Genomic DNA, 72,089 nt, shown 5'->3' on the forward strand with positions numbered 1-72,089 from the left:
ACCCTCTAACATTTTCTTCTCAGACTGGTCCAAACCCTAGGTAGGGTAACCAATGAACAATAAAAATGCATACCATTTCCCTCCACTAATAGAAATTCCTAAAACTTGGTGGAATGGCTTGTTTATGTGTGAAATTTAATATCTTAGACTTATAGGGACATATGGGGTCTGATATCCCTATGTATCAAACTGAGAAAACCAATGAAAGACAAAAAAAAATACATTGAGAAGGAAAAAGGTTGAATTGCCTAATGCTTGGTTTTGAAGTGATGTGTGGGAACCCTACCAAGTCAAATATCTTGTTGTACTTTCAAAGGGTGGAAAAAGAATAAGCATTTTATTTATTGTCCTAATAGACCATCCATCATAACAATGATTACCAATGATGTGTGTGTTGCAAGCAAAGTTCTATAGGAAGTCTCTTTCTATTGCAATACCAAGTGAGTCTTCATAGACCTTGTGTAGGGTCCTCCAAGCCTAGAGTAAAGAGTTTGAAGCCTAGATAGAGTGATTTGGCCTTATGGCCATCAATGAGTGTTGACCCAATAGGAGAAGTCTTGAGACTGACAATTTTGGAAGTGTGGCATTTTTGAGAGCCAAGACTTAGGTGTGAACCCTGTCTTTACAAATTATGATCAGTTGCCATGATAATTGACCCTATCCTCATGGTGCTGGCTCAATTCATATTAGGTTTCCCAAGCCTAGAAGCCAAGTAATGTATCCAAGGGTGTCTAGAAGAATTGAGTGTATGATTATTGACTTTGTATGTTGAAACCATTATACATGCCCCTACATCTGCATCATACACATGAGTCAAGGATGATAGTGCGGTGTGCAAACATCCTATATAGATAGGACACAAGAATCTGTACTAGATAGTGCTAGGTGAAATGTATTTCATTCTGGAAGCTAAATACTATGAAAATACAAAACATGAAGCTAGTAAACATAATTAAAATAATAAGAAAGACTAGGAGGAAGAAAAGGAATGTTTCACCTTGGTCTACAAAATGAAGCTCTAGAGAACACCTTATTGCAAAGAGAACACCTTATTGCAAATTGTACACCCTTGGTCTCCTTGTGTTGTGTAGCACAATGCTTTGGTTTATGACATGGTTTAATTGCCTCCCATGGATTCATTAAGTCTATCGGTACTATTGGGAATTAACAGGTTGATCTTTTGGTGAAATGACAACCGTGTTTCTAATAAGTGGTATCAGAGCCTAGGTCATGGTTTCAAACCCCTCGGGGGGGATTGTTGCAAGGTGTTGACCCTTTGTCTCCTTGTGTTGTATAACACAACACTCTAGTTTGCGACAAGGCTTAACCATCTCCCATGGTTTAACCATCCTCCCACACACCATTCTTAACCATGGTTTAATTTTGTGAAACATGGCTTAACCATCCTCCCATACACCATGCTTAACCATGGTTTAATTTTGTGTGAAATGGCTTAGCCATCCTCCCATACACCATGCAATTGCAAAATCACTTCATGCATGGACTGACACATGCTGATATCAGTCCTTTATCTGCCCCACAACCTTGTCAAACCTTATTGCAAGAAGCTTCACCTATGGAGTAAGAAAGAAGGCATAGAAACAACACACATATCTAAATCCTAGCCCAATCCACCATGGGATTTATAAGTTTTACATTTTTCTTGCACTCAGTTTACCCTAGGTAGGGTTTTAACTGGTTTTTACAAAAAATGAGACAACTAACACAAATTAGAATGAAAACTTGCAAAAAAAATAAAAAATGAACTAGATTAAATGTACATTCACTCTCAATCATTTTTTAATCATGATAATGAACCAAATTTGATGCACAACATGTGTTTCAGACTGAAAAGTCAGAAAATGAGGCAAAAAAGTGAATTTCTTCATGCAAAACTTGCTCTTCAGCTGAAACGTCTGTACAATATAGCTTGATTTGACCTAATTAAGCCTTAAGATCTGTAAGGTAACTAACATGGTCCAAACAAATGGCTTTTCAACTTCCTTTGCTTGATTTTTTACATTTTTTGCATTTTTGGAAAAAGTTGCTTGACAACTTTTTTGCAAATTTGACATTTTTTGCAATTTTAGACTAAATGAGCCAAAACTTAAAAGTATTTTTGAAAATGACTTAACTAGGACCTAGAACATACTTTAGGATCAAAATAGATCCAAATTTTAACTTTTAACAAATTTTCCTCGGCTAGAGCTAGGGAGGCTAAAACAGGCCCTACAACAAAACCTAAATAGTATAAAGTCAAGTAGGAATCAAATCTATAGTGCAACCATTAAAATATTAATGATCATAACTTTTGAAGAGGCCCACAAAAGTGCAGAGATAACCCAAGATGATAAATTCCAATTGTAGAAATTTGTCAAGAATTTATCAATGTATTGGCAATAGTTGTTTAGTATGTTTGTGTTGCATGTTTCTATGAAGGACACTATGCTGAAGGGAGTGTCATGTTGTATTTGTAAGGGTTTTTGAGTTGTCAATGAAGGTGTAAGGTTTTTGTCCTAAGAGTACAAGGTTGTTCAAGAGTTGTGAGGCCAGTTTGTGACTTCAAGTGAATTGAGTAAGAAAATTTATTGTTCTTGGAAGGTTGGTTGAGTCAGCAAGTCGATGTGTATTGAGGCCTAATGCTTGAGGCTTGACCATTGAGGGTATTGAGGAAGATTGGGAATAGTGTGTTTTGGTGAAGAAACATGATGTGAGAATTTTGATGCAAAGGCAAGGGTAGAACTCATTATTTCATATTAGGACAGTAACCACATTGGCTAGGCAAGTCAAATAAGGTCTCTCCAATGTTTAGGGTACACAAGGGCAACATTAGGAAGTTATTCAACTTGGTAGGGAATGACATAAATTTTCATTTCTTAGTCATGTAAGTATGCATGAGCATGGAAATGGATAGTTACTTTCCTTTTAGACTAGCTTGGGTCTATGACTCTCAATGGTGTTCATCCCAAAAGTATATGTAATATCATTCACTTGCACCCAAGGTGTGACTGAGAATTTTGTCTTACTTGTCATTGATTTGGAAAGTATTGAGAGGATCCTATAAGGATGACTATCACCATACTCTCGATTACTTCATAGCATTGATAATGAATTTGTTAGGAATCCCACAGATACTGAGAGGGGGGGGGTGATTCAGTATCTGACTGGTGAATGGAATTTCTTAACTTAAAACATGCAGAACATAATATAACAGTGTACCGGTATGCAAGAAATAATGCAATAAACAGAATTAAGAACATCCACATGAAAAGCACACCATAACACAAGATTTTAATGAGGAAACCTGGTGTGGGAAAAACCTCGATGGGATTTGTGACCCACAATATTCACTCATTGGCCAATAAGAGAATATTATTTACAATAGGGGCCTACACATGCAGGAAGGCCAACTGCCTAGAGCTCACTGCTCAATTGGAAGTCTCACTGACTTACAATGAGGATTATACAGATCCAATAACTTGTACTGCTTTACAATAGCATCTTCAATGCCAGATTCAGTACCAGTTCTTGGTCTGTTCTTTACATATACCCCTTAACTTATATTTCGCACAATAGGTCTGCCTAATATTTTCCTTATGCTTATGTCTCCTTTTTTTATGTCTATAATGATCTCTTTTATATATAAGAGTCATTTTACAATTTTCCAAGTCGGCTTACAAAGTTTTTCAATAATAAACAAAATATAATAAGACAAAATCCTATCGGGCTCTGTGCCGATATACTTCCTTTCTTCTATGCCGGTGCCGGTGTCTTGAGTGCCAGTGTAGAGTGTGATCTACTGATGCCAGTATAATGTCTTTGCCGGTGCCATAGGATTGCAAGATTTCCATCAATGACAAAACCTTCAATCGCATACAATGTCTAATTGGAGTGTGCATATGAAAACATAATTCACATTAGAGACTCATGGATTACCCCAATTAGACATTAGTCAACTTAAGATATGATACAAGGATTGCATACCACAAATCTATTAGCATATCACCTTCTCTAAATCACCACAAAGCCATTGGATCTATTTTGAGATGAAAAAGAAGAGTTAAATGGTTTTGGTTCAACTTGCATTATTTCTATGTTCAAGTAATTTAATTTGGTATATTATACTGAAATGTGATTTCATAACTAACATTTAAACTTCTATATAACTAGTTCTTGATAACTCAATGATGAACGAATAGTACTGAATCGATACTAAGAGGGGGGGGTGGTGAATCAGTACAGACAAAATACAAACCTAAACCGGTTCAATAGCAATCACTCCAAATGACTAGAAAATAGTGACACCGGTTTGAAATAGAGTGCAACCGGTAAAACTTAGAACAACTAAAACAATCATAAACCGATTACTCACTGAGATTTCCACTCAACTCAAAACTACACTACCATTTCACCCTTATGTATGAACAAGTAATCTATCATCATATCTTCACAACAACTAGTTCAACATGTTTTATTGATAGGCATAAGACACAGAACCATCATATGCTTAACAGGTAATAACAAAGCATCACAAGATAAAAGCATCACACATGACACACATATTTTTCTCGTGGAAACCCAAATGGGAAAAACCACGGTGGGGATGAATACCCACAATCTTGTTGTTGAACTCTATAGAAGTCCACTCTATTAGAAGCCTTTTCCGGTTAAATACATTACAAAAGGTTCTGCTAGGAACCGATCCTGTTAGAGATCACCCGGTTAAGGGATGGCTACAATACCCGATTAAGGGTTAAACCCTGTTAAGGGTACCTTGTTAGAGTATTTCAAGAACTCAATAGCTAAAGGATTTCCAAAGCTCACTAGCTTTCTAGATCTCAATAGCTTTGAGTTACCCTATTAAGGGATTTACAGCAAGTCGGTTAAGGCTACCTTGTTAGGGGATTTTCCAACTATTGAGGTGGTTAGAGATCAACAGGTATTACAATGATCTGGTAACAACACTCAATACTAATGCAGATCTGCTTAAGCTCCTCTTCACCTTCTTCAGTTAAACTCTGTAGGTATCACTTCTCTCCACTAGTCTGGCAAGGATCTCGTATCCCTTCTCTTGGATACTCACACACAGCTTTTTCCAACAACTTCTAAAAGAATCACAACATCGACCTTATAGGACAATAGATAGGTCAGTAGCATACACCCTAAACCCTAGACCTATTAGGTTAAGGAATTCAAACAGTTCAATCCTGATAATTGATCATATTGTATTAAATGCAGCAGATCTTGAATAAATCTCAAGACATTCTCCATCATTCATTATCCACTAATTTCATGGCAACTAATAATCCATCACGCGTTTTCACTATTTACAAACTTCACACATTCCTGAGGTAGATAGGGATAGTCTTCTTCATGCAAGATCCTTCACGCACGCAAGGCTAACGTGGCAACATGATCTATTCTTTGTTATACTACTTACTCATTACACAAAGATCACTCATTGAGCCATACAGGCTTGAAGAACTTCAATCGGAAACCCTAAAGTTGAGACTACCAACCAGTAGTCATACAACGCTTCCATGTGTCAGTTCCCATAACTGTATGCTTGTTCATCTTGAACAAGCTCACCACTTCACTTTGGCATAAATGTAGATTCATAGTGTTATGTCGGTTCTCACATATGGTGGTTCATACCTCTTCAACATATTGACATCAATGACAACATACAATGTCATTATGTCCACATACCGGTTCACATAATGCCAACAATCTCCCCCTTTGACATTGATGGCAATATACAAAGATATCTCTGCGCTTCACATTTTCTCCCCTCAATTTCTACAGATATCTTCTTTGCTTGACATCTTCTCCCCCTTTGACAACAATGCCAAAGTGGAGGCACAAGCTTCTCGGTTCCATTATGCTGCTCCCCCTGAGGAGTAGTATCTTTCAACACATCAATCCTGAAGAAAGATTTGACTATGCAATACATGACTGATGTGGAGAATATACCTTTAGTTCACCTCTTGAAGGGGCAGTACCCCTAATTCACCTCTTAAGTGTGTAAATGTAGTCTTTGGAAGAGGCTTGGTGAATATGTCTGCTATACTCCTTACTGGACACATGCTCTAGTGCAATCTCTTTGTTCTGAACCTTTTCCATTAAGAAATGATACTTAAGCTCAAAGTGCTTGGTTTTAGAATGTAAAACTAGATTCTTTGAAATATTGATAGCACTTGTGTTATCATAGAATATACTTACCAGTTCAGGTACAGGGATTTTGAAGCCTTTCAATACATGCTTCATCCAAATTGTCTAAGTGTAGTTCATGAAAGTTGCAACATACTCCGTTCTGCTGTAGACTAAGAGATACAACTCTGCTTTTTACTCATCCATGAGACTAGTCTACCACCAAGGAAGAATGCACCACCAGTTATGCTCTTCCGGTCATCTACATCACTAGCCCAATCAACATCTATGAACACTTTCAAGTTGAAGTCCTTGCTATATGGATACCACAATCCATAGTCAACAGTTCCCTTTAGATACCTAAGAATCCACTTGACAGCAACTAAGTGGGATTCTCTTGGACTTTTTTGGAACCTTGCAGTAATGCCAACTACATGTGCAATATCCGATCTGCTATGTATTACATAATGCAACTTACCAATCATTGATCGGTATTCCTTCTCATCAACCAATGCAGTGTCATCCTCTTTGGATAGTTTACAACCGGTCACCATTGATGTACCAATCGGTTTGCTATCTTCCATGCCAAAGGTCTTCAACACTTCTTTGACATATTTGGACTGAGTGATAAAGATTCCATCCTTCATCTGTTGAATCTGTAGTCCAATGAAGAACTTAATCTCCCCTATGAGTGACATCTCAAACTCTTCCTTCATCTCATCAGCAAACTCATGACTCATCTTGTCATCACCACCAAAGATAATGTCATCAACAAATACCTCATAGATCAGGATCTGATCTCCTTCACACTTCAAGTAGATATTGATATCTTCACTTGTTCTCTCAAATCTAATCTTCATAAGATGGGAATGTAGGCGCTCATACCATGCCCTAGGTGCTTGCTTTAGACCATATAAGGCTTTATGTAGCCTACATACCATGTCACTATCTTCAGATAGGGAAAACCTATCTGGTTGCTCAATATACACTTGCTCTCCAAGTACACCATTTAGGAATGCAGATTTTACATCCATTTGATATACTTTGAAGCCTTTAAAAGCTACATATGCAAGAAGCATACGAACTCCTTCCAATCTAGCTATAGGAGCAAAGGTTTCTCCATAGTCTTCTCCTTATTCTTGAGCATATCCTTTGCACACCAATCTGTCTTTATTCCTAATCATTGTGCCATCCTCATTCAGCTTGTTTTTTAACACCCATTTGGTGCCAATGACATTTTTATGCTCTGGTCTGGGTACCAAGGATCATGTACCATTTTTCTCTATCTGGTCAAGTTCCTCTTCCATTGCCTTGATCCATTCTTCATCTTTATGAGCCTCTTTGAATGATTTAGGCTCAAATTCAGAGATCAAACATGAGTTTTCTCTGATCTTTCTTCTTGTAAGGATTATTGCATTCTTATCTCCTATGATCTACTTGGGATCATGATTCAGCTTGACATATCGAGGAATGGTCTCGATTGGTTCTTCTTGCTTTTCTTCTTCATCCTCATCTTCATCAGTATCAACATTCACCAGTTCAGGAACACTATTACTGGTACTTGGTTGATTGACAACTGGTTCCTAGAAGGTTGCAACCAGTTCATTTACAGCTTTCTCACTATCGGTTTCCTTAGTTTTCTCAGAGGATTCATCAACTCTTACATTGATACTTTCCACAATTCTCTGATTCCTATTGTTGTAACACTTGAGAGCTTTACTCTTGGTGGAATATCCTAAGAATATTCCCTCATCACATTTAACTTCAAATTTACCCTGATGTTCACTCCTCTTGATGTAACATTTGCTACCAAATACCCTAAAGTAGCTAACCACAGGTGTCTTACCAGTCCAATACTCATAAGGAGTTTTGTCCTTACCTTTCTTGATGAGTACCCGGTTAATTGTGTAGACTACAATGCTCACTGCTTCTCTCCAACAGGTGTGAGCTACCTTTCCTTGAATCAACATGGTTCTAGCTACTTCAACCATAGTCTAGTTATTCCTCTCTACTAAGCCATTTTGTTGTGGAGTTTGTGGGGTGGACAGTTGCCTCTTGATGCCAAATTCTTCACAATACTTGTTGATTTCACCGGAAATGAATTCCCCTCCTTGATCAGTTCTGAGACATTTGATCCTTTTACCTCTTTCCTTCTCTACTAATGCTCTGAAAGCTTTGAACTTCACAAAGGCTTCAGACTTGTCTTTCAAGAATGTGACCCACATCAGTCTTGAGCAGTCATTAGTGAGAATCATGAAGTACCTATCACCCTGCACACTTCTAGTTTTCATAGGACCACACAAATCAGTATGCACAAGATCAAGCAAGTTGTCAATAGTGAAAGATTTACCTTTAAAGGTTGAGGAAGACATTTTCCCCAATTGACACTCTCTGCACAAGGTATTGTTCAGTTTGCTTAGCACCAACAACCCTCTAAATACCTTGATCTTACTAACCTTCACAATGTTATCAAAGTTTACATGGTAGAGTCTCGTATGCCATATCCAGCTATCATCAAACTTAGCCATAAGACATGTACTTATATTTGCATTTAGATGAAATAGGTTACCTTTGGTCTGCATGCTGGTGGCCACCAATTCACCATCTTTTCCTTTGATTCTATAGACTCCGTTCTTGAATTCTAGAGTGAGGCCACTATCATTCAGTTGGGCAACACTTAGAAGGTTGTGTCTAAGACCATCAACCCAGTACACATTGTCAGCAGTACTCTTTCTATTCAAAGAGATGGACCCTCTGCCTCTGACCATGCATGGTGCATCATTGCCAAAGCAAACTACACCACCATCATACTCCTCCAAGGATAGAAACTTGCTTCGGTCACCAGTCATATGGTGATAACAACCACTATCAATGATCCACTCATTGAAATTATCAAACCGGGAAACAAGAGCCTTCTTGTCTACCACATCTCCCTTTATAGCAACGAACACAATGTCTTCATTCTCTTCATCTTCTGATTCCTCATCTGTGACATCTTCATCAACTGCCACAAAATAGTTTCTTTGGTTTCCTCCTTTGAATTTCCTAAACCTTTCTGGTTTGTCCTTGATATCGCCATTTGGATAGTTTATAGCAATATGCCCTATCCAGTTACAAGAAAAGCATTTCAAAAGTAGCTTACCTTTGTATTTACCAATTCCTTTAGGAAGCTTCCTAGCAAGGAGAGCTTCAAATGCCATCAGAATCTCCTCATCATCCATTTCTCTACTCTATCTAGGTTCACCACTAGTGCTAGCTTCTTTTCCTTTTCTGGATGGTATAGTAGAGGTTTTAAATGCTGATTCAGTCTTTTGAACACTGCCATCAAAACTATTTAGCTCATAGGTTGTCCAAGGATACCTTAGTCTTGTTTATTGATCTCATCTCTTGAATAGCAGCAACCCTTATTGCATAGAATGGCAATAGGGATCTTAGGACTTTGCTTACCATAGTGGAATCTTCTATTTTATTACCCGCACTCTTGATTTCTCCATCAACTATTTTGATTCTTATTCCATACTGCTGAATGGTCTCACCTTCAACCATCCGCATATCTTCAAACTTCCCTCTCAGGCTTTCTTCCTTAGCCTGTTTTACATGTTCATCACCACCATAGATATTTTCAAGAGCATCCCATACCTCTTTGGGATTTACCTTGTCCTAAACATCAATAAACTCAATGTCAGATAGACTACTAATAAGGGCTTCCATGACTTGCCCATTTTCTTGTATCTCTCTCTTTTGGTCATCAGTGAGAGTACCGGTAGGGACAACATAAACATTCTCAACATAACTCTAGTGTTGAGCACCCATGCTTCTGATGAATATCTTCATCCTATCTTTCCATATACCAAAATTTTTCCTGTTAAACTTTGGACCTTCCCTCTTCATCATTTGACTGGGATCTTTACCTCAAGTGGTTAAGCTTAAAACATAGAGGACCTAGAGGATGCTCCGATACCAATTGATAACTCAATGATGAATGAATAGTACCAATTCAGTATTGAGAGGGGGGAGATGAATCAGTACAAACAAATACAGACCTAAACCGGTTCAACAACAATCACTCCAAATGACTGGCAAACAGTGACACCAGTTTGAAACAAAGTGCAACCGGTAAAACTTAGAACAACTAAAACAATCATAAACCGGTTACTCACTGAGCTTTCCACTCAACTTAGAACTACACTACCATTTCACCCTTACGTATGAACAAGTAATCTATCATCAGATCTTCACAACAGCTAGTTCAACATGTTTTATTGGCAGGCATAAAACATAGAACCGTCATATGCTTAACAGGTAATAACAAAGCATCACAAGATAAAAGCATCACACATGACACACATATTTTTCACATGGAAACCCAACTGGGAAAAACCACAGTGGGGATGAATACCCACAAGCTTGTTGTTGAACTCTTTGGAAGTCCGCTTTGTTAGAAGCCTTGTCCGGTTAAAGACATTACAAAAGGTTTTGCTAGGAACCAATCCTGTTAGAGATCACCCGGTTAAGGGTTTAACCCTATTAAGGGTACCTTGTTAGAGGATTTCAAGAACTCAATAGCTAAAGGATTTCTAGAGCTCACTAGCTTTCCAGATCTCAATAACTTTGAGTTACCCTGTTAAGGGATTTACAACAAGCTAGTTAAGGCTACCCTGTTAGGGGATTTTCCAACTGTTGAGCTGGTTAGAGATCAACAGGTATTACAATGATCTGGTAACATCACTCAATGCCAATGTAGATCCACTTAAGCTCCTCTTCACCTTCTGCACTTACACTCTACAAGTATCACTTCTCTCCTCTAGTCTAGCAAGGATCTCATATCCCTTCTCTTGTATACTCACACAGCTTTTGCCAACAACCTCTGAAAGAATCACAACATCAACCTTATAGGACAATAGATAGGTTGGTAGCATAAACCCTAGACCCTAGACCTGTTAGGTTAAGGAATTCAAACAGTTCAAACCTGATCATTGATCATACTGTATTAAATGCAGCAGATCTTGAATAAATCTCAAGACATTCTCCATCGTTCATTATCCACCGATTTCATGGCAGCTGATAATCCATCATGCATTTTCACCATTTACAAACTTCACACATTCCCAAGGTAGATAGGGATAGTCTTCTTCATGCAAGATCCTTCACACGCGCAAGGCTGATGTGGCAACATGATCTGTTCTTTGTTATACTGCTTACTCATTACACAAAGATCACCAGTTGAGCCATACAGGCTTGAAACACTTCAACCGAAAACCCTGAAGTTGAGACTACCAACTGGTAGTCATACAATGCTTCTATGTGCCGGTTCATCTTGAACAAGCACACCACTTCACTTTGGCACAAATGCCAGTTCACAACGTTATACTGGCTCTCACATATACTGGTTCATACTTCTTCAACATATTGACATCAATGACAACATACAATCTCATTATGTCCACATACTGGTTCACATAATGCCAACAGTTCTATAGCCCAATTTTTTTGCTTGTGGAGAAAGACCATGTAAGATAATATTAGCGAATGACAAAATAAGGAGACAATTTCTAGATTGTGGTCTAACTTGAAAAGAAAAGGTGATGGAAAATGTTATTGTCCTTGCAAAATTTGTAAGGGGTTAAAGACTAGGAGACTTCTAATCAAAACAACTAAAAAACATTGTAGGCTATATGGTCACATGTAAGGGGGATATGATTATCATCCATTGGTAATTTTTTCATTATATCATTTTAACAATTTATATACATAAGAAATCACTTGATGATGAGATCATGATCATGGTTTATATATGCTGATAATTTTTATATAGGTTGAGCACCCTAGAGAACATGATATGGATCAACACAACTTGGAGAATATGGTTTTTGAAGTGGAGGAACATGGAGGTGTGAATATCGAAGCTGAAGATAATGATCCCATGGAAGATGATGATTATGAGCCACAAAACAAAATTGAAGATGATGGTACCAATACATTGATCCATGATAGATTTAGTACTAGCGCAACTGATCATGATGATCAAGATGACCTTGATGTTGTTCATGATTTGTCTCTACTTGAGAAGGCATATGAGGCCCTTTACAAAGGCTCTCAGACAACTTTTCTCTCCATTGTATTGTTGTTGGTGAACTTGACGGTTATAAATGGTTTATCCAACATAAAAATTTCATGTATGTTAAGGTATGCCATATATATCATTATAGTTAATGAATGGTAAATCATGTACCATTAATATTATTTATATTAACAACTTATAATTTTTTGTTGTAAATTGATAGGTGATTTTTTGTTACCACCATCAAATATTCTACCTCGTTCATACTGAGAATTATCTGCCATTATGAAAGATATTGGAATGGAGTATCAAGCAATAGATGCTTGTCCCAATGATCATATTATATATCACAAACAACATGAATTTAAAACTGAATGCCCTGAATGTCATATCAGTAGATATCGAACATATCAAATATGAAAAAGGTGCCTCGCAAGGTTCTTCGTTATATTTCCATTATTCAATGTATGCAACAATTATTCAAGTGCACTAGCTTGGCACAATTTATGTATTACCATGCACGCAATAGAAGTCAAGATGACATTATTCAAATGCCTATGAATGGTTCATCATTTATGGACATAGAGGAAAAGTGGTCACACTTTAAAGAAGAACCTCATAATCTTAGGCTTTCATTGGTAGTGGACACTGTCAATCCATTTGGAGAGCTGAGATCTATTTACTCGGTGTGGCCTGTTTTTGTTATCAACAATAACATTCCTCCATGGATGTCAATAAAGAGGGAGCACATAATGTTGGCAATGGTTGTTCCAGGTATTTTATCATTTAATACTCATCTACATTTAATTATAAATATTGCAGTAAAATGGTCATAATAATTATGTAATGTTTTTGTTCATTCGATTAGGTAAGTACCAAGTTAAAGATATGAATGTATATATTGAGCCTCTTATCGATGGGTTGTTGGAGTTATAGAATTGTGTCACTATGTATGAGGTCTCTAGACCAATAGGACAAAGACAATTTCAATTCCATGTGATGCTTGTATGGACAATACATGATGCCCCATGGCTAGCACATTTTTGTGGCATGTTATAGTGTTCAAGTTGCGCATGATAATTATAATTAAAAAAATTAACATATTTAATACAATTATACATTATCTTGTAGGTCTTAAAACAAAGGAAAAATTTGGATGTCCAATTTGTGGTCCAAAGATGAAATCTCATCATTCAAAATGTTTAGGAAAGCAGGTGTTTGATGAGTATAGACACTTTCTCCACAAAAATCATAAGTATTGAAATACTAAAAAATATATATTTTCAATGGGAAAGAAGAGAATACATCAAAGCCAAGAAGAATGACACCTCACCTATGGAAGTTGGAATATAATAAAATTAATCGTCAAGGTAATGCCATTCCATCTAATGGTTTATGTCATAAAACATCTTTTCTATCATGTTTTGTTTACTAATGATGTGATTGATGATCAAGAAGGTCATCAAGGCATTAATGACCACCTTCCTAAGGGACTAAAAATTTCCCTGACAATTTAGTAGGTTTCCCTACTATGAGTAGTTACAAATTGTGCATTTGTTTGATACTATGCATATTGGAAAGAATATAACAGAGACATTATGGAAAATATTGGATGGAAGGCCTGACAAAGAAAAAATTGTCAAAACTTGTAGTAACATTCAAGAATCCAATCATGCAATAAAAAATATCACTCAATTAAATAGCCATGGAAACCAAATTAATATAAGTGATCTTCCTTGGTTATTAATGAACCAACCAAGCAATGCTACAAAAGAAGTCATATTAAAAATTCAATTTCCATTTGTTGCGAACATAAACAATGTCATATCAAAGAAATGTGAATTTCTGCCAAGGATGAAAACACATGATTGTCATACCTTCATTAAGGTAATTCATGTTCTTGTGTATTTACTATATATTTGTATACTACGCATGTACTTTTCATTGTATTATGTTAGAAAAAAATGAAAAGATAATTCTATAATTGTTGTAGTACGTTCTACCTCTATCTCTCCCAGACCACTTTGACAATAATGTCAAGCAAGTCATATATGATCTTGGAAAATACATGAGGTAAGTAGTGATATTTGTTCAATTCGTTGTATAGATATTATATTTGCGATTTGTTTTACTTGTTATGCAATATATATTTTTGTGTCTTGAATATCTTGTAGGTGGTTGTCATATAAATAAATCCATAAAGAAGATATAAAATATTGGAAGAGAAATTCCTCATCTAGTGTGTGAAATACAAAAGTGTCTACCTTCAGCTTTTTTCAATGCACAAGAACACTACCTCATACACCAAGTTGAGGAGATTGAATTGTGTGGACCTATACATACTAGGTCAATGTGAATGGTTGAGAGTCACTTGAAATTTTTGAAGGCTTTGATTTGACAAAGAGCACATCTTGAGGGTTCTATGGTGGAGGCATATATGGTATACAAGACTATGGTGTACATTTCTGAATATCTTCCTAAGTTTGTAGCAAATATCCACATGGATCTCATTTGGGATCCCAATCCCATTAACAAATTCAAAGGGGAGTACTTGATGGGGAAAGGTAGATTGAGGAAAGTCAGAGGTAATTATAAGATGTTATTGTAGTTAATTAATTATTAATCTTCAAAATAAATCGATTGTAAGTCATCTATTTATTTTTTGTACAATTGGTTAAGAGTGGGATGCATTACATTTGTATATTGCAAACAATCTTGATTGGACGATGGTATAGATTGAACGTTGTCAACATTCTGGTCGCACATTAACATGGGAAGATGTGGCTTCATTGGTTAAAGAAGCTCATAGTAATGGAGATTCCAATGTTACGCAAAGGGAAATTGATTTAGCATATGGTTTAAGAGATAAACAGGTATGTATAAATTTATTAATCACCCATATGTTTATCAACTCATGATGCAATAATTTTTACATGTTTGACATATTGCAGGTCAAACACCATAATGCTATGTGTTGCAATGGTCATAAATTTCGCATCAAAAAGCTGGATGACACAAAGAAAACTTGTGATTCTAGGATAACTATAGTCTTTGAGGTGACAATTATTTCATCGAGAAATGACATACATCCTCAAGAGTCTCATAATCGATACTATGGCATTTTGGATGATATACTTGATTGTGACTTTAATTCCTTCAAATTAGTTTTGTTCGTCGTCAAATGGTACATGCTATGACTGAATAAAAATGATCATGATAGAACTATTATTGAAAATGAAAATGGATTTACAATGGTTAATACAAGGTTGTTTGAACTAGTAGGGGATGAGCCCTATGTTCTTCCAAGCCAATGTGAGCAAGTATTTTACTCAGAGGTTCCACATAAACCGGGTTGGTCATTTGTTGTTAGACATGAACCAAGAGGAATGTCATTAAAGAATAATGTGATGGAAGAAGAAGATACCGAAGAAGTAGAAGATGATGTAGATGATGATCATGATCGACAGTTACTTGATGATGATGAAGAAGAAGAAGATGTTGGCATTATGTGAACCGGTATGAGGACATAATGATATTTTATGTTGTCATTGATGTCAATATGTGATATGAAGAGAGAACTGGCATATGTGAGAACCAGTATATATGCCAAAGTAAAGCGGTATATTTGTTCAAGGTAAACCGGCATGTCAAGGTGAACCAACATGTAGTCATGGGAACTGGAACATGGAAGCATTGTATGACTACTGGTTGGTAGGTAGTTTCCACTTCAAGATTTCTATTTGGAGTACCTCAAGCCTATGTGACTCAATCAGTGATCTTTATGTGATGAAGTTAGCATGATAATGAAGAACAGATAGTGTTGCCATGTAAGCCTTATGCACATGAAGGATCTTGCATAAAGAAGAGTGTTCCTATCTACCTCGGGAATGTGTGAAGTCTGTAAACGTTTATAACATGTGATGGGTTATCAGCTGCCATGAAATCGGTGGAAAATGAACGATGGAGAATGTCTTGAGATTGGATCAAGATTGTTGCATTCAATACAATATGATCAATGGTCAGGATTGAACCATTTGAATTCCTTAACTTAATAGATCTAGGGTTTATGCTATCGACCTGTCTGTTGTCCTATAAGGTCGATTTTGTGATTCTTTTAGAGGTTGTTGGCAAAAGTTGTGTGTGTGTATCTAAGAGAAGAGATACGTGATTCTTGCAAGACTAGAGGAGAGAAGTCATATCTACAGAGTGTAAGTGCAGAAGGTGAAGAGGAGCTTAAGTGGATCTACATTGGCATTGAGTGCTATTATCAGGTCATTGATATACCTATTGATCTTTAACCACTTCAACAGTTGTGAAATCCCTTAACAGGGTAGCCTTAACCAGCTTGTTGAAATTCCTCTAATAGGGTAACTCAAAGCTACTGAGTCATTGATATCCTTTAGCTATTGAGTTCTTGAAATCCTCTAACAAGGTACCCTTAACAGGGTTTAACCCTTAACCGGGTATTGTAGCCATCCCTTAACCAGGAGATCCCTAACAGGATCGGTTCCTAATAGAACTTATTGTATCTATCTTTAACCAGATGAAGCTCCTAACAGAGCAAACTTCCAAAGAGTTCAAAAACAAGCTTGTTGGTATTCAGCCCCATCATGGTTTTTCCTAGTTGGGTTTCCATGTGAAAAATATGTGTGTCATGTGTGATGCTCTTATCTTGTGATACTTTTTTATTGTTTATCAAGCATGTGATGGTTCTGTGTTTTATGCCTGTCAATAAAACATGTTAAACTAGTTTATTATTATGTTTCGATGATAGATTACATGTTCTTGCATAAGGGTGAAATGGTAGTGTAGTTATGAGTTGAGTGAAAAGCTAAGTGATTAACTGATTAATGCTTGTCTCAATCACTCTTGGCTTTACTATTTGCACTCTATTTCAAACTGGTATCACTGTTTACCAATCAATTGAAGTGTCTGTTGTCAAATCGGTTTAAGGTTGTGTTTTTGCCTGTACTGATTCACCCCCCCCCTCTCAATACTAGTTTGGTACTATTCATTCATCATTAAGTTATCAATTGGTATCAAAGCATCCTCTAGGTCATCTGTGTTGTAAGCTTAACCGCTTGAGGGAAAGATCCTATTGTAATGATGAAGAGGGAAGGTCCAAAGTTTAACAAAGAAAATTTCAATATATGGAAAGATAGAATGAAGATATACATCAGAAGCATGGGTGCTCAACGTTGGAGCTATGTTGAGAATCCCTATGTTGCCCCTACTGGTACTCTCACCGATGATCAAAAGAGAGAGATACAGGAGAATGGACAAGTCATGGAAGCCCTAATCAGTAGTTTATCTGATATTGAGTTCATTGATGTCCAAGATAAGGTTAATCCCAAAGAGGTATGGGATTCTCTTGAAAATATCTATGGAGGTGATGAGCATGTAAAACAAGCTAAGGAAGAAAGTCTTAGAGGAAAGTTTGAAGACATGCGAATGGTTGAAGGTGAAACCATTCAACAGTATGGTATTAGAATCAAAAATTTTGTTAGAGATATCAAGAGTGCAGCTGGTAAAATGGAAGATTCCACTGTGGTAAGCAAAGTCTTGAGATCCCTATTGCTGGTCTATGCCATAAGGGTTGCTGCTATTCAGGAGCTGAGATCAATAGACAAGACTAAGGTATCCTTGGACTCCATCATAGCAAAGTTGATATCCTATGAGCTAAATAGTTTTGATGGCAGTGTTCAAAAGACTAAATCAACTTTTAGAGCTTTTGTTGTACCATCCAGGAAAGGAAAATGAGCAAGCACTAGTGGTGAACCAAGATAGAGTAGAGAAATGGATGATGAGGATATTTTGATGGTAGTTGAAGCTCTCCTTGCTAGGAAACTTCCTAAAGGAACCAGCAAATACAAAGGTAAGCTTCCTTTGAAATTCTTTTCTTGCAATCGGATATGACATATTGCTATAAACTGTCCTAGTGGCGACAACAAGGACAAACCATAAAGGTTCAAGAAATTCAAAGGAGGAAACTGGAGAAACTCTTTTGTGGCAATTGATGAAGGTGTCACAGACAAAGAGTTAGAGGATGAAGAAAATGAAGATATTGTGTTTGTTGCTGTCAAAGAAGATGTGACAGACAAGAAGGCTCTTGTCTCCCGGTTTGATAATTCCAATGAGTGGATCATTGACAATGGCTGCTCTCATCATATGACTGGTGACCGGAGCAAGTTTCTATCCTTCGAGGAGTATGATGGTAGTGTGGTTCACTTCGGCAATGATGCACCATGCATGGTCAAAGGCAGAGCTTCCATCTCTCTAAATGAAAAGAGCAGTGCTGACAATGTGTACTGGGTTGATGGTCTCAGACACAACCTTTTGAGTGTTGCCTAGCTGAATGACAGTGGCGTCACTCTGGAATTCAAGAATGGAGTCTATAGAATCAAAGGAAAAGATGGTGAATTGGTGGCCACCGGCATGCAGACCAAAGGTAACCTATTTCATCTGAATGCAAATATAAGTACATGTCTTATGGCTAAATTTTATGATAGCTAGATATGGCATAGGAGACTCTGCCATGTAAACTTTGATAACATTGTAAAGGCCAGTAAGATCAAAGTAGTTAGAGGGTTGCTGGTGCTAAGCAAACTGGATAATACCTTATGCAAAGAGTGTCAATTGGGGAAAATGTCTTCCTCAACCTTTAAAGGCAAATCTTTCACTGCTAACAACTTGCTTGATCTTGTGCATACTGATTTGTGTGGTCCTATGAAAACTAGAAGTGTGCAAGGTGATAGGTACTTCATGATTCTCACTGATGACTGCTCAAGAATGATGTGGGTCACATTCTTGAAATAAAAGTCTGAAGCCTTTGTAAAGTTTAAAGCTTTCAAAGCATTAGTGGAGAAGGAAAGTGGTAAAAGGATCAAGTGCCTGAGAACTGGTCAAGGAGGGGAATTCACTTCCAGTGAATTCAACAAGTACTGTGAAGAACATGGCATCAAGAGGCAATTGTCTACCCCCCGGAATCCACAATAGAATGGCCTAGCAGAGAGGAATAACTGGACTATGGTTGAAGTAGCTAGAACTATGTTGATTCAAGGAAAGGTAGCTCACACCTTTTGGAGAGAAGCGGTGAGCACTGTAGTCTACACAATGAATCAGGTACTCATCAAGAAAGGTAAGAATAAAACTCCTTATGAGTATTGGACTAGTAAGACACTTGTGTTTAGCTACTTTAGGGTATTTGGTAGAAAATGTTACATCAAGAGGAGTGAACATCAGGGCAAGTTTGAAGCTAAATGTGATGAGGGAATATTCCTAGGATATTCCACCAAGAGTAAAGCTCTCAAGTGTTTCAACAATAGGACTTAGAGAATTATGGAAAGTATCATTGTGAGAGTTGATGAAACCTCTAAGAAATCGAAGGAAACCGACAATGAGCAAGCTGTAAATGAATCGGTTGCAACCTTCTGGGAACTGGTTGTCAGTCAACCAAGTACCAGTAATAGTGTTCCTGAACCGGTGAATGCTGATACTGATGAAGATGAGGATGAAGAGGAAAAGTAAGAAGAACCAATCAAGACTATTCCTCGGTATGTCAAGCTGAATCATGATCCTAAGAAGATCATAGGAGATAAGGATGCTGGAATCCTTACAAGAAGAAGAATCAGAGAAAGCTCATGTTTGATCTCTGAATTTGAGCCTAAATCATTCAAAGAGGCTCATAAAGATGAATATTGGATCAAGGCAATCGAAGAGGAACTTGACCAGATAGAGAAAAATGGTATATGGTCCTTGGTACCTAGACCAGAGCATAAAAATGTCATTGGCACCAAATGGGTGTTCAAAAACAAGCTAAATGAGGATGGCACAGTGATTAGGAACATAGCCAGATTGGTGTGCAAAGGATATGCTCAAGAAGAAGGAGAAGACTATGGAGAAACCTTTGCTCCTATAGCCAAATTGGAAGGAGTTTGTGTGCTTCTTGCATATGCAGTTTTTAAAGGATTCAAGGTATATCAAATGGATGTAAAATATACATTCCTAAATGGTGTACTTGAAGAGGAGGTGTATATAGAGCAACCAGATGGGTTTTCCCTATCTGAAGATAGTGATATGGTGTGCAGGCTACATAAAGCCTTATATGGTCTAAAGCAAGCACCTAGAGCATGATATGAACGTCTACATTCCCATCTTGTGAAGATTGGATTTGAGAGAACAAGTGAAGATAGCAATATCTACTTGAAATCTAAAGGAGATCGGATCCTAATCTATGAGGTTTTTGTTGATGACATTATCTTTAGTGGAGATGACAAGATGAGTCATGAGTTTGCTGATGAGATGAAGGAAGAGTTTAAGATGTCACTCATAGGGGAGATTAAGTTCTTCATTGGACTACAGATCTAGCAGATGAAAGATGGAATCTTTATCACTCAATCCAAATATGTCAAAGAGGTGTTGAAGACCTTTGGCATGGAAGATAGAAAACCGGTTGGTACACCGATGGTGACTGGTTCTAAATTATCAAAAGAGGATGATTCCGCATTGGTTGATGAGAAGGAATACTGATCAATGATTGGTAAATTGCATTATGTAGTGCATAATAGATCAGATATTGCACATGCAGTTGGCATTACTACAAGGTTCTAGAAAAGTCCAAGAGAATCCCACTTGGTTGCAGTCAAGTGGATTCTTAGGTATCTGAAGGGAATAGTTAACTATGGATTGTGGTACCCATACATTAATGATTTCAACTTAAAAGTATTCACAGATGCTGATTGGACAGGTAATGTGGATGATTGGAAAAGTACAACCGTTGGTGCATTCTTTCTCGGTGGTAGACGGGTCTCATGGATGAGTAAGAAGTAGAGTTGTATCTCTCAGTCTACAGCGGAAGCAGAGTATGTTGCAGATTTCATGAATTGCACTCAAACAATCTAGATGAAGCATGTATTAGATGGCTTCAAAATCCTTGTATATGAACTGGTAAGTATATTCTATGATAACACAAGTGCTATCAATGTTTCAAAGAATCCGGTTTTACATTCTAGAACCAAGCATTTTGAGCTTAAGAATCACTTCTTGAGGGAAAAGGTTCAGAGTAAAGAGATTGCACTAGAACATGTATCCAGTAAGGAGCAGTTAGTAGACATATTCACCAAGCCTCTCCTAAAGACTACATTTGTGTATTTAAGAGGAGAATTGGGGGTACTGCCCCTTCAGGAGGTAAATTAAAAGTATTTGTTCCACATTAGTCAGGTATTGCATAGTCATTTTTTTTTATTGATTGATTTGTTGAAGGATGCTACTCCTTAGGGGGGAGCAGCATAATGGAACAAGGATGTTTGTGCCTCCACTTTGGCATTGTTGTCAAAGGGGGAGAAGAAGTGTAGTGGAGAAGATATCTATAGAAATTGGGGAGAAGATGAGTTAGCAGAGAGATATATTTGTATATTGCCATCAATGCCAAAGGGGGAGATTGTTGGCATTATGTGAACCAGTATGAGGATATAATGATATTGTATGTTGTCATTGATGTCAATATTTGATATGAAGAAAGAACCGACATATGTGAGAACCAGTATATATGCCAAAGTAAAGCGGTATATTTGTTCGAGGTGAACTGGCATGTCAAGGTGAACCAACATGTAGTCATGGGAACCAGCACATGGAAGCATTGTATGACTACCGGTTGGTAGGTAGTTTCCACTTTAGGATTTCTGGTTGGAGTACCTCAAGCCTGTGTGACTCAATCGGTGATTTCTATGTGATGAAGTTAGCATGATAACGAAGAATAGATAGTATTGCCATGTAAGCCTTGTGTGCATGAAGGATCTTGCATAAAGAAGAGTGTTCCTATCTACCTCAGGAATGTGCAAAGTTTGTAAACGGTGATAATGTGTGATGGGTTATCAGCCACCATGAAATCAGTGGAAAATGAATGATGGAGAATGTCTTGAGATTAGATCAAGACTGTTGCATTCAATATAGTATGATCAATGGTCAGGATTGAACCATTTGAATTTCTTAACCTAATAGTTCTAGGGTTGAGGGTTTATGCTACCGACCTATCCGTTGTCCTATAAGGTCAATGTTGTGATTCTTTCAGAGGTTGTTGGCAAAAGTTGTGTTTGTGTATGTGATTCTTGCGAGACCAGAGGAGAGAAGTTATATCTGTAGAGTGTAAGTGCAGAAGGTGAAAAGGAGCTTAAGCAGATCTTCATTGGCATTGAGTGTTATCATCAGGTCATTGATATACCTATTGATCTTTAACCACTTCAACAGTTGTGAAATCCCCTAATAGGGTAGCCTTAACCGGCTTATTGAAAATCCTCTAACAAGGTAACTTGAAGCTACTGAGTCATTGATATCCTTTAGCTATTGAGTTCTTGAAATCCTCTAGCAAGGTACCCTTAACAGGGTTTAACCCTTAACTGGGTATTGTAGCCATCCCTTAACTAGGTGATCCCTAACATGATCAGTTCCTAATAGAACCTATTGTATTTGTCTTTAACCAGACAAGGCTCTTAACAGAGCGAACTTCCAAAGAGTTCAAAAACAAGCTTGTTGGTATCCATCCCCACTGTGGTTTTTCCCAGTTGGGTTTCCATGTGAAAAATATGTGTCATGTGTGATGCTCTTATCTTGTGATAATTTGTTATTGTCTATCAAGCATGTGATGTTTTTGTGTTTTATGCCTGTCAATAAAACATGTTAAACTAGCTGATTATTATGTTTCGATGATAGATTACCTATTCATGCATAAGGGTGAAATGGTAGTGTAGTTTAGAGTTGAGTGAAAAGCTAAGTGATTAACCAGTTAATGCATGTCTCAGTCACTCTTGGCTTTACTGGTTGCACTCTGTTTCAAACTGATATCACTATTTACCAGTCAATTGAAGTGTCTTTTGTCAAACCGGTTTAAGGTTGTGTTTTTGCCTGTACTGATTCACCCCCCCATCTCAGTACTGGTTTGGTACTATTCCTTCTTCATTAAGTTATCAGAAGAAGATGATGATGATGATGATGATGATGATGATGATGATGATGCTGATGTTGATGGTGATGGTGATGGTGATGGTGATGGTGATGGTGATGGTGATGGTGATGGTGATGGTGGTGATGATGATGATGATGATGATGATGATGATGATGATGATGATGATGATGATGAAGATGATGATGATGATGATGGTGATGATGATGATGATGATGATGATGATGATCATCATCATCATCATCATCATTATCATCATCATGGTCATGATGATGAGTTGGATGAAGAAGATCAATGACATGAATGAAATGTATGAGGTATGCGATTAGTATATTATCTATTTAATATTGATTTCTTGATAGAAATTTATTTGACTTATATGGTTACATAATTAATTCATTATGTTTTGAATTCTAATGCCCTTACATAATTAATTCATGATGTTGCTAGCATTCTACACTTATGAGAATGGTTTATGAATGGTTGTGTTGTCATTGATGGCAAACTGATTGACAAACTGATAGGCAACTGACTAACATTCACTGGCATTAAGATTTCTACATATATCAACAAGCATTGACACTGACAGACACTTACACTGACACTCAGATTATATCGGCAACAGTATACCGACACTCAAGCTGACATGGAAATATCTTTTATTGTAATATAATTATCTTTTTGTAAGCCGACTTGGTATATTGTAATAAACTCATATATGTATGAAGTCTTGTAGGTCATTTCGGAAGTGAAGTGTATGATGAAAAAGGAATGATATGATACAAAATTGATAGAAGAATTTTGTATAAGGAAATCAAGGTTTTGGTTATAGATTGAGCTTAAATCGGTACTGAACCTGGCATAGTTGATGCTGATTTGAGCAGTACATTGTATTGGATTTAATTATCTATTTTGTAAGTCAGTGAGACTTCTATTTTGTAGTTGAGTAGTGAGCTCTAGGCTGCTAGCCTTCCTACATGTGCATGCCCCTCATGTAAGTAATATTTATTCATTGCCCAGTGAGTGAATATTGTGGGTCATAAATCCTACCAAAGTTTTTCCCACACCGGGTTCCCTCATTAAATATCTTGTTGTTATGGTATGTTCTGTATGCCCATCTCTGCTATTGTTATTTGTTGCATTAATTCTTATTTACTGGTACATTGTTTTGGGATACAAAGTTTTAAATAAGTGTAAATATTTATCAAACTAGTTAGACATTGATTAACCCCCCCCTCTCAGTGTCTTTGGGATTGTCATTGATTCTAACAATTGGTATCCGAGCCTGGTCCTCTATTTGAAAAAGCCTAACAACTTGAGGAATATTGTCACACCGGTACAAATGGAGAACTTAAGAAAACAATTGGAAGGAGCTCTTGAAGATTTTGATGCAGAGAAATTGAAGAATATAAAATTTGAAGATGATCTAAGGATTGCACAGGAATTCATTAAAGGACTTTAGGAGAACTTTTCTATAGCACAAAATAAAAGAAAATAACTTCATGAGAAGATGCAGAAAGATGATGAAAAAGAAACTCTTAGAGAACTTGCGAACAAGCTGAGACAAGAAAAAAATAATATGAAGAATGAAATGCAAGATATGACTATGAGGTTATGTAAAGATATTGAAGACAAGAAGAAGAATGAAGAAGATTTGACTAGGAGACTTAATGATGCTAGAAATGAAAATCTGAGACTTAGTCATGAAAATGATATGCTGAAGACAGATCTGATTCACATGCAACATGATAAAACTAAGCTTATTAGACAAATGGGAATTCTAGAAAATGAGTTGGCTACTGCAAACAATCACAAAGATAAATTCAAGAAAATTTCAGAGGAGCTTGATGACATGATGAAGAGTCACAGGGCTAATGGAGATACTAATGGACTTGGATTTGAGATTGGAGAAAGTTCCGGTACTGCAAATAATTATGATGACAGTAAACCGGTAAGACAACCTAATGCTTATAATTTTAATGGGAAATCATTTAACTGTAACAAGTATGTTCATAGAAAAAAATCAGTGTAGACATAGAAATAATTAGAATATTAATGCACCCATCGGTCAATATTCTAAATGCAACAAAATCGGTCATAATTCAAAAAATTGCAGAATGAATGTGAAATTCTATGTTTGTGGAAGATTTGGGCACTTATCAATAAATGCAGAACACAAACTGGCACAGGATATGGAAAGGCTATTCAGAAGAATAATGTAACTTGTTATGCTTGTAACAAGATTGGACATATTGAAATTTTTTGTAGAAGCAAGACTTCACCAACTAACAATAAAGGATCCAATTTGAAAGGCAAAGAAAAGGTAGATGAAGTAAAGCAAGAATTTTCAAAACAATGGATTAAGAAAAGAGATCAGAGTACTGATGAAACTGTCTTTGCACTAGTAGAACAGAGTAATTCTCCACCAGAAGGAGATTCTTCATCCAACTGAGATGTAACCCTTTGGGGGTAGTGCAAGAAGTTGAAAATCATGCCGATTACCCTTGGTTCATGGTGAGAAGATAGATTTCCTCTTTACCGACAGATGTGTTAAGTTTTCACTTAATCGACAAGCATTTAATGCAGTTGGTGGAATATATGTCATTATAAATCACTTGATTTCCCTCATTTTTGAACTCACCGAACATTCAAATTATCAGAGAGCATGAAAACTGAGTGAAGGCATTCAAGGTGAAGGTGCAAAGTGATCTCTTCTGTTATTCAGAATATTTTTAGGTAGTAAAAGGTATTTTTCAATGGCCTCTTCTTCTATTCCCAAGTTTATTGCAAACCCTACCATTATCGAGAAAATTAAGAGACCTAGGCTTGTATTTAAGATAATTCCCAAAATTGCTAAATAAGATGACTCTATCGGGGCATTTTCAAAAATTCTGAAAGGTGTAGCATTTGCCGAAGACCCTAGGATTTATATACATTGCAATATAGATGATCTAAGATATGAAGACTTGAAGAAAATGTATGATGAGGTTATAACAGATGAGCAAGGAGTTATTAAACTAGATCACAAGTTTGTGGAAACCTTAGGTTTTGTTGATATTTTGAACATCCCTGTATTCCCTAAGGAGGTCGTCAGACTTGTGTTAAGTAGAGTTCATGGAGAGTTCATATGGCTAGAATCAATTTGCAAAATTACCAAAGAAGCAATTAGGGTAGTTATAGGTTTACCCTCATCAGGTAGTAGACCTAATAAGACAAAGAAAATTTCCAACAAAATGGTGATAAGCTTAACCGAAGCAACATCTAACAATAGATCACTTAGAGTAAATGATATTAAGGATGCAAATGTAATATTTGTAAGTATGGTGCTAGGATACAAGACAACTCATGCAAATAGGCTAAATTCTATTTCTAGTATTTGTATACACAGTGCTTATGAGATGGTAAACAACAATGCAATGATTGATGTTTGTGAATGGTTGAAAGATGAGCTTATTGATAACTTGAAAAAGATTAAAGGAGACAAGAAAGGAACATTCCATTTTGGAAATCTATTGGTATGTTTGATGTTGTACTTTCTTAAGGAAATACCCAGTATTGGTCACAAGGACTTTGCATATGACATCCTAGTAAGTAAGAAAATTTTGGAAGATTTCACCAGTACAAGATCAGACTGTGAGAATAACATTTTTGAGTATTTCAAGACTTTCAAAGCTAAGATGAGAGCTAGAGAAAGGTTACCACAGAGTATAGTAGATAAATATGACAAAGAAATTTGTTTTGTTATCAAAAAGAGATGAGACATGGATGGAGGCAGTACTCCCTAGGACTATTTGGGTCACCGAGATGGGATATGAAGTAGATCTTACAATTTTGGAGACATATGCTAAAGCTTTACTAGATGCACCGAGAGAACCATCAAAAAAATTCTTTGGTAGTGCTGAGACCATTGAGAGTGATGTAAATTTATTGAAGAAAAGAAAGAAGAGAGAAAAATACATAAGAGATGCTTCTAAGAAGGTCAGTGATTTAAAAGAAAATGTCATGAACTTAAGTGGTAGAACAGCCAGTGAGCTCAAAGGATTACAACTGGAAGCACATGTGTCACTGGTTAGGACATCTTCTGGAACTGATAGTGATAAGGCAACAAAATCTAAAAGAGTTGAAAGGAGGAAGAGAAAACCTTGACTGGTACCCTCTCCTTCACCTAAGAGAACAAGGACCTTGAGAAAGAAACATAAGGCAGTAAGGGGACCACCCAAGAAGCTAACACCAAAGAAGAAACAACAACTACTCACCCCTTCCTTGAATGATTTGTTGAATGAAATAACTAAAGACAACAATTTGGCTAATGTGCATAAATTGTATAATACATTTAATGATTCTAATAGGGACAATATTAAAAATAGAATTATTTTACACTTGGACATATATAAGAATGTTCTTATTGAAGTTGTGGATGATTTACCAAATGACCTTTATAGAAGATGGGAAGCAAAAAGGATAGCAGTAATGGATCTGGATAAGAAACTAAAAATTGAAAAAATTATAGCTATACATCATGGTAATTCAAGAGAAGAAACTGATGAATTGATATTTGAAGCAAACCGGTCCATTTTTGCTAGTGGGCACTGGCAAGTGAGCTTGATGGTAGGAAGAGTGAAAGACATTGCAGATGAGACTGCAGATAATTGGGATATATTTTTTGTGGAGAAATAAAAACAAGAGGAAATGAACAGACCTAAAAAGACATTCAAAGTGTATCAGAAAGACAAGGACATGGCCAAAGGAAAAATTGGTGGAGTTCCAAACATTAAGATTACTAACAATCTACCACCACCACCTTTGGATACTAAACCGGTACACTCAGAAGATCCACTAGTTATTAACACTGAAGGTATTAAACATGATGATACTAATTCTGAATCAGAGATACTCTTTACCATGAATGTGGATACTCAATAAGTAAACATTGTTGTGGATAAAGATAATTCAGAGGTTAAAGTAGACATTGTTGATAATGAAAAGATTTCATAGGAACCGACACAAATGGTTGACTCTCAGGAAGCTAAGATCCCAACCCAAACAGAGCAATCATCAGAGGCTGAAAAACCTACTAAAGATAAAGGTACTTGTACAGGGCCACCAGAGACACAAATACCGGCAATTGAACTCTCAGAGAAACAAACTGAGGCAGAAGTACACATAGAAACAATGATACCGACAATTATAGTGACATTAAAATAGTCTAAGAAACCTTTGCAGGTTGAGATGCAAACCCAAACTGATCCACTAGAGGTAAATACAAGAAAAATGGATACACTTGATAGAAGCAAAGAGGTAATAAAGATAATTGGTCAGACATCCGACACATCTACAAGTGAATTCAAACCTACCAATGTTACATAGGTACTTTTGGATTCAATCAAGAAGGCAATGGATTGCAATGCATTGGCCTATAAGGCAATTGATAACACTTTACTAGTTCTTAAGTTGATTGCACCAAATTCTAACATAGATCATATTAAGGATTCTTTAGGGAAATTGGACACATTTTCCAAATTTATTGTTGATAATGTAATAACTATTGACAAGGTGAATGAGGACACAATTAAGGAGAGAGTTGAAAAAGAGAAAACAAATTCTTTGAAGACACTATAAAGAAGTATATAGATCACTTGAATACATTATTACTAGTACTTAACTCTACAATTTTGGAGTACAAGGAACTATATAGGGAAACATGCAAACCTCACCTTTTGAATGAGGACATAGATAAGGAGATTAGTACAACACAGAAAGAAATTGATGACATAGCTGATAATATAATTGGTTCATCTGGACATATATCAGTTATTGAGCAGGAAATGGTAGGTTTTGAGGAGAAATTAGAGAAACTTGAGAAAGAAAAGGCAAGGATAAGGCCAAATGCCCTAGAACTTAAAGATGAGCTTGGTCCTAAGTTGGACAATCTTATCTCTCTAAGAATTGAAATCTCTAAGGCATTACTTCAAGGAGAGAAATCACCGGAAGAACACATGCACTATCTCACCGACTCGATCCAATAGACTGAGGAAACTTTGAATGATAGAAAAAGGTTTATGCAGAGTTTGAATTTAATTTTGGCAGATATCTTTCAGATTGTATCCAACCAGTTAGAGACCTTGAGGTGAAATTCTTACACTCGTTTGACTATTTTTGACAACCTTTGTTATTGATGTCAAAGGGGGAGTAGTGGAGGAGAAAAATGCTTATTTAGAGGAGATCATTTTCTCAGGGTGAGCACATCTTTTTGGATATCAAATTTTGGATAATAGTTTTTTATTTTTCTCATGAGTGTTGCCATCAATACCAAAGGGGGAGATTGTTGACATCATACACTCTTATGAGAATGGTTTATGAATGGTTGTGTTGTCATTGATGGCAAACTGATTGACAAATGGATAGGCAACCAACTGATGTTCACCGACATTAAGATTTCTACATACACTGGCAAGCACCGACACCGACAGACACTTACACCGACACTTAGATTACATCGACAATAGTATACCGGCACTCAAGCCAGCATGGAAATATCTTTTATTGTAATATAATTATCTTTTTGTAAGCCGACTTGGTATATTGTAAAAGACTCATATATGTATGAAGTCTTGTAGGTCATTTTGGAAGTGAAGTGTGTGATGAAAAATGAATGATATGATGTGAAATTGATAGAATAATTTTGTATAAGGACAACAAGGTTTTGGTTATAGAGTGAGCTTAAACTAGTATTGAACTTGGCAGAGTTGATGCTGATTTGAGTAGTACAATGTATTGGATTTAATTATCCATTTTGTAAGTTAGTGAGACTTCTATTTTGTAGTTGAGCAGTGAGCTCTAGGCTTCTAGCCTTCCTACATGTGCAAGCCCCTCATGTAAATAATATTTATTCATTGGTCAGTGGGTGAATATTGTGGGTCACAAATCCCACTGAGGTTTTTCCCACACCAGGTTTCCTCATTAAATATCTTGTGTTATGGTGTGTTCTCTATGCTATCAATACTATTCTTATTTGCTGCATTAATTCTTATTTACCAGTACATTGTTTTGGGATGCAAAGTTTTAAATAAGTATAAATATTTATTAAACTGGTTAGACACTGATTCACCCCCCCTCTCAGTGTCTTTGGGACTATCATTGATTCTAACAGATGCACCTTTTAATGTTTTTAATTCATGTTCCACCTCTAGTAGGTCCTAATAGTAGAACCATGCCACCCTGAGGAGATGGAGATAGGGAGAGTGACTATTTATGAGACATTTTTTAAACTTTGTGTTTATTTATGGAATTTGGACTGTTTATTAGCTATGTGATGGATGTTGATTTAAAAGACATATGTGATGGATTACATGTTTATGATGATACATGTGACATTTTTTGAACTTTGTGTTTATTTATAGAATGTGGATTGTTTATTACCTATATTATGGATGGTGATTATATGTGATGGATTACATGTTTATGATGACACATATGTGATGCTTATGATGATGAATTGCATATATGATGATACATGTGTGATGCTTATGATGCTTATGATGCTTATGATACATATGTATTTATTGTTTATCAACTTAGAAATGTAATGCTTATGATGATCAATTGATGGTGTTGATTTGATGTATATATTTTGTGTGATGTTGTCACCCTTGGTAGAAATAGGTAATTGACTACAGACATCGTCAACCCTTTAGTTGAGGATCCTACATAGTCTACATAAAGTAAAGGTAAGGAATTAAAAAATTTAAAATGATTATGATGAAAACCTATATATATTTTTTAATACTCTTCTTGTCTACAATGTTCATGTTGTTCATGTTGTGTACTACGTAATTTTTAGCTAACATAAGATAATTGAATTACATGTGCAGGAACCTGAACCCCTTTGATGAGCATCCTAAACAGTCTCATGAATCAATAGGTATAAGTCAATGCACCCTATAGAAACAATTTATTTATAAAAAAATTACTTGGAAAACAAACTTCCTTAGTTTTTTAAACCTCGAAATTAGTAGAAAATCTAATACAGTTATCAACACTTATTCAAATTTTAATCTCAACATCAACTTTAGGGCCGAATTCTTCATCAACATTACCCTTATTTTCAAATTATCTCTCTCATTACCAACTAACTCTCTCATTTTGTGGAGTGCAAGTACCACCAAATAGGTATTTGTCATATGTGTCTTCCTTGAGTGAGGGAAATGTAGGAATAGAAAACAAAGTGAGACATGTAGTAGGTCTACAATATGGAGATCAACAAGAGGTCAAAAGATTATAAGAAAATTCAATAAACAAATGGAATTTTTCCTTGGTCAATGGGGGTCATGTTCTTATGATGATGAGACCAAAGGCGACATCGAGGTGCCCTTGAGGTACAAACATCTACATAAACAATGGGTACCCAAGGAACTTCCTCCACTATAAACTATTTTTTATTTTAACGATAGGATATATTGCATAGCACCATCATTGTTACATGGTTTGGGCCTATTTTCCATGGATGACATAAATGTCCATACAACAAAGTTGCTGAATTGATGGAGTTTGTCGGACCTTGTTACAATTACAAAAATTGGATGCAGATTGTTCGATATAAAAAAAGTATGCGTAGGTATGCACTGTCAATAAATTATATACAATAGAAAGATAATGATCAAAGTAAATGAGTGGTTGTATACATTGATGGAAGGCCAAAAGCAATAGGGAATATTGTTGGTTTAATAAATAGTATGCGACTTGGGTCAACTAATAAGAAACCCAATTGCACATTTGAGGCATGCGAGGGAAATTGTGTATTTGTATGTGCGATAAAAAAAATAAGTGCAGGGGAAGAGCTACTAATCGATTATAATTTGAATCGTATAGATACAAACAAATTTACTATCATGGGGGTTGTAGGGAAAAATAATTTCTTTTAGTTTGAGAGGCCCATTTCAAAATTTTGCTTTGCACTTTCAAATGGTACTTGATGTGAACCTGAGTCACCTAGTTTGAGGGCATGAAAAATAAAGCTAGTTCCACGCACCCCTTGGTGGCATTCTCCTCACATGCCTCTGAAAGGTGAAGGCATTTAAAAAACTTCAAAACAAATGCAATCGACCTATGTAAAGCATATTTTACTTGGGCGCCAAAGAGGGTTTTAAAAGACCAAAGAAATTTCCATGTAAATGTCGTCGGGCATGAACATTTATCCCACATTGGTTGTGGGAAGGGAATATTTTATATTTAAATACAAAGCCCCACACATATTAAGTGTCAAAGCTTAAGGGCTTTTGGCAAGAGGTGGCTTGTGGCCTAGTAGACCCCACACACACGTGCATCTCAATGTGCCCAAATTTTGGGACAAGTTGGCAAGAAGAGGCTAAGGGTCATGCAAATCGAGAAGATCCAACGATAGATCCAAGGAAGATCAACGGTGGAGTAAAATTATGGGACTCACAATGGTTGTCAATGTACTGCGGTTGCGAAGTACCCAAAATGAATACCCTCGCGACATGGCGACCAAGTGGTGGGACCCAGTACGAGAGTGGATAAGGCAAGTTGGAGGTGATCAAACAGTTATCACAATGATCCAATGGTGGTCACTACATCGCAATGGGAAATTGCTCGTTAGAGTATCCATCGTGACTAAGCGACAAGGCGGGCCTGATAGAAAGGGTGAGCAACAAAGACCAATTTGAGACTTTGTGACTTAAACCTAGGCTGCACCTCACTAGCATAAAATAATAACACCCAGAAGACTAGGGACCTTGCGAGCGAGCAGATCTGAAGATGATCCAACGGTGGTCGCTAAGTCGCAATGAGAAACCGCTTGTTAGCATATCCATCGCGACCCAACAACAAAGAAGAGCTTCATTCTAGTAGTGAGTTTAGGCAATGCTAAGGTGGTAGGAAAGGGACCCTGGAGCCAATTAGGAGGTGCCATGTGGCAGAGCGTAGAAGGAGGATCAAGGCAAAATTTCAAAGTTAAATATATAGTTTTGGACTATAGTACAAAAATGCCAAAATTTAAATGACTGAAGGGCCTGAGAGATTAATTCACTGGCGGGTTATTTTTTGCCTGAATATACAAGTATTATATATTGTTGGAAAGCTCTCGGACTGAAGAGTCTGTTTCTACAGTCAGTTGTAATACACATCAAATATCTCAAGAGCAGTTTCCTTAGGATTTCAGAAACTTTTTGAGTTTGTCAGAGAAGAAATTCTAGTAGGCCAAGTGTGTGAGTAGTTAATACAAAAAGATTTGGGATAGTGGTCATTGTCAGAGATGAAATCTGAAATTCTTCTCTCTCCCTTCTTATTCTGAGGTCCTCGCATTTTGTAAGGGTTCCAGAATTTTTGTGAGCAGAGCTCCATATTCTGTGTTTCCAGCTCTGAATTTTTCTTCCAGAGTTTGTATAGTATGTTGTCTTTTTTCAGGTAATGAAGTATATTTTCTTGTTGTAGGTGTTTTTTGTTGCAAGTTCTTATGTATATAAGGCATGCATAAATTCACACAAGGTTGTCTTTAGATATATATTTCTTTGTTACAAATTAAATCTTCAAGGAGGCTAGAATTTGTCATCTCAAGGAGATTGTTGTGATTGTTTGTACACATTCTTCAAGGAATAATTTAAATTTTGTATTGAATCATAAATAATGGAATATATTTTCAAGATTTGATGATTTTGTGAATGAGCTGAGTAATGCATTTATGCAAGGCATTAATACAAAAATATTTAATGATGAAGATGGATTTGTAGTAGAGGTTTTCATTTGTAGTTTGATGTATGACTCCATGCCCTTGGATAAGGTACTGGTCTTGCAGATTTTGGGGGTTCTCAGATATTTTTAATGATCAAGTATCCACTTACTTTTATGTTTGTAGTTTTAGTTTGTTCCACCTAACTTGTGCTTCAATTTAGCTGAGATGCCAATGTAGATCTAGCCCATATGCAGTAACCTTCTAGTTGTTTAAGCCTTATGAGATATATCTGCTTTTATTGATGCTATCATATGTGTGTAATGGGTTTGAGTCAATGCATCAAAGGTACACCCACCTAGGTTTTGCAGAGCCTGAAGAGTAGAAGGATTCAAATCCTTGTTATGTTGTCCAAGTCCTGAAGCTCTTCATTTTATGAAGTTGGCTATTTCATAGATAGATTGTAGGAGAACTTGGTTTGCTCATTTTTGAGAACAACAAAAATGGCACCTCTGTTGGGGAACAATGAAGTGTTGAGAATCTCTGGTTAAGAAAAAGTTGTTTAATATATAGTTGAGATTATCCCATCTGAGTCACCAGCAAAAATGGCGACTCTGCTGGGGAGAATGATGTAAAAAAAATTTGTCAAGTCAAACCCATGAGTCTGGCCAAAATTCATTTGGGGAAGAGTCTCAAAAGTTTAGAGATTTGAAAGTTGCTTTCAGATTTGAAAGTGTGTATCTTGGAAATTTTGTTGCTGAGAAATTTTTAAAAATATTATGTGACTCTGCTATGTGAGACCCATAAATCTGAAAGTGTTTCAGAGTGAAGATCAGTGGTTGAAATTTTATTCCTCCTTAGGGAGGTGGTGACTTTGCAAGAATGAACCTGAGATTTGGAGGTGCTCTTGAAATTTTCAGTTAGAGGTGAAGTGGACAAAAACAACAAATTTACTCTAGGTATTCCTCATTGTTGAGATAATTATTTGTTCCTTATAAGGTGAAAAGGTCACCATTGAAAGGAAAAGAAATATGCACTCTACATACTTCATGTTTTAAAATAAGTTTCAGCCAGAAATATTGTAAGAAGTATGTAAGGTTTTGAAGTTAATGTCTGCATGTGTTTTCCAAAGGGTTGTAAAACATTAAGATGTATTGTCATGGTAATGGTTCAATAGATTTTTCAAATTTGATGGATCTAGATGTGGTTCCTAGATCTAGAAACCCTTTGTCAAATCTAAAAGAAATTGATAGGGAGATTGAAATATATCTTCAAATAATCCAAGATAAATTCATCCTGTTTTTAAGAAGGAAAGTAGGGAAGAGAAAGGAAGAATCATCATATGTCTTTTATGAAAGATTTAGTGCTGCATTAAATGAGCTTCTAGTTGATTTTAGACCCCATGAGTTTGTTTGGATTGAGTTATTCTTAAAGCTTGATGAGCCCGACTCAATTAATTGGTCTTCAACCTTGAGAGAAGAAAGTGTTACACATCAAAGAATGGATAAATGAGATTGAAATGACTAAATCTGAAAATGCACATAGTATTGAGTATAGTGATGGAGATGTCTCGTATGATGCTGAAGATGATTCTTACTCTCAGCATGATAGTGCAGATGTGTATTCAGAGCAAGAAGAAAATTATGAGAGCATAAGTTATTGTTCAAATAATCATGAGCCTATTGAGGTTTCAGATCTGAATGATATAGATCATCTTGTTGTTAAATTCAATCCACAAAGTATTTGTAACCAAGGTTTTGAGACCATGTTGCAACATATTGCAACACTTTATGAGTAGCATGATAAAGGTAGTGATGCAGATGCAAGTTGTTGTAATGATGAAATAAATGTGTACAAAGACATGAGCACAAAAGATTTAATGCCTGCATCAGATTGGGACAATGTTTACAGCACAGAAGGTAAAACCAAGGAAAATGAAAATAAAGGAGAAGGTTCACTAACTAGTGAAAAAATATCACAACTCTTAGCTGCTGATCTTAAGAGGTATGCATCCAGAAGTGTCCCCAATCTCTCATACCCAACCAGTATATGTTTTGATTGTTAGGTCTCGAAGACAACTGAGAGGGGGGAGGGGGTGAATCCGTTGTCTAATAAATTCAAACCAAAAACTAATTAACCAACTTAATGCTTAATACCAGTAAACTAGTTAAGTATGCTAGTAGATAGTGTTAACAACAAATCGTTATACCCATAAGGATTAATGCATGAAACATAAACATAAAGTCATCCACAACACATGACACCAATATTTGTACATGGAAACCCTATAAGGGGAAAAACCACGGTGGGAAACCTTTCCCACAATCAGATGATACTACTGCAGATAGTAAGTGTACAAAAGGGGTTTGCACATGTAGAAAGGCCAATAGCCTAGAGCTCATTGCTCAATCACAAATGGGAGTCACACTGAGTACAGTTGGATGGTTAAATCCAATAAGAATGTACTACACAAAATAGCATCTTCATATGTTGGATTCAGTACCGATGTAATGATGATATGCTTCTACAAAAACCTAACTTCACCTTCAAATGATGTCTTCATGTATGCCTCTGCTTGATCTAACATATACCTTCCCTTAATTCTTTTTTGCATTCCACACTTGATCTTACAAATAAGATCTTACATTTATACCATACCCTAAGACCAATTTTAGTAGGTCGGCTTTACAATATATTACAATAAAAACATTTTACAAATAATATAATATCCGATGCAATAACCAATTAAACATGTTGGCTTAATGCATTTACAACAATAATAAATCATCTCCATAGCGTGCCATGCTGATCTAGAAAAGATAAACCTACGGTGTAACCCTAAATAACCTGGACCTATTTGCCGATAAAAGCAAATATGCAAATATGAATAGACCAATGATTATTACTTCAAAAGAAAGTGTCCACATGATGTCTTTGACATTACCAAGTGTCTTCCATGTCATTCCAGGTACTGGTGAACAATATATCCTGCTGGTGAATCATATACCAGTAACTGTTGCACAAATTATTGCTTGCTGGTGAATGTTGTTGGATCTCCAAAGTAGGTGTATTCAGTAGGTGTTGACATCAATGACAAAACCATACCAAAATACCAACATTGATACTGATGATATTTTTGAGGGTGTGAGGTATGATACATATGATATTGATTCTTTCCCTATAGTTGATTTAAATAGTAGACAAGGTGAAAATGCATATAAGATTGATAGATGTAATGACACGGATTCATATGTTGATATGAATTTAGATTTTAAATCTTATGTTGATCTTGGTGTTAAAGAGGAAGATATATCTAAAGTTGTTTTCCCAGATTTGCAAGTGGTTAATGAACCATTACTTGATGATGCATTTCCATGTGTGCAAAATGCTGATAGAAATTGTGATCAACAAGATGTTGAAATGCAGTCATTTTATGAGGAAATGTTCCTCTCTAGTTTGCAAGACAATACTAAGGATGAGTTTTTTCCTTTTGTGCAAACTAGTGGTCAGCATGTGCTTGATGTTCCCAGTGATCAGATGGAGTTGGGTTACTTTCCTTTTCAGCTAGGAAATAATTGTAAGCAATATGATAGCTATGTGTCATTTGATGATCAACATTCAAAGGTGGGTTTTGTTCAAAGATTGAATGATCATGAAGATGCTGATTATTTGTTATGTGATAAGCTGATGAGAAGTTGTAGCGTTTGTGATTAGGCAGATGATAGTGAAAATTCAAGCTTACCCTTGATTCATGGATATGAGAATCATGTATTTGATAGAGGTAAGCATTAAATTCAATTTTGATGGCCTAAGGTCATATGTAAATAATTTCTATTGTACAGTCGCTTTGTTTTCAGTTGTGTGGTTTTCAATTAAGGAACCCCTATTTTTGAGAAGAGAGGTGATCTATTTTTGGGTGATCTTCTCTACCAAAGATTCTGAATTCTTGTGTTGATCTTGCAATCAACCATCCCTCATTGTTGTTAGTTTGAGAGGCCCATTTCAAAAAATTTCTTTGCACTTTCAAATGGCACTTGATGTCAACCTCAATTGCCTGGTTTGAGAGCATGAAAAATAAAGCCAGTTCCACGCACCCCTTGGTGGCATTCTCCTCATGTGCCTATGAAAGGTGAAGGCATTTTAAAAACTTTAAAACAAATGCAATCAACCTGTGTAAATAATTTTTTACTTGGGTGCCAAAGAGGGTTTTAAAAGGCTAGAGAAATTTCCATGTAAATGTCGTCGGGCATGAACATTTATCCCACATTGGTTGTGGGAAGGGAATATTTTATATTTAAATACAAAGCCCCACACATATTAAGTGTCAAAGCTTAATGGCTTTTAGCAAGAGGTGGCTCATGGCCCAATGGACCTTGCATGCATGTGCATCTCAAGGTGTCCAAATTTTTGGACAAGCTGGCGAGAAGAGGCTAAGGGTCATGCAAATCAAGAAGATCCAACAATAGATCCAAGGAAGATCAACGATGGAGTAAAATTTTGGGACTCTCAATGGTTGTCGTTTTACTATGGTTGTGAAGTGCCCGAAATGAATACCCTCATGACATTATGACCAAGTGTTGGGACCTGGAAGGAGAGTGGCTAAGGTGAGTTAAAGCTTGACTAGGTTGGAGGTGATTGGACGGTGATTGCAGTGATCCAACGATGGTCACTACAAAGCGATGGGAAACTGCTTGTTAGAGTATCCATCATGACTAGGTGACAAGATGGGATCAGGAGAAAGGGTGAGTGGCAAAGACCAATTTGAGACCTCGTGACTTAAACCCAGTCTCTAGCTTGCTAGCATAAAATGCTAACACCCAAAAGACTAGAGACCTCATGAGCAAGCAGATCTAAAGATGATCCAATGGTGGTTGCTAAGTTGCGATGAGAAACTGCTCGTTACAATATCCATCATGACCCAGTGACAAAGAAGAGCTTCATTCCAGTGGTGAGTCCAGGTCATGCTAAGATGGTAGGATAGGGACCCCAGAGCCAAGCAGGGGGTGCCACATGGCAGAACACAAAAGGAGGATCAAGGCAAAATTTCAAAGTTAAATATATAGTTTCAAACTATAGTACATAAATGCCAAAATTTAAATGACTAAAGGGCTTGAGAGATTAATTCACTAGCGGGTTATTTTTTGCCCGAACATACAAGTGTTATATATCATTGGAAATCTCTCAGACCGAGGTATCTATTTCTACAATTAGTTGTAATACACATCAAATATCTCAAGAGCAGTTTCCTTAGGATTTCAGAAACATTTTGAGTTTGTCAGAGGATATTTTCTGTAGGCCAAGTGTGTGAGAAGTTAATGCAAAAAGATTTGTGACAGTGGTCATTGTCAGAGATCAAATCTGAAATTCTTCTCTCTTCCTTCTTATTCTGAGGTCTTCTCATTTTGTAAGCATTTCAAAATTTTTGAGCAGAGCTCCATATTCTGTGTTTCCAACTCTGAGTTTTTCTTCCAGAGTTTGTATGGTATGTTGTCTTTTCTCAAGTAATGGAGTATATCTTCTTGTTGTAGGTGTTTTTTGTTGTAGGTTATTATGTATGTAAGCCATGCATAAATTCACACAAGATTGTCTCTATATATATATTTCTTTGTTACAAATTAAATCCTCAAGGAGGCTCAAATTTGTCATCTCAAGGAGATTGTTGTGATTGTTTGTAGGCATTCTTCAAGGAAGAATTTTAATTCTGTATTGAATCATCAATAATGGAGTATATTTTCAAGATCTGATGATTTTGTGAATGAGCTAAGTAATGCATTTATGTAAGGAATTAATGCAGAAATATTTAATGATGAAGATGGATTTGCTATAGAGGTTTTCATTTGCAGTTCGATGTATGACTCCATTGTTGGTATTTTGATGTTGTTTAGTTGTGATTGTCATTGATGGACACACACTTGATGTATGAGTTATTCTCAACCAATAATTGTTTCAACTGGTATTGTATGTCATTAATTTGTATAGTCTTTGTTTGTTGAAGACTATTGGTTTTTTGTAGAAGATGCTTACTGGTCAAAGCATGACTAAAGATCTCAAGCGGTATGAAGATCTCAAGCAGAACGAAGACCCCAAGAAGTAGTTGATCATTTGATCAAAACACTATGTTCCAATTTTCCAGTCTTCATTTGTCAATTGGTAATTAGTATACTTTGTTAACTAGTATAATTGTAATCTGTGATGAGTTATCATCCACCGACACTATGGCAGTATTTTTGTGTCGTGTTACCAAATATGTCTAGATGCACTGTACCTAGAAAATTGTAGTCTAATCTTATTGGACCGACATGAAAATAGATTCCTATATGAGGACATCATGTCTAGGGTTTTACAAGTTGATTTGTGTGCAAGTATTGGAGAGCAGATTAAGTCTATACGAAATAGGTATCTCACTACAGAGATTGTGAATGAAAAGGATAGAAGACTGAACTAATGTTGCGATGCATTAAGAGAACTATCAGGGATCTAATCAGGCATTTTGTGCTACTTTCTATTAGGATTGATGATAGTCCCAAAGATACTGAGAGGGGGGGTGAATAAGTATCTAACTGGTGTTCAAAATATTTGACCTTATTAAGTATTTTGCATTACAAAACAGTGTACCGGTAAATAAGAATTAATGCAATAAACAAGAACAATAAATACATCATATAAAATGCACCACAACACAAGATGTTTAACAAGGAAACCTGGTGTGGGAAAAACCTCAGTGGGATTTGTGACCCACAATATTCACTCACTGGCCAATGAAAAATATTACTTACAATGAGGGGCTTGCACATGCAGGAAGGCCAACTGCCTAGAGCTCACTGCTCAATCTACAAAATAGAAGTCTCACTGACTTACAAAATGGATTATGAAAAAATGAATACAATGTACTGCTTCAAATCAGCATCAACTATTCCAGGTTCAGTACTCGGTTAAGCTCATAAAATAACCATAAACCTTATACAAAATATGTCATATGCATTCACATATATCTCATCTTCTATTCCATCCACTATCCTTATTCTCTATCTTCTCTCTTATGAAAATGATTTAAAAGATCTCATACATATATGAGTCTATTACAATATTCCATGTCGGCTTTACAAAAAGATATTTACAATTAAATACAATAAACAAAAGTTTGTTCCTGTCGGCTGGAGTGTCAGTATGTATTGTTATCGCTATCGGTGAATAGTTTGTCAGTGTCGGTGCCTGTCGGTGGTTTAACAGATGAATGTCAGGTGGATGCCTAAAGGTTGCCAGTAGGTTATCGGTAGGTTTCCATCAATGATAACGCCATCATTTCTCACTAGAGTGTAGAATGCCAACAATCTCCCCCTTTGGCATTGATGGCAACACTTATTAGAAAAATCCAAAAACTGTTCAAAAATGAAGTCCAAAAATTTACCAAAAATGTGTGCTCCCCTTGAGTAGATGATCTCCTCTAATGAGCCATTTTTCTCTATCCACTACTCCCCCTTTGACATCAATGACAAAGGTTGTGAAAAATTTGTCAAATGAGTGCAAAATTTTACCTTAAGGTTTGTAACCGGTTGGTTACAATCTGAAATATATTAGCCAAAACTAAGTTTAAACTTTGCATGAATTTGTTGCTCATATTCATGGATGCCTTAGTTCTTCGGATTGTACTAGTGAGATGATGCATATACTCCTCTGGTCATCTTTCTCCTTGAATTAATGCCTTAGAGATCTCATTTCTTGGAGAGATAAGGTTGTCGAATTTAGGACTGATTTTATACTTTAGCTCTCTGGCATTTGCCTTGATCCTTGCTTTTTCCTTCTCAAGTTTCTCTAACTTTTCCTCAAATCCTATTATCTCTTGTTCAATAATTGATATAGGTTTGGATGAACCAATGATTTTATCAGCTATACCATCAATTTCCTGTTGTACTCTGCTTATCTCTTTATCAATGTCCTAGGTCAACAAATGTGGCTTGCATGTCTCTCTATATAGTTCCTTATACTCCAAAATTGTTGTATTCAATGTTGGTAGAAGTGTGTTAATATGCTCAGTGCACTTCTTTACTGTCTCCTCAAAAAAAAATCTTTTTCTTTTTGCATTTTCTCTTTGAATGTGTCCTTATTTATTTGATCAACTGTTATTACATTTCCATTAATGAATTTAGACAATGTGTCTAACTAAATTAAAGAATCCTTTACATTATCTACATTGCATTTTGGTGCAATCATATTAAGAATAGGTATGGTATCATCAATTGCCTTGTAGGCCAAAGCATTACAATCAATTATCTTTTTGATTGAGTCCATAAGTACTTTAGTTACATTTGTAGGTCTGAATTCACTTAGTGAAGTACCTGATGTCTGACCAACTACTTTTACTATCTCAGTGCTTGTAGTAATAGTAACCAATTTTCTTGTCTCAACCTCTAGTGGATCAGTTTGAGTTTGTGTTTCCACCTGTAGTGGTTTGGGTTTCTCAGTGATTACCAGTTTTTCTATCTCAACATGTACTTGTGCTTCTGTCAGTTTCTCTATTGGTTTCTTAGTGTTATCAACTATCGGTATCTCTATGTTATCCACTGTCGATATCTCTATCTCTATTTATTTCATTGTGCTAGCATCTACACTACTAGTATTTATTCCACTTTCCAAAGGTTGCTATATATGCACTGTTTGCACTGTTTGCTCTCTATGCAATGTTTGCACTTCAACCTCTACATTTCCTGTCAGTTGCTCAACAATGTTTCCACTACCAGCAATATCATCTTGCACCTCTGTGCTATCCTTTTTCACAATAATGTTCACTTACCAGGTATCAATATTCATAGTGAATAGAATTTTTGATTCCGGGTTAGTGTCATTATGTGTTGTGTCAACATTTTTCAGTAGTCAGTATGTCATCAATGTTTACTAGTGTAGTAGCCAAGGGAGGTGGTAGGTTGTCAGCTATTTTTATGTTTGGTATTCCACCAACTTTACCTTTTCCTTTGTCTCTGTCCTTCTGATATACCTTGAAATTTTTCCTGGGTCTGTTTAATTCTTCCTATTTTTTTTCTCTACAAAAAAGATATCCCATTTATCTGTTGTTTCCTCTGCAATTTCATTAACTCTTCCATCCATTAGGCTCACATATCAGTGACCGCTTGCAAAAACTGATCTATTAGCTTCACTAATTAGTTTATCAATCTCTTCTTTAGAGTTAACTTGATGAACAACTAGTAGTTTTTCAATCTTTAGTTTCTTATCTAACTCCATAGCTGCAATCCTCTTTGCTTCTAACCATCTATACAATTCATTTGGCAAATCATCTACAACTTCTATTAACACATTCTTGTAAATGTCCAAATGTAGAATTATGTTGTTCTCAATACTTTCCTTCTCAGAGTCAGTGAATGTATTATACAGTTTGCTCACATTTGCCAAGTTACCATCATCAGTGATTTTATTCAATAGATTATCCAAAGGTGGTATAACCTGTTGTTGTTTCTTCTTAGGTGTCAACTTCTTTGTTAGTTGTCTTACCACTTTTTGCTTCTTCCTCAATGTTCTTGTTCTCTTGGGTGGAGGAGAGGGTATTGGTGAAGGTTTTCTCTTCCTATCAACTCTCTTAAACTCAGGAGGTATCTCACTATCAGATGATGTACCAACTGGTGAGATATGTGCCTTCGGTTGTAATCCTTCCAGATCACTTTCCTTTATTCTAGTAATGTTCATGATTTTTTCTTTGATTTCCTTTACTTCTTTGTTGCACTCCTTATGTACTTTTCTATTTTCTTTCTTTGTTTCAATGTTTGTACACCACTCTTAATTGTTTCTGCACTGCCAAAAACTTTTTTCACTGGTTCTCTAGGTGTTTCTAATAAGGCTTTAGCATAAGTTTCAATAATATTTACATCAGCCTCATACCCCATTTCAGTTACCCATACAGTTCTAGGAAGAACTTCTTCCATCCATATTTCATCCTTCTTAATCACAAAGAAGATTTCCTTATCATATTTGTCTACTATACTTTGTGGTGGTCTCTCTTTTGTTATCATTTTGGCTTGGAAAGCTTTGAAATGTTTAGTTATATTATTTTCCCTAGCAGTACCCATGTCGATGAAGTCTTCTTGCAACTATTTTCCTACCGGTATGTCATATCCAAAATCTTTGTGTCCAATACCAAGAATTTGTTTTGAGAAATACAACATAAGGCATACCAAAATATTACCAAAACAAAATGTTCCTTTCTTGTCTCCTTTTATCTTCTTCAAATCGTCAACTAGTTCATCCTTGAACCATTCACATATGTCTATTTTTGCATCATTATTTACCATATCATAAGCACTTTTAATGCAAAGAATAGAAATTGAATTGAGTTGATTTGCATGTGTGTTCTTGTAACCTAAGATCATACTTATGAATCTGACATTTATATCCTTGATGTCATTTACTCTCTAGGATCTGCTATCAGATTTTGCTCTTGTTAAGGTCATGACTGTGTTGTTGGGTACCTCTTTGTTTTGTTTGGCCTGCTACTGGTGGAGGGTAAACCAATCACTGCCCTAATTGCTTCCTGGGTGAATTTACAGACTGAGTCTAGACAAAGAAATTCGACATGTGCCCTACTTAAGATAGTTCTCACTACCTCCTCTGGAAAGTCAAGTATGTTCAAGATTTCTACAAAGCCTAAGGTCTCAATAACCTTGTGTTTGGGTTTGACATTTCCATTCTCATCACAAATCACTATTTTAAACATATTTAATATTTCCACAGAACCTAACTCTTCAATATTGCAGTGAATATAAATTCTAGGGTCTTCAACATAAGCTACTCCTTTAGGAATTTTTGAGAATGCGCCTATGGAGTCATCATGCTTAGCTATCTTGGGAATAATTTTGAAAATGGGCCTAGGGAATTTTACAATTTCCACAACAGTAGGATTTGCAATAAATTCTGGAGCAGAAGAGGAAGCCATTTGAAAATTATCTTGAGCTGCCTGATAATGTTTGAGTGCTTCAAAGGAATCTCTTCACTTCTTCACCTTGAATGCCTTCACTCAATTTTTTGCACTTTCTGCTAGTTTGAATTCTCAGTGATTCAAAAAAGAGGGAAAACCAATGATTTATAATGCAATTTCATTCAACAACTGCAATAAATGCTTGCCTGTTAAGTGAAAACTTAACACATCTATCGGTAAAGAAGAAATCTATCTTCTCACCATCTACCAAGGGTAATTTGCATGATGTTCAACTTGCTGCAATACCCCTAAAGGGTTACTTCTCAGTTGGATGAAGAATTTCCTGTCGGTGGAGTGATACTCTGTTCTACTCATGAAGGAATAGTCTCATCAACATTTTGATATGTCTTTCTAATCCATTGTCTTGAAAATTCTTTCTTTACCTCATCACCCTTTTCTTTGCCTTTCAAACTGGGTCCTTTATTGTTTGCCAGTGGAATCTTGCTTCTACAAAATTTTGCAATGTGTCCAATCTTGTTACAAGCATAACAAGTCACAATATTCTTCTGAATAGCCTTTCCATATCCTATGTCAGTTTGTGTTCTGCATTGATTAGATAAGTGCCCAAATCTTCCACAAACATAACATCTTACATTCATTCTACAGTTTTTTGAATTATGACCAATATTGTTGCATTTGGAACATTGACCGGTGGGTGCATTAATGTTCTGATTGTTTCTAGATCTACACTAATTTTCTCTATGACCATACTTGTTACAGTTAAAGTATTTCCCATTAAATTTGTAAGCATTAGGTTGTCTTACTAGTTTACTGTGATTATGATTGTTTGTAGTACCGAAACTTTCACCAACTTCAAATCCAAGTCCATTAGTATCTCCATTAGGTTTCTGATTTTTCAGCATATCATCAAGTTCTTGTGAACTTTTCTTGAATTTCTCTTTATGTTGATTTGCAATAGCGAACTCATTTTCCAGAATTTTGATCTGCCTCATAAGTTTAGTTTTATCATGTTGCATGTGAATCAGATCTGTCTTTAACATATGATTTTCATGACTGAGTCTTAGATTTTCATTACCAGCATAAATTGAGTCTCCTAGTCAAGTCATCTTCATTCTTCTTTCTTTCTTCAATGTCTTTACAAAATCTCATAGTCATATCTTGCATTTCATTCCTCATAGTCATTTTTTCTTGCCTCATCTTGTTTACAAGCTCATTAAGAGTTTCCTTTTCATCATCATCACTTTGCATCTTCTCATGAAGTTCTTTTCTTTTATTTCTAGCAATAGTAAGATTCTCCTGAAGTCCTTGAATGAATTCCTATGTAGTCCTTAGATCATCTTCAAGTTTGATATTCTTCAACTTCTCTGAATCATAGTCTACAAGAGCTCCTTCCAATTGCTTTCATAAGTTCTCAATCTCTACCGGTGTCAGAATCTTCCTCAAGTTGTTAGGCTTTTGAAAATAGAGGACCAAGCTCTGATACCAATTGTTACGATTGATGATAGTCCCAAAGATACTAAGAGGGGGTGGTGAATCAGTATCTAACCAGTGTTTAGAATATTTGACCTTATTAAGTATTTTGCATTCCAAAACAGTGTACTGGTAAATAAGAATTAATGCAGTAAACAAGAACAATAAAGATAGCATAGAAAACACACCATAACACAAGATGTTTGATGAGGAAACCTGGTGTGGGAAAAACCTTGGTGGGATTTGTGACCCACAATATTCACTCACTGGCCAATAAATAAATATTACTTACAATGAGGGGCCTGCACATGCAGGAAGGCCAACTGCCTAGAGCTCACTACTCAATCTACAAAATAGAAGTCTCACTGACTTACAAAATGGATTATGAAAATCCAATACAATGCATTGCTTCAAATCAGCATCAACTATGCCAGGTTTAGTACCGGTTTACGGCCATACTATAACCATAAACCTTATACAAAATTTGTCCTATACATTTGTATATATCTCATCTTCTATTCCATCCACTATCCTTATTCTCTATCTTCTCTCTTATGAAAATGATTTACAAGATCTCATACATATATGAGTCTATTACAATATGTCATGTTGGCTTTACAAAAGGATATTTACAATTAAATACAATAAACAAAAGTTTGTTCCTGTCAGTTGGAGTGCTAGTATGTATTGTTGCCACTACCAGTGTCAATGCCTACCAGTGGTTTAGCAGTTGAATGCTGGGTGGATGCTTGAAGGTTGCTAGTAGGTTGCCAGTAGGTTGCCATCAATGCCAACACCATCATTTCTCACTAGATTGTAGAATGCCAACACTTTCTAGATCATTCAATTGTTAATTACTAATCTCTTTGACAAGTCTAAAACCCCTAACTAGGTAGGCCCAGCCAAGCCTATCGTAAATCCTCTAACAAGGTGGTTCACAATTATGGATCTAAAATCCTTTAACAGGGCAGTCTTTAAGAGGACTTATCTCTATTGGAAAATGCACAGTCCAATGAGAAATTGTAGGTGATTGAAGCTATTGTCATTGATGGCAACCTTAAAATCATATGATACCAACAGGCACCGACACCGATAGACTCAACACCAGCATACAGTTCACCAGCATCGAAAAGAAAGATTACTGGCACCATGGCTAACAAGAATTTTGTCTAAATGTATTTTGTATTTAATTGTAAAAACTTTTGTAAGCCAACTTGGCGGATTGTAATATAACTCATATAAGTATGAGATCATTGTAGATCATTTAGTAGCAGAGAAGATGGAAGGATTATTGCAGATCTAATATGCAAATTGTAAGGCAAATTTTGGATAAGGGTTTATGAATATTGCAGAGCTTAAACCGGTACTGAATCTGGCATAGTAGATATTGATCTGAAGCAGTACATGATATTGGATTTGTATAATCCAATTTTGTAAGTCAGTGAGACTTCTTTTGTAACTGAGTAGCGAGCTCTAGGCACTTGGCCTTCCTGCATGTGTAGGCCCCTATTGTAAATAGTAATATTCCCTTATTGGCCAGTAAGTGAATATTGTGGGTCACAAATCCCACTGAGGTTTTTCCCACACCGGGTTTCGTCATTAAAAATATTGTGTTATGGTGTTTCTTTCATGTTGTGCTAATTGTTCTTATTTGCTGCATTAATTTTGGTTTACCGGTACACCGTTTTGGTATGCTTTTCATATAATAAGTTCAAGAAATTCTTTAACCGGTCAGATATTGATTCACCCCCCCTCTCAGTATCTTTGGGAATCCTAAAAATTGGTATCAAAGCTTGTTCCTCTATTTTCAAAAGCCTAACAACATGAGGAAGATTCTGACACTGGTAGAGATGGAAATTTTGAGATAGCATTTGGAAATAATTCTTTAAGACTATGATGTAGAAAAAGTAAAGAATATCAAACTCGAAGATGATCAGAAGGCTACACAGGATATTATTGAAGGACTTCAAGAAAATCTCACTATTGCAAGGAATAAGAGAAGAGAACTTTGTGAAAAGATCTAGAGTAATGATGATGAAAAAAGAAACTCTTAATGACCTTGCAAACAAGCTGAGAGAAGAAAATAGTACAATGAAGAATGAAATGCAAGATATGACAATGAGATTTTGTAAAGAAACTGAAAAATCAGAAGAAGAATGAAGAGGACTTGGTTAGAAGACTGAATGATGCTAGAAATGAAAACACAAGACTCAGTCATGAAAATGATATGTTAAAGATAGACTTGATGCATACACAAAATGACACAAATGAACTCATGAGACAGAAAGGAATCCTGGAGAGTGAACTAGCTGCTGCAAATTAACACAAGGAGAAATTCAAGAAAAGTTTAGAAGAACTTGATGACATGCTGAAGAATTAGAAACCTAATGGTGATACTGATGGCCTTGGCTTTGAAATTGGCGAAAGCTCTGGTACTGCAAACAATAATGATCTAGTAAACTGGTAAGACAGCCTATTGCTTACAAATTTAATGGGAAATTATTTAACTGTAACAAGTATGGTCATAGAGAAAATAAGTGTAGATCTAGAAATTAGCAGAACATTAATGTACCCAACGGCCAATGTTCTAAATGCAACAAAGTTGGTCATAATTAAGAAAATTGTAGAATGAATGTAAGATGTTATATTTGTGGAAGATTTGGACACTTATCTAATCAATGCAGAACATATGCTGACATAGGATATGGAAAAGCTATTCAGAAAAACAATGTGACTTGTTATGCTTGCAACAAGATTGGACATATTGCAAAATTTTGTAGAAGTAAGACATCACCGGTAAACAACAAAGGACCCAGCCTGAAAGGTAAAGAAAAAGTTGAAGAGGTAAAGAAAGAATTCTCAAAGTAGTGGATCAGAAATTCAGATCAGAATATTGACGGGAATAATCCTCCACTGGCAGAATAGAGTATCACTCCACTAACAGGAGACTATTCGTCTAACTGAAGGAAAATCCTTTGGGGGTTTGGCAACAAATTGAAAAACATGCTAATATACCATTAGTTGATGGTGATAAGTTGAATTACTTCTTTACCAATAGATGTGTTAAGTTTGACTTAACTGACAGGCATTAAATGTGGTAGTTGGAGGAAATAACATTATAAAGTAAGTGTTTTGGCTCTTTTTCATTCATCGAACATTCAAATCTTTGAGAGCGCGAAAATCTTGAGCGAAGGCATCCTTAGCAAAAAAGTGAAGAAATTCATCAAAGAACTCTTCCTAAAGGCAGATTGAGGTATTTATAACTATGGATTCTTCATCTGCACCTATATTTATTGCAAACCCTACTGTGATTAAGGTTATCAAGCATCCTAGACCTGTATTCAAAGTGATTCCCAAAATTGTGAAAAAGGATGATACCCTAGGAGCATTTTCAAAAATAACTAAGGGAGTAGTTTATGCAGAGGATCCTAGAATATACATACATTGTCATATTGAGGAATTAGGAGATGATGAAATCAAGAACATGTATAGGACTATAATCTATGATGAAAATGGTAATATCAAACTAGAACACAAAGTAGTGGAAACCCTAGGTTTTGTGGATATTCTTAGCATTCCTAAATTTCCTGAAGATGTGATAAGAATAGTCCTAAGTAGAGTCCATGGAGAATTCTTTTGGTTGGATTCCATCCATAAGATCACCAAAGAAGAAGTTAGGGCAGTAACAGGCTTACCTTCCACTGGTAGCAGGCTTGACAAAACTAAGAAAGTTCCAAATGACACATTAACAACCTTAACCTGCGTAACATTTGACAAAAGATCCCTAAGAGTCAATGATGTGAAGGATATAAATGTCAGATTTGTCAGTATGATTCTTGGCTATAAGGCTACACATGCAAATAGGTTAAACTCAGTATCTAGCCTATGTATTAAAAGTGCACATGACATGGTGAATGACAACAAAAGAATAGATGTGTGTGAATGGCTTAAAGATGAATTAATAGACAACCTGAAGAAAATCAAAGGTGATAAGAAGGGAACATTAAGATTTGGAAATCTACTTGTATGTTTAATGTTATACAATACCAAGGAAGTACTCGGTATTGGTAAGAAAAACTTTGGCATTGATATATCGGTAGGAAAGCAACTATTGGACATATTAAACAACATGGGAGAAGATAGAGAGAAACATATAAATGAACATTTTCAAGCACTAAAGGCTAGAATGAAGACAAGAGTAAGGCTATCTCAGGCAATTGTGGATAAATATCAAAAGGAAATATGTTTTGTAATCAAGAAAGATGAAATCTGGATGGAGGCAGTTGTCCCTAGAACTCTTTGGGTAATAGAAATGGGATATGAAACAGATGATAGCATAATTGAGACTTATGCAAAAGCCCTCCTTGAAGCACCCAAGGAACCATCTCAAAAAGTTTCTGGCAATGCAAAAACAATTGAGAGTGATATTCAGTCTTAGAAAAAAGTCAACAAGACTAAACAAATAGTGAGGAAAGGTACAAGACAAGCTAAAGCAATTAAGGGAGATGTATTAAACAAAACCGGTATTAAGGAAAGTGAGTTGGAAGGACTTCAACCAGAAGCTCATCTTTCATCGGTTCCAACTTCTTCTAAAAGTGATATATTGACTGAGTTCAAAAGGGTAGTAAGGAAAAGAAAACCCTCATCGACACCCTCACCTACACCCAGAAGAACAAGACAAAAACAATAGGAAGTTAGGCCTCCAACTAAGAAGTTAACTGCAAAGAAGAAGAAGGTAAAATAGGATATTGCTCCACTAGAAAAACTTTTAAGTGAAATAACAGAGGATGGAAAACTGAAAAAACATTAGCAAGTTGTATAACACACTTTCCACTGATGATAAAGAGAGCATAGAGAATAGTGTGATTTTACACTTAGACATATACAAGAAATTTTTGATGTAGATTGTTGATGAAATACCCACTGATTTATAAAGATGACTAGAAGCTAGAAGGATAGCTATTGTTGAGCTAGATAAAAAGATAAAAATAGAAAAATTACTTGCAGTTCACCCAGTGAACTTCACTGAAGAGATAGATCAATTAATCAGTGAGGCCAACTAGACAGTATTTTCAACTAGTCACCGACATGTAGCACTAATGGTAGACAGAATGAATGAAATCACTGAAGAAACTATAGATCAATGGGATATATTCTTTGTTAAAAAGGAGAAACAAGAAGAACTTAAAAGACCTAAGACTATCAGAGTCTACCAAAAGGACAAGGATAAGGGGAAAGGTAAGGTAGGTGGACCTCCAAGCCTAACGATAACTGATAACTTTCCCCCACCTCCTTCTGATACTCCACCGATAGAAACTATTGACACACAACCAACAACAGAGAGTATGGAGACTCCTCATGAGGATACAAATCTTGAGTCTGAAATTTTATAGACTATGAACATAGACACCCAAGAGGTAAATATTGTTGCTGATAAAGAGACCACTGAAGATAAGAAGAAAGATGTGGCTACTAAGCCACCGACAATAGATGTTGAGATTAGGGTTGAGACACAAACTAAACAATCAGTTGATCCCCTATCTACTGGAATGGTGAGTAATACAAAACCCACTGAGCTAGAGAAACAGACTAACAAACCAGTTGAGACATTGGCAGTGGATAGTGTAGAAGTGTATTCTGAGAAATCAATAGTGAATACTAAAACCTCATCAGAGAAATCGACAATAGAGAGCACAATGAAAACTAGTGAGACACAAGTTGAGAAATAGGAATAGAAATAGGTTGAGGTATAGGTTCATGTAGAAATAGTGCCACCGGCAACAACTAAGAAACCCAAGCCTTTGCTAATAGAAATGCAAACACAAACTGACCTACTAGAGGTCAATACAAGCAAAGAGGTTACTCACACTGGCAGAATGCAGATTGTTGGTTCTTCCATGATAGAATTCAAACCAACAAATGTGATAGAGGTATTATTGGACTCAATTAAGAAAATCACAGAGTGTAGTGCACAAGCATATAAGACATTTGATGATACAATTCCTATTCTAAAATTGATAGCACCCAAGTGCAATGTGGAAAATAAAGATTCTTTAAATCAACTAGACACGTTGTCTAAGTATATCACTGATAACATTTTGACAATTGATCAGATAAATGAGGAGACATTCAAAGAGAAAATGGAGAAAGAAAAATAGAAATTCTTTGATGAGAAAATAAGGAAGTGCATGGGACAATTTGATACCCTTTTACTAGTACTAAGCAAAACAATAAAGGAGCTTAAGGAGTTGTATAGAGACACATGTAAAACTAATATTTTGACAGTAGATATAGACAAGGAGACTTGTAAGGTACAAAAAGGAATAAATGATACAACTGACAATTTCATTGATTCATCTGAACCATTACCATTTATAGAGTAGAAAATAGCAGGTTTTGAGGAGAAACTTGAAAAAATGGAAAAAGAGAAGGAAAGAATAAAAGAAAAGGCAAAAGATCTTAGATACAAAATTAGTCCCAAATTGGACTACATCATCTCTTTGAGAAAAGAGATCTCAGAGGCACTTATTCAAGGACTGAAGACACAAAAAGAGAAAATTCAACACCTCACTGGTACAATTCAAAGAGTAGAGGCCACATTGAAGGATAGTAACAAGTTCACTAAGAGCCTGAATCTTGTATTGGTAGACCTTTTCCAGATTGTAACCAACTGGTTACAAGGATCAAGCTGAAACTTTACCCAGTTGACACTTTGACAACCTTTGTCATTGATGTCAAAGGGGGAATAGTGGAACTAAGAAAAATCCAATGACACAAGACATCATCAGCTCAGGGGGAGCATTTTTGACAACATAGTTTTGGTAAGACAATTTTGGCAAAACATTTTTGGATATACAATTTTGTATTTTTCTCATGAGTGTTGCCATCAATGCCAAAGGGGGAGATTATTGGCAAATGCACACTACAATGAGAAATTGTAGGTGATTGAAGGTATTGTCATTGATGGCAACCTTACAATCATATGACACCGATAGGCACCGACATCGGCAGACTCAACACCAACATACAATTCACCGGCAATGAAAAGAAAGATTACTGGCACCATGGCCGACAATAATTTTGTATAAATGTATTTTGTATTTAATTGTAAAAACTTTTTGTAAGCCAACTTGGCGGATTGTAATATGACTCATATAAGTATGAGATCATTGTAGATCATTTATAAGCAGAGAAGATGGAAGGATTATTGTAGATCTAATATGTAAGGCAGATTTTGGATAAGGGTTTATGAATATTGTAGAGCTTAAACTGGTACTAAATCTGGCATAGTAGAAGCTGATTTGAAGCAGTACATGACATTGGATTTGTATAATCCAATTTTGTAAGTCAGTGAGACTTCTTTTGTAACTGAGCAGTGAGCTCTAGGCACTTGGCCTTCCTGCATGTGCAGGGCCCTATTGTAAATAGTAATATTCCCTTATTGGCCAGTAAGCTAATATTGTGGGTCACAAATCCCATTGAGGTTTTTCCCACACCGGGTTTCCTCATTAAAAATATTGTGTTATGGCATGTCTTTCATGTTGTTCTTATTGTTCTTATTTGTTGCATTAATTTTGGTTTACCGGTAGATAGTTTTGGTATGCTTTTCATATAATAAGTTTAGAAAATTATTTAACCGGTCAGATACTGATTCACCCCCTCCCTCTTAGTATCTTTGGGAATCCTAACAATCTCCTAATAGAGATCTGGATTCCTAACATATTTGTTCTGGTGAAGAACATTGCAAGGCCTTAACTGGTGTGACCTTAACCGGTCTGGTTACTATTCTGTAGATGGTTGATTTGTGAGTCTTAGTCACCATGGTTTTTCCCATTTGGGTTTCCACGTCAAAATATCTTGCATTATGGTGATCATGCTTCCGTGGGTAAAGGCTTTATTGGCTATTTGGCTTGTTTATGTTTTAACTAGTTTATTGTTTAAACTAGTACAACAGTCTACAATAAATTTGTTTAAGAGTTGGGTTAAGTTTTTAGGCATACTAATTTACCCCCCCTCTTAGTATTCATCATTCGTGCCCTTGGATAAGTCACTGGTCTTGGAGATTTTGGGGTTCTCAGAGATTTTTATTGATCAAGTATCCACTTACTTTTATGTTTGTAGTTTTAGTTTGTTCCACCTATCTCATGCTTCAATTTAGTTGAGAGGTCAATGTAGATCTAGCCCATCTGCAGTAACCTCCTAGCTATTTAAGCCTTATGAGATCTATCTTATTTTATTGATGCTATCATATGTGTGTAATGGGTCTGAGTCAATGCATCAAAGGTACACCCACCTAGGTTTTGCAGAGCCTGAAGAGTAGAACGATTCAAATCCTTGTTATGTTTTCCAAGTCCTAAAATTCTTCATTGTATGAAGTTGGCTATTTCATAGATAGATTGCAGGTGAACTTGGTTTGCTCGCTTTTTAGAACAACAGGGGTGGTACATACTATATAGCATTTAAACCAACCTCTAATTAATGACTCCAATATACCATTTTATTATTAATTTTTTTTTCTAAGTCTATTGGTTTCATTTTGCTAACATTTTTTATTTATTTTTCTTTTTCATAGGGCGACATGGATCCATCACATAGCACAGACAGGGATGTAGGTATGGACACTTCTACTAAGCAGGAAAACCTCATTGTAATTGTACAAATTAGATAGAAGCAAACTACTACATTATTATGTTACTTTCTTGAGTGTTTTGTAGTGATTTTGATAGTTTTAATGATATCCTTGTCATAGACGGATGTTTGGGGAAAGGGAAAGGAATTTATAATACCTGAGCACCTCTTTAGGGATGTGGACTCAACAAGATTAAGTGATGATGACATCACAAATTACACAAACCCTATAGAATTGATAAAAAAGTCTATTAGAAAAATTAGTAGAGAGATTGTTGCTTTGGCATCCGTGGAGCCTTAGATTGATGAGATACAAGAGAGGGTACAAAAATTGATGCAGACAACAGAAAACTTGCAACTTAATGAAAGCTTTAATTATGAAAAAAGTTCAATAATGGTTTATATTTTATACTCTTTTATGTCATTAACTAAAATATGTAAGTGTTGTTTTTACAGAAATTTATGTGAAATATGTGTTCTCATCAACCTAGTGGCCATGATCAGGTTATTGTAGGTAGTTCAAGTGATGACAATTTTCTATACATTAAAACTACCCCTTCTTTGGACTTGTGAACTTTCTTTTTTAATGCTAGCATTATTGCTCATATATTTATTATGTAGTTGATGAAGAGGGATCTAGTTGATGCTATTCAAGATTGATCATTCATACCTTAGGGCAACAAAACCCCTTACACATCCATTCACTTATTCTCAACAAACCTCCAACACATCCTTTTTCTAGATCCTTGACTTGGATCAAGCCCTTAATCATAGGACCTTGGCTATTTATCTGAATCAAAGGAAATTGCCACATGCACATGCTCTAACATTTGACTCCACTATGTGCCAAGACAATAGTAACAATGAGATCACTGTCTTCCCATAATGTAATTGTCCTACTTTGATCCTACTAGCATACTCATCTTTCCCAAATCCATCTTGAGGACTTTCACTATTTGAATCACTCCAACTCTCGCAATTTGACTTCCATGCAGTACTAATCCTAATTAGGACCACTAATGGTTTAAAGACACATCTCCCAATGCTCATTTGTCACACACCAAACTAGTGGTTCCCAAGGACACATAAATGGACTTCTTTCCCAAGAAAAAAAACACAATTCTCAACCCTCTCAACCACCCTAAGAAACATCTTGACCCTCTGTTGTCTTCACATTATTCACAAAGATAAAAAAACACCAATGGGATAGTCTTACTTCATTGCCATTCACTATTTTATAACCCTTCAACTATTCTTGGAAAAGACATAAACTCACAAAAACATTCCCCTAACATTCAACTCCAACACCATTCCTAATAATCAGGATGATCCTACAAAATGAAAAGGTTTCAGTCTGTTGTCATTTTTGTGACAGTCACTCACAAATTCAACAAACTCTTCCTTCCATTGTTTTGATAGACTCAGACACAAATTCAGTCTTCTTTTACATATTCACACATGCAAACTCCATTAAGAATCTACAACCTTCCTCATAATATCAACTTCCAGCAAGACAAGTTACATATTCAAGCAACTCCATGTTAGCCTTAACATTGTGAAAATACCAATTATTTCAACCATTATACCTTAACATATACTTACCCCTGTCCTCTAAGAGTGTTCTTTCACTATCCTCATCTCATTAATGTCTAATTCAACTGCCCAAGTACTCATAATATGCACTTACTCATACAATAAGGAACCCAAATTCCAAAACTGCAAAATAACAAACCCAAACTACCATTCATTGTGGCTATCATGATTGAACAAGTAGATTGAAACTTACTTGGCTTATCACTTTGAGTACCCAAAAGACATCATACTTGATACTGTCAATGTTGATAATAAAGGCTCATCCTTGTTTACAATTCTTGCAACTTTCATATATTTAATATTTTATATATTTAATGTATTATTCTTTAGGTGTTGTCAATGTTCCTGTGCAAATGCCACCTCATCAGAGACTAGCCCCACCTGTATTGCCTATTGCAATGTCGGCAACATACAGCATGAAGACATCCTCTATTGTTGGTAGATCTCTCTTTTTCTCTATCTTTTGTTATGTGTTTATTTCTCTTGAATCATTCTTTCTTGGGGGCATTTCATAGTGGATTCATTTTCTGTAGCAGGAGATGCACATAAGGATGCGCCAGAGGTGACTACTGCTGATAACGTACCATTATTTCTTGGATCTTCCTGTATTACTAGTACGAGAATGTTGCAGGCCACATTGGTGGTGAGCGACGAAGAATTGATTCCCTTAAAGATACAAAACGTTCCAAGTACTTTAAAATTATTATTATATATAGTCTAATTGTAATTTACTTATTGATCACTCCTTTTCAACTAATGATCCCATGAATTTTTTGCAGGAAATATTTTGTATTAAAATATTAATGACATTGCATTACAAATATTTGGGCCCACCATATGTAAAAGTTGGAACATCATATGTGAACTAACCCTAATCGACTATTTTGATTTCATATCATTGATAGAATAGTTTTCCTTTGATCCATTTCTTTAACTATAATAAAGGTAGCTTCAGTTCATTTCTGAATTTAACAGGTTTGTTTTTTCTTTAAAAGGTGGAATGACCAAGAAAAAAGGTTAAAAGATGAACTAACAAACTCTATGGTTGAGTTGCTTGGAAATGACACATTTGACAAAACTAAGCTCCTTGAAAAAGTTGGCACATATCTAAAGTATGTGAGGGACCAATATAGGACACATTTAGAGAAGAACATAAAGTACAAGCATCCCCTCATGATTCCAGAGAGGGAGTGGAAGGACCTGATTTTGGATGCCAAGGAGAGAATTGAAAGGGAAAACATAAATACACCATGAGACACCAAAAGAAGGTATGCGATACTATTAAGAAAGTAATTATGTGCTTATTACTCTTTATATTTATATAATCTAACATATTTCAAAATTTTCATAGGCTGAGTGACACAACAAAGGCAACCAAGGCAAGACAAGAAAATCACGGGCAACACAAACTTGGCTCTGGTGGTTATATGAAACTTGCTACATGAATTGTAGGTATCAGTAAATGAAATATCGCATCAAAATATTTATAAATTGCAAACAATTTTTTTTGTGATCAAACAATGCAAGCAAAATTCACGATACCAAGCAAAAATGAAGGGCTCTGAATTCAATAGAGTGCCCATAGAAGATGACAAGAGAATTTCCTACCAGAAAGGCTATACAACCGTGGTTGAACGGCTACGAGAATTGAGTGGACAAACACAAGATTTTGGTGCATCCATCACACAGGTAAATAAGCTAAATGAAAACTATTTCAAATTAAATACTTTTCCAATAATCTAATTGATGTTGAGTTCCAACATAAAGTGACTATATTTGTTTTAAATAAGCAAGCAATGATAACAATGTGTATGACATTGGAATGCATCCTGCTAATCATGAAATGCGACTTGCACATGCAGGTCCAGATGTGCATCCCAGTAGTGGAGGTATTCATTTGCTATTCAAATTTATTTATGTAATTATTAATACAATTAAACATCTTAAATTGTAATTAGTGTAGTAATTAATGTAACCTCTTTTGTTAATATTTTATAGCATGTAGTCGATGGTGACCAAGTTGAGCATGATCCAGGTACACAACATCAGGAACATGATGTTCTCCAATCAGGTAAAGAGGACCACTATTATTCCTTTAAACAAATTTAATTGCAATTGGTGTGCAACATTAATGTAACCTTTAGTATTTCAACTCTAGAGGATCTAGAGGGTGTTTAGCATGTTGAGGTTGAGGCTAGACAAAATGATGTGGAAGATGATGTGGCCCCATTAGGTAAAGAGCTCCACGGTTATGTTTTTTAAATAAATTAAATACTTGTAACAATAATAAAAAATGTTTTGAATTTAACCCATTTTTTTGTTATTGCAGAGGACCCCCGTTCGCTTCAATGTCCTCATCCTCAGTATAGGACTAGGCATACATCGAGATCACGAGCAGAGGGTAGAACAACTTAAGAGGGGGGAAATGATGAAGAAAATGATGCTCCACTTATTCTTTACATAACTTCAAAGAAAAAACAAAAAAAGAAATGATTGTAATCTACCTTATTTGATAATGACTGATTTTTATGTGTTAATGAATGTAATTATGTGCTAATGAATGGTTATGAATGATATGTGCTAATCAATATTGACAAATTTTGTGTGTTAATGAATGCTGATCAATGTTATGTGTTAATGAACTTTATGTTATATTAATGAATGAATGTTATATTTTATTAATGGTAAAAAGAATGAATGAATGTTAGATGTTAACATGCAATTTAGAGTTATGTTAAGGGGGGGGGCGGGGGGGAAGGGGCCAAATGAGCTTCCACCTTCATGTGGTTGGCCCTGTTAAGTAGAGAATATTAAACTATTCTCGAAACAAAGTGAAGCTCAATAAGATAACACAATTTTCAATATTTCATTATGTTGCATAGTTAATCTTATTGAAAATTGTATATTGAATCTTAATTGCAGGCTCTAATAGAGCCAATACAAACAACAACACCACAAGTTGCTAGGTATAATGAACTCCCATATTGTCTTGTATGTACACTAACACTATGAGTTGCTTCTAGTGCTGATATCGGCCATGTCATGAGTGAAAAAGTTGTGAATATGCCTCATCCTTGTAAGTTTTTTTATTGGTTGACATTTTCTTTAGCATTTTTTAGTTTTCCTTATCATTTTCTCTACCATTGCATTCTATGACATTGTATTTGATTTGTTCTCTATACTCACATGACCTTAATAGTCCTTTTGAATATAATATTCAATGATACAAATGAGGGACTGCTCTTAATTGATTATTCCAAATGGATTTGGAACCTCATTACCATTCTAAATACCTTGTAGCAAACTTTGTTTTCTCTTATGTTGAAATAACCTCAATCATTGTTGTATGTTTGTCTACAAATGGTGTTCATTAGTTATTTCTTGTGTTTGATGGTTCATTTCATTTCCATCCAATGTGATTGTTGATCTCTATCTCTATAAATGTTCCTTATAATGATTATCTTTAATGACAAACATCATTTTCTTATTGATGATCATTTATGATTGCTACCTATTGAATCTAGCTCTTGTTGATAAGTTTCTTTCTTGTATATAATAGTGATTCTTGATTGCAACCTATTGAATCTAATGTGTGATGTTGTCCTATATGCTACCAATCATTGTTGGTAAAAGCCATTGACCTGCCTTTGCTTGTACACTAATCACCAAGATTAGTGTTGTTAAAAGAAACCATACTTTCATAGTAGGAACCACTATCAAGATTGTTTTACTAGAAAATTCCTAGGTACTAGAGACACAAAATAGTCTTTTGATGGTCGATCACTAATATTTTGATGATCACTCAATAGTCTTTTGATGGTCGATAAAAAACTCTTATTTATTTGATCTTGTCACTATATTTGAAGCCTTGAAGATTTTCATTTGATGTTGCTCTAATACTATCTCATTTTGAGTTGTTTGTGCCCTTAAATTCTTGTAATCTCTACTCTAATACTGGCAAATAATTTCAAATCTGCCTCTAGTCAAACATGTATAGACCCAGGACTATGAATGTTTATCCCCCTATGGCTTACTATGTTTGATGTTTCTCATTGTGTATATTTGTATCATTGTATTCAAAATGGAGAATGGATTATGCTATAACTATTTGGTGCACTTAGTGATGCTAATGGACCACTTCATCAAATTTTGGTTTGAAACGGCCTATGTTGGTCACAATTGAATAATGGAATTGTTGTATGTCCAAAGGATGTGTTTAGTGTGTTTAAGTTTCCTTTTTGTCTTAGTTTTGTTGTTTGTTGAGTTTTTGGTCTATTTTTTATCTTTTATGTTTTGTAAGCCTAGAATGGGCAAAATGTGGAAATATGGTCAAAAATCCTTATAAAGACTTAGGCATTGAAATATGTTTGTGTGGTTCTAGGAAACCATTCCACATGATGGAGTTAAGTCTATTTGGCTCACAAGTAAAAAATGCTCATTGTACCAAAAAATGTCAATGTTGTCGAGCAACATTTTGACAATATTTGGACAAATTTGTAAAACAATGAAAAAAGGTGGTTATCGGTCCATACCTAGGCATGGTTTAGGTGGTGAGTGACTATTTAAAGCCTCCCACAACTTTTTATCTGGTTTGGATTAAAAGAAAAGAAGAACTCAATAAAAAAACTCAAAATTTTGTCCTTTTTCTTACACTTTTTGCTCCATATAGTATAGTAGTTCGTACTTCCTGTGCATTTGGCCATACTATTTTCATTTGGGAAGTTGTGCCATGTTGTTTTGAATATATTTCACTTGTTTTTGTGTGTTGGTGTGGAGTTTTAGCATTATAACAAAATTCTTTCGTTTTAACCCTATTCTCGGTTGAGTAAGGGTTTGGCTTCAATAATGGAAGCAATTTGATTTTCTCTGGCTCTTTCTCCATGGCCTCTGAAAGTCAATTTTTTGTATATATCCTTCTTGTACCCACAATTTGTTTTTGTTGGAAATGACAAAGAAAGTGGTTTTTGTTGCTAACTAGGCGAGCTCCTATAGCCTGGCTAGTGAACCTTCATGCTAAAAAACAAAGTTTCTTTACAAACCCTCACCAAGTGAACCTTATTTTGGTTTCACAAGGTGGATTGAATTTTTTACAGAGATTTTAAGCCAGATGGAAGGGTGTTTCAATGAATAATTAGTTGGGAAATCAATTTTGAGCAGTCAAGGCATAGTAAGACAATGATTTTTGAGCATTTTGCCTCTTGAAAATTGGTTGCACATCAAGTGTTTGACTTTATGCTTGTAGGGAAGGAAGTTGGAAGGATTCATAATGATGTTACAAACCTTCTCAAGATATTTTGTGCTTTGAAGAAGTGTTTGGAATGGTGTTAAGGTGTTATAAGACTTAAAACCCTTGAAAACCCTTGTTTTTAGGCACATATATAGGACAGTGGTTGTATGGCCTTGTCAGACCTCCTCATAGAAAAAAATTGAAAGATATCCATAAATTAAAAGGTTTCATGGGGTTTTTTGGAATTTTGTGGAGTTATAAGCATTTTGTAGTTTTAGAGGGCTAATTGGGGCTCTTTTCTTGTAGCCCTGTTTCGAGCTTTTCTTCAAATTGGGTAAGAAGACAATTGGAAAGACCACAAAACCAAGTTTAAATAAGCCTAATAGGATGTTATTTAATGTACTATATCTCCTTCAACTCTTTGTGAGTGATTTTGGTGATTGGAGTTAAAGTAGCAAAGTCTCACCTTTATGAGATTTGAGAGCACAATTGACCAATTAACATGGTAGGAAAATCTCAGGGTTGGTGTGAAGCATAGAGAAGGAAAAAAACCAAAGAGGAAGTACCTAAAAAGGGAAAAAAACCTTCAACAATTACCCTTGAAGGAACTTGTAAACTAATCTGATTACAAACCCACAATTTGAGCCAACTTTTGAGTATCTCTCTATCATAGTGGTATTAGAGCCTCCAAGATTTTGGAAGAAGCCAGCATGTGACAGACATTGAATTAGTAGGAGAGAATAGATTAAGGATGGTGACCAATGCTAATCTAGAAAATAAGGTAGAATACCAAGAAGAAGAAAATAGGCTCCTCAGAGAAAGATTACTGCAGCTGGAGAGAAAACTAGACATAGTTGAAGACAGAGCTGAGAAAGTGACAATCAAGGTCAATGAAGGGAAGGGAAAAGAAGTTGTAGAAGGGGATAGGACTCCTGAACCAAACCCTATTATTCCTAAAGAACCTTTCCTTAAAGCAATTAAAGCCTTAGGAGGAAAATCCTTAGAAGGAGTGCCATTTTTTTGTGGAAAAATGGAGCCAAAGGTAGTCCTGGAATGGATAGCAGGATTGGAAAATCACTTTGAATGTGATGGAATCAGTGAGGTACAAAAAGTGAAGGTGGCCAAGTATAGATTAAGAGAGGAAACATTTACTTGGTGGAAATTTATCTAGGAAGAGAGGCAAAAAGAGGGCAAGAACCCCATAGCTACATGGAAGGGCATGTTAGCCAAGGTGAAAGAGGCATACATCCCTGAAGATTATGAAATCTAGTTTCACAAGAGGAGACAAAACTTGAGGCAAAGAGAATTGGATGTGAGTAGCTATACTGAGGAATTTCAGAAGCTGTGTCCGAGATCCAAGGTAGTAGAGGATGAGAACATCAAGGTAGCAAGATACTTGAATGGCTTGAGATGGAATATACAAGAAGAGTTGAGTTTTTTGTGCCATAATACAGTGCACAAGTGCTACCAACTAGAATTCAAAGTGGAAGAGAAAAGTAGGAAGAAGCAAGAACAAAGCAATAGAGGTAGAGGTAGGGGAAGAGATGGTAGAGGCCATAGAGGAAATTTTGGTAGAAGAGGAGCTAATCAAAGGTCCCAAGGAGAGTCCAAACTTATAGAGCAAAGTGGGGATTCTAATAGAAAGAGTAGCTATAGAGGAAGGGGATATAGAAACCCAGGTAGAGGTAGATCTAGTGGACTAGGAAGAGGGTCCTACTTCTCCACCATGAAGTGTTAAAATTGCCAAAAGTTGGGTCCTCCCACCTATATATGCCTTGAGAAATCTTTTGCATCTCAAGGAGGTGAAAGAAGATTGATATATGTACAAGAAGATGCAGCAAGTGGTAAAACACAAGAAGTAAGCTTAGCTTCAGAAGATGGGGAAAGTTTAATGATTAGAAGAGTCTTGATTAAGGAGCTAATCAAAGAGGAACCAACTCAAAGAAGATCTTTATTTAGAATCAAGTGCAAGATCATGGGTAAGGTTTGTAGAGTGGTGATAGATTTAGGGTCTACAGACAATATTGTGTTAGAGGAAACATCAAATAAACTCAAATTGGAGAGAGTTCCACATAGTAGTCCATATAAGGTCACTTGGCTCAACAAGGAGCAGCATGTGGTGGTGAATGAACAAGCTTGGGTTGAGTTCACAATAGGGGATTATAAGGATAAAATCTTGTGTAATATACTCCCAATGGATGCTTTCCACCTACTTCTAGGTAGGCCATGGCAATTTGATAGAAAAGCCATTCATAATGGTGAGAAAAACTCTTATTCTTTTCAAAAAGATGGAGTTACTTACAAAATTTAGTCCTTAAATGATGAAGGAGAGGGCAGAAAGTCCAAAACCCCAAATGCCTTGTTGGTGAGTGAAAAAGAGTTCATAAAAACTCTTGAAGAAGGTGAAGGATTGGGATTTGCTCTCATAGTAAAGCCAAAAGAAGAAAAAAAAGAAAAGAAGGTTCAAATACCTCATTAAGTGCAACAAATAATAGACAACTTTAAAGAAATCATAAGTGATGGAGCAGCAACAACCCTAGCACCTACTAGAGCCATAAACCATCAAATTGACTTCATTCCTGGAGCTTCATTACCCAACAAAGTAGCCTACAAGATGACCCCAGAACAGAATAAAGAAGGGGCTAGACAAGTACAAGATTTTTTAGATCAAGGTTTAATAAAGAAGAGCATAAGTCCTTGTGTCGTACCTATAGTGTTAGCACCAAAGAAAGGAGGAACATGGATGTTATGCACATATTCAAGAGCCATTAATAGAATCATTATCAGATAAAAATTCCCTATCCCAAGGATTGAAGATTTGATGGATTGCTTGGGAGGTGCAAAGTATTTCACAAAGATTGATCTCAAGAGTGGTTACCACTAGATTAGGATAAAGGAGAGTGATGAGTGGAAAACAACCTTCAAAACTAATGAAGGACTTTATGAGTGGCTTGTTATGCCATTCAGTCTCACAAATGCTCCCAGTACATTCATGAGACTCATAAATGAAGGGCTTAAAGATTTTATTGGTAAATTTGTTGTTGTATACGTAGATGATGTCTTGATTTTCAGTAGAACTAAAGATGAACATCTAAAGAATCTTAAAATTGTATTGCAACTATTGCATGATGAGCAACTAATAATAAACTTGGAGAAATGTGAGTTTATGAAGAAGGAACTAGTCTATCTTGCTTTTGTAGTTTCAGGTGGAGACTTGAAAATGGACACATCAAAGGTGGAAGTCATCACCAATTGGCCAACACCAAAAACAATAAGTGAAGTGTGAAGCTTTCATGGTTTGGCACAATTCTATAGGAAGTTTGTTAAGGGATTCTGTGAGATTGGTGCACCTATGCTAGATACTATAAGAGGAGGAGTCAAGACAAAGTTTCAGTGGACCAAAGAAGCTAATAAGAGGTTTGAACTCTTGAAACAAAAGGTAGCTACACAACCAGTACTCATACTTCCTAGTTTTGATAAGTTGTTCACTATTGAATGTGATGCAAGTAACATAGTAGTTGGTGTTGTTTTGAATCAAGATAATAGACCAGTAGCTTTCTTTAGTGAAAAGATGAATGATGCAAAAAAGAAGTATTCATCCAATGATCTTGAATTGTATGACCTTGTCCAAGCTCTTCAAAAATGGAGGCACTATTTGCTGCCCAAAGAGTTTTTTGTTTACATAGATAATCAAGCTCTTAGTTTTTTGAAGTCAAAAGATAAGTTGAGTCATAGACATGTTAAATGGGTTGAGTACTTGCAATCATATACATTTTCCATTAATCATAAAAAGGGACAATGTAATAAAGTAATAGATGCTTTGAGTAGAAGGCTACTAACAATGTAAGAAGTGCAGATTCAAAGTATTGGAGTTGATTGCTTCAAGGATTTGTATCCAAATGATGAAGATTTTGCAACCATTTACAAGGTTTGTCAAGAATTTCAAAACCATTTTCATAGTGAATATGTTGACTTTACCTTGCAAAATGGTTTGTTGTTTAGAGGTGGATAGTTGTGTGTTCCCAAAGGCTCTATGAGGGAAAATCTGATCCAAGAGAAGAACAATGGGTGTTTGAGTGTTCATTTTGGTCTAAATAAGATATTGGAACTTGTGCAACGTTTCTATTATTGGCCAATAATACAAAGGGATATTAGGAGGTATGTTGATTAGTGTATGGTTTGTCAAAAGGCAAAAGGTACATCTACTAATGCTGGTCTTTATCATCCGTCATCCATTCCTACAAGGCCATGGGAATGTGTGAGTATGGATTTTGTGGTTGGTTTACCCAGAACAAAGCTTGGTTTTGATAGCATTTTTGTTGTTGTTGATAGATTCAGTAAAATGGCACAGTTTGTTCCTTGTTAAACTACTCATGATGCTAGTCACATTGCACACTTGTCTTTCAAAGAGGTTATTCAAATCCATGGTTTTCCTATTAGTATTGTTTTAGATAGAGATGTCAAATTCCTTAGACATTTTTGGAAAACTCTTTGGAAAATATTGGGTACTAACTTGTCTTTTGTTTCATCCTATCATCCCCAAACTGATGGCCAAAAAGAGGTGGTCAATAGGACACTTGGTAACCTCTTAAGGTGTTTGAAAACATAATATGGATAGAGTTGGGATCAGATTCTTCACCAAGCAGAGTTTGCCTACAATGACAGTGTCAACAGGTCTACTAGTAAGAATCCTTTTGAGATAGTGTATGGTATGCACCCAAGGGGTATTATGGAGTTGAGAAGCCTTGGTAATGTGCAGAAAAGAAGTGATCAAGATGATGATGTCACTCATTCTATGAAGGAGGTTCATGACCAAGTAAAGCAAGCTCTCCAAGATGCCTCACAAAAGGTCAAAGCTAGAGTTGATGCAACAAGGAAAGATGTACAATTTTCAGTTAGTGACTTTGTGATGGCGCACTTGAATAAGTCCAGACTTCAAAAAGGAATTCCCAGAAAACTCCAAATAAGGAGGATAGGTCCTTTTAAGGTTTTGGTTAAATATGGCTCTAATGCTTATAAGATTGATTTGCCTAATGATGTTGCATTGTCTCCTATCTTTACTATTACAGATTTGGTTGCATACAAAGGGAAGCTTCTGAAGGAGGATGAGAGAGTTTCAGATGTTCACTAGTCACTTTCAGACATGCCTCTTCCTTCTCCACCCATGCCTTAAGCTGAAAAAGTTTTGGATTCTAGGATTCTCAAAAACACTCGACACCAAGTCTATATGGAGCATTTGATCAAGTGGAGGAACAAACCAGACTTTGAGGCTACTTGGGTACCTGAGTCAAACTTTCTTCAGTCTAGAATTGATCGCTCATTGGTTCCAAACTAAGTCACTTGACTTATTTGTCTTTGGGGGAGTACAGTGCAGGAGCACCTAGTGAAGCTAATGGAGCACTTCACCAAATTTTGGTTTGAAATGGCCTATGTTAGTCACAATTGAATAATGGAATTTTTTTATGTCCAAAGGATTTTTTTAGTGTCTTTAAGTGTCCTTTTTGTCTTAGTTTTGTTGTTTGTTGATTTTTTTGTCTATTTTTTACCTTTTATGCTTTGTAAGCCTAAAATGGGCAAAATGTGGAAATATGGTCAAAACTCCTTATAAAGCCTTGCTAGGAATTGAAATATGTTTGTGTGGTTATAGGAAACCATTTAACATGATGGATTTAAGTCTATTTGGCTCACAAGTAAAAAATGCTCATTGTACCAGAAAGTGTCAATGTTGTCAAGCAACATTTTGACAATATTTGGACAAATTTGTAAAATAAAGCAAAAAGGTGGTTATTGGTCCATATGTGGGAATGGTTTATGTGGTAAGTGACTATTGAAATTCTCCCACAATGTTTTATCTAGTTGGCATTTGAAGAAAAGAAGAACTCAATACAAAAACTCAAAGTTTTGTCCTTTTTCTTGCACTTTTTTCTCCATATGGTATAGCAGTCTATACTTCCTATGCACTTGATCGTACTATTTTCATTTGGGAACTTGTTTCATGTTATTATGAAGCTATTTCACTTGGGTTTGTGTGTTGGTGTGGAGTTTTATCATTATAAAAAAATTCTTTTGTTTTAACCCTGTTCTCGGTTGGGTAAGGGTTTGGCTTCAATAATGGAAGCAACTTGATTTTCTCTGGCTCTTTCTCGATGGCCTCTGAAAGTAAATTTTTTGTACATAGCCTTCTTGTACATACAAGTTTTTTTTTTGGCAATGACAAAGAAAGTGGTTTTTGTTGCTAACTAGGGGAGCTCCTATAGCCCGGCTAGTGAACCTTATTGGTGAAAAATAAAGTTTCTTTACAAACCCTCACCAAGTGAACCTTATTTTGGTTTCCCAAGGTGGATTGAAGTTTGGAAAAATCTTTTAAGCTATATGGAAGGGTGTTTCAATGAATAATTAGTTGGGAAATGCAATTTGAGCAGTCAAATTATAACAAGACAATGGTTTTTGAACATTTTTCCTCTTGAAACTTGGTTGCACATCAAGTGTTTGACTTTATGCTTATAGGGAGAGAAGTTCGAAGGCTTCATAATGATGTTACAAACCTTCTTGAGAGATTTGGTGGTTTGAAGAATTGTTTGGAATGGTGTTAAGGTGTTAGAAGACTTAAAACCCCTGAAAACCCTTGTTTTTAGGCACATATATAGTTTTGTTCTCAAAAAAGAGAAACCCAAGTTCACCTACAAACTATTTATGAAATAGACAATCTCAATCAATGAAATGCTTTAGGGCTTGGACAACATAACATAGGATCCTAATGATTCTCCTACACTTTATGTTCTGCAAGACCTAGGGTGGGACACCCTTTTATGCATAAAATACAACTAGTTACAAACATATGGCATCAACAAAAGAAGATAGATCTCACAAGGCTCAACAACAAGGAGGTTACTGTAGATGGATTGAATCTACATTGACATCTCAACAAGATTGGAGCATGAGATAAGTGGAACAACCTAAACCTACAAACATAAAAGTAAAAGAATATTTGATTTTAAAATCTCTGAGAATCCCCAGAATCTGTAGGACCAGTGCCTTATCCAAGGGCATGGAGTCATACATCAATCTGCAAATGAAAACTTTTATTGCAAATCCAATTTATTAAGAAAGATATCCCTATATTAATCTCTGACATTAATACATTCTCAACTCAAACAGATGATCATACATATACATACATTATCCTGAATCCAAAATGATTATTAATAGAGTTTAAACTCTTCCTTGAAGAGTACCTAGGAACACTCATTACACTCCCACTTTGAGAGGACAAACCCAAAATCCCTTGAAGACTGGATTCATTGAAAATAAGAGAAGGCCTAGTCACAATCCAATAAACTATATATATGCCTTACATATATGTGACCTGCAATTGAAAACATCTACAACAAGAAGATACTCTATCACTTGAAAAGGGACATTGTATTACAAATTTGGAAAAAGCTTAGAATTGGAAACCGAGATTATGGAGCCTTGCTCACAAAACTCTAGAACCCCTTACAAAATGAGAAGACTCCTGAATAAGAGGGTAGGAAGGACAAAATCAGATTTCATTCTCTTACAATGGCAACTACCCTATCTTTCGGCATTAACTGTTTCGCACAACTAGGCCTATAGAAAACCTTTCTCACAAACTGAAAAAATCCAATCTAAGATCCTGAGGTAACTTCCCCAAAAATACATGAAATGGGTTACACTTGACTATAGAATCAGATTCCTCAGATCGAGAGCTTTTCAATGATATATAAAACTTATATATTGGGCAAAAAATAATCCCTTAGTCATAAATTCCTCTCTAGGTAGGTCATTTAAGTTTTTGCCTTTCAACCACAGTCTAAAATTATATTTTAAACCTTTGAATCTTGTTGCACAAATTTTTTCCACATGTCACCTTCTGGTTCATTTGTGAGTCCCTCTAGACTCCACCCGTCTTGCCACCTCACTAGTCACTAAGTCACGACAATTAACATTCGAGCACCTCCATCTTGCATTATGGCGACAACCATAGATCTTCCTTGAACTTGCTTATTCTTTACTTCCTCTGAACTATTCTTCCTATGGGTCCCACTGCTTAGTTTCCAAGTCACACTTCTTAGCTATCAAGCATCTTTCCATCGCGACATGGCGACCACCATCGATCACCATCCAACCATCAGATCCCTCTTGACATGCCCACCAGTTAATTCACCTGGGATACTCTCTCCTCTGCCGAGCCCACCATGTGTCACTTCCTAGTTTGCTTTGAGCCCACCTAGATTGGCACCGCAACATCCACGTCATCAATCGCAGGGGATAACCATCAGGAACCTTTGCATAGCAATATAGTAAAAAATGTTAGATTGGCACAAACCTACTCAGTCTTTACCTCTTCATCCATCTATGCTACTTGTCAGTCTGTGATTGGCCAACGGATCCACATGAGCATGACCTCACTCGCTACCTTAGCATCACCAGACCCACCACCTGTTCTAGTTTATTAGGCCTCAATCTTTTAGCCAAACCTCCCCTTTGTTAAGCTGCTTTCATGTTTTATCAAAACCCTAGTTTCATGTACACCTTTCATGTCAATGAAATTGATGCCTTCGGTGAGTCCATTTAGAGGTCCATCGAAGCCAAGATTTGCTCGATGTTCATTTTGATGACACACCACCTGTCTTCCTCATGTTACCACTAGACCTTCTACCTCATCAGCTACTTGTCACCATGTGGCATCTCATGATTTGCTCAAAGTCCATCTTGGTGCCACCTATCATGAGGGTATTCATTCTGGGCACTTCACAACCATGGTACAACAATAGTCATGGTTAGCCCCAGAATTTCACCCCACCATTGATCTACCTCAGATCTATCATTGGATTTCAGTGATCTGCTCGATTATTTGCCTCTCTTGAGTGGCTCTCTCTTATGCCATAGCATCACCACGTGTCCACCATTTGTTTGCCACCTCAACAGTCGCCATGTCATGGCTATTAACAATCAAGCACTCTCACATGGTGGTATAGTGATGACCGTAGATCTTCCCTCAACCTACTCGATCCTTAACACCTAGCCACTTTCCATTTCTGTATGTGCTTAGTCACCAAGTCACGATGATAACTCGGTGGGAATCTTTTCATTGTGGTATAGCGACCACCATTAGATCTTTTGCATCACTATCCGATCTTCCTTGATCTACCTGACCGTTAACTATGGCTGATTTGCTTCCTTCTATCGCGTTTCACCACGTGGCACTCCTTGATTCATTTATGAGATCTACCTGGGCACCACCTATCTATTAGGTCTGCCATGTGTCAACCTTTGGTTCGCCACCTGATCCACTTGAGCACGGCCTCATCTTCCATGTCAGTGCCACAAGACCCACCATTTCACTTTGGTTTATTTGGTATCATTCTTTCGACCAAACTTCCTCTTCAGCCAACCATTTTCTTGTCTCATCAAAACCTTAGGTTTCATCGATGCCTTCAGTTTATTGGTGGGACTAGTTGATTTTTATTCGATGTGCCTTTGTTGATGGAACTGAGCCCTTTGACGAAACCATTATGAGATCCATCATGACCAAGGTCTACTTGACATTCATTGTCTGATGACATCCCACCTATCTGCCATGTGGCACTCCTTGATTGGCTTTGGGGTCCTTATCCTAACACCTTAGCACGGCCTCCACTAACCGTCAGAATGAACCTCTTCATAATCATCTGCCTTAATTGGTTGCACTAACTGCCAATCATAGTTCACTGCTAGTGGTTTTTTGCCAAGTCGCGGCCTTTAATAGTCGAGCACCTTCATGTTGTGATATAGCGATGGCTGTTAGATCTTTCACACCATCATCCAATCTTCTTGGACTTGTAGGTTGGTTAATCTCTGCTTGTGCTACAAAATTAGGCTGCTCTGAGATGCAAGGGGCCTACCAACGCTAAGCTACCACTTTGTCAAAAGCCTTTAAGCTTTGACACCTGATATGCATGGGGCTTTGGATTTAAATACAAAAGTGCTCCTCCCCACGACCAATGTGGGATAAATGGTCTATGCTTTGAAAGTTCATTTCTTTTGTAAACCTAGTTTGGTGTCCAAGTAGAAATACCTTACACAGGCTGATTACATCTACATTGAAGTTTCTTTGGTTCCCATGTGTGATGCAAGGGATTTGGCGATACATTTTCCAAAAGGATTTGCCTGCAGGTTTTAATTTTTTATGCCCTCACATTACAAAGTCGCGACTCATGCAAGAGAAATGGTTGAAACTTGAAGCTTGAACCAAAAAGGTTCAAGGGTTCATGTTCAAAATTAATTGCATTAATGCGCTTGCCCTACCATAAAACAAAGTTGCGAAGAGAAATCCATAAAGCAAGGCTTCATTTGGTCACCAAATTTAGCATG

Source organism: Cryptomeria japonica, chromosome 1, assembly GCF_030272615.1.
Source record: "Cryptomeria japonica chromosome 1, Sugi_1.0, whole genome shotgun sequence".
In the NCBI taxonomy this organism is placed as follows: Eukaryota; Viridiplantae; Streptophyta; class Pinopsida; order Cupressales; family Cupressaceae; genus Cryptomeria; species Cryptomeria japonica.